The sequence below is a fragment of the Hylobates moloch genome, unplaced genomic scaffold (assembly GCF_009828535.3).
Source record: "Hylobates moloch isolate HMO894 unplaced genomic scaffold, HMol_V3 SCAFFOLD_9, whole genome shotgun sequence".
NCBI classification, from domain to species: Eukaryota; Metazoa; Chordata; class Mammalia; order Primates; family Hylobatidae; genus Hylobates; species Hylobates moloch.
In genome coordinates, this window is record NW_026652284.1 from 57,851,197 (window position 1) to 57,923,285 (window position 72,089).

Here is a 72,089-nt window from a genome sequence, read left to right on the forward strand (position 1 = left end):
TGCTCCAACATCCCAATCACCTCCCACTGGGCCCCACCTTCCAACACCACCACACCTGAAGGTGGGGATTAATTTCAAACAAGAGCTTAAGTGGGGATAGACAAATCATATCCAAGCCATAGATGCAGCCAAGACAGACAAGACATGCCATTGTTTAAATTTAAATAGGGCCAAAAGTATACACTTCAGTTCTGATCAAATAAATAATTAATTCACAATATTTTAATAAAAACAAAATATATTTATTGAGAGCTTACCATAATCCGGACATTTTCCTAATTGTGGAGATTTTGACAGTGATCAAGAAAAAAGACAGATCCTACCTCCTTTTGCGAGCTTTCATCCAAATAGGAGCAATAGACAAATATAAGCAAAAAAATGAATAAAATAATTATAAACAGTGATACCTACTATAAAGAAACAATGAGCATCGATTCATGTCTTTTCAATGAAGAGACACTTATTCCTTTTGTATCCTACTCAATAAGTCATGGATTCAAGTCTGAGGGAGGGGATAGCTCAGTAGAAGAAAATAGCTGCCTATTCCTTGGCAGCTCTTGCTTGAGCCTGCTCTTGCTTGGCTAAAAGTAATTTTCAGATAAAAGGGTGGCCGTGACTTGGTATTAGTGAACACAGAATCTTGGGAAGGATTCATTATGTGAAATGTGAAATAAAAACTTTCAGGCAAAGGGAAAAGTAAGTATATCCAAGGTTGGAAAAATTTTGCCGTTCATGAGGACTTAAAGATGACTCCATTGAACTATGGGGGAGGCAGGTGTGGAATAGAGGAGTTCAGGAAATGAGGTCAGAGTTAGGTGGGAGCAAAATCACTTCGAGATCATGCAGAGTATGGGGAACTGATAAGTTTAAGTCCCAAGGCTCAGAGATGCTACTGACAGGTTAAATGAAGACAAGTAACATGATTTGATACTAGTTTAAAAAAAAAATTACTCTGGCTTTCTTCTTCATCCCTTTACCTTTGTCCCTTTCTTTATCCAACTGCAATTCCAGTAACATTGTTCATATTATCCAGGTTACAAAAAATTTAAACACTTGCCATTTGTATAACTGTTTTCCCTCTTCTTTCAGATTTCTACTTTCTTTCTCTCAAGGGGTTGTGAAACCACTTTAGAGTATACATCTGGTCAGACTACAAGTGTCCAGTGCTCTTAGAGACATTTGTTACAAAGTAGTAGTTGGGTGGCATGGTTTCATTGTTTTAATGAAAGTGAAATGGAATTAATACATTTTTGTATTAAAATGGCTCTTTAGAGATCTGACTACTAGGGAAAACAACAATTTTTTGTTCGACTGTGCTAATAAGACTTCAAATTTAGTTCCCAATAAACCTCACTTCCTGGTATTCATGCTTTTGTGTATTCCACTCCTCACAAGTATAAACTAATCCTAGTGATCAATAAACTACAGTAAGTTGATGAGATGTCAATCATGTAATTAACTTACAAAAGTTTGTGACTTCCATGTTGCTAAATCATCCTCTCCATTGCTTTTTTGACTTGCACGGTTTGATGGAGATACTCAAATTAACAAAGAACTGTGGAATATTTCTATCCAAAAGCCATTGGGGGACTGATTCCTGCCAACAACCACTGAACTTGGAAGTAGATGCTTCAGCTACTGGACCCTCAGATGCGACCCATGTATGACACCTTGATTGTGATCCTGTGAGAGACCCTCGGGCAGAGCACCTAGTTAAGTCAAACTCAGATTGCTGACTCCCAGAAACTGTAAGGTAAGAAATATGTGTTATTTTAAGGCAATAAGTTTTGAGGTAATTTGTTATGCATGAATATATTACTAATGCATTCATGAAATACAGTTTTACTCTTAAAACATGGGCTGTGGGCTATCATTTTACCTCTTTCTCTATTGTAGAATTTGTAAACCCAACAGACAGGCAGCAGTATGACCTTAAAGGCCAGTAGTTGTGTGTGATTGAGAAGGCATAGATTCTTCAGCATCAGTCACCTTCAAATAAGGTGACTAACGAATGAATAATTAAAATCATTTAACTTACTTAAAAAATCTTTTTTCAAGTACTTTTAAAATTTTATTTGAAATACATTGTTACTAGCACCTCAATTATTTCATATTCCCTTTGAAATGCAATGATTATCTTTCTCAATTATTTTATTAGGTCAGGTTCTCTAGAAGCAGAGCCTGAAACTGAGAAATTTGTTCAAATATTTTATTGAGGGGAGTGCTTTCAGAAGAAAGGGAGTGAAAGAAACAAGATAAGGTAGTGAATGAACTCAACCAAGATATTTTCTCAATTGGAGACTAACTTCAGTCTCAACCCATGCAATTTCTGGGATATGGCTACACCACAGAGTTAGCTTTTCCCTTGAAGAGAGTGCTCCAGGCTTTTGTATCTGGCTGAAAGTCAGTTACTGAGGGAACACAGACTCCATATAGAGGAAGCTCCCAGTTAGGTGAGGGGAATTCACAGAGAAAGCAGAAGTTGGTATTAGCCAACAGTCAACAGCGTCTAGGGAACAGGTGAGCTGCAAGTAAAAGACAGGGGTACAAATTTCCACTACAATAGCTATGCATTCTGATTCTTATTTTTTATTTTTCAGATAGGCTGGGAAAATGGACACATGCAACTTTTTTAGTCATGATACTTCCTAAAAGATATCTATAAATGTTAACTTCAGTATGAAATGGGTGTTGAAGAGACACAAATATATTGGGTGATGGGAAACACAAAATTGATTATTTAATAAATATTAATTGAGGAACTTTTGTATACAAGCAATTACTAATTATTTTTAAAAATGCAAAGATGTTTTATGTTTTACAGAAATCTCTTCGACTCACATTAAAGAGAAAAAATTCTTTCAGGTATTCTCTCATTGTCACAAAATTTTAAAATAGCAGTCTTAAGTATGTACAAACTTAAATTAGGCCTATCTCTCTCTCTCTTTGAATATTTTTTATTAAAAATGAGAGGCAATAGTCTTAAAATATTAATGGACCAGAATATGCTTATATTAATTCTTTGCATATAGTATACCATACAAATTACATATTACCTAATGAAAATTTTTATAGCTGTCTTCAGTTACTGGATTCTTGTTTGTATAATCTTAGGTAATAGCATATGTCCATTAGGTTTACTTTGAATATGACAGTCCATTGAGTTAACATTTGCTTTCCTATTGAAGACTTTTGGCTGGCTTAATAAGCTAAATCCTAAATGTTTCTGGATTTTTACTCTTTAGGAAATTCATTCAATTTCTTCCTATTTTGACGCTAATATTAGGTCAACCCACCTCTGAAAACATTGTGCTGAAATGGCCGTCTTTATACATTCCTCATTGTTGTGCTTTGGTGAAATTGTCACTTTACAGTCAAATTAGGGATCATTCAACCAGAGCCACAGCAGCAGTGGTAATCAGCCTCAGGCTATTTCTTCCACTTGAGAATTTTCAAGGCAGCCACTCATAGTTCATTTTATACTTTTCCAAAGCATTAATGTCTATTGGTTGCATTGTGTAATGAGTCTAAGTTTATAATTATATAAATTTATGGTTTCTGGTTGGTAGTATTTGGTTTTTGCATTTGACTCCAGGTTTTCTTTGTTACAAAAATATTTTTTTCTTTTTAATATTTTCATATCAAATTTTATTGCATCAATTTATATTAACAAATTATAGCCTATTGTTTTAGTTCATGTTTTTTCCTTAATTTAGGAAAAGTTCCTAATAAAATTTACTATCATGTAGGCAAGGATTCTATGTATTAATTAAATAAATGCTATGCTTTTTTGTATATTCTGTAACGTAAAAGAGCGAAAAGACCCTGACAAATCATAAACACACTTCTTTGAAATACTGCAGTGTTAATAATGAAGGGGCAAACTTACTGAATTCAAAGAGTAATTTTTTTCAGATATTTCTCTTTTTCTGAATGTCAGAAAACTATATTTTAAAATTTGAAGAATTTAACTATGAAGAATCACCGAGCATATTCACAATTTTAATCTCATATATGACTTACCTTTTAAATTTGTACAAAACTGAGGTGTTTTAAGTCTTCAATGACACTTTGGATAATCATTCTATAAATAAGGGCAGAATTCACCCCCATAGAAATACATATTTTTAGTCATTTGAAATTCTGAATGTGAAGAGATAAATAGTATCATTTTAGTTCAACAGCTTGATCTTTGAAGTTTATATATATTGACTAATTTTATTCTGACAATAGCATTGAACATGGTAAATTGATCACAGTGTGGTGCCTCAAATTGATAATTCATAATCTATAGTTCATTAATCTGTAAATACTTAAGAAACCAAAATATCTGTCTTAGTGGATAAATAGTTAAAAACTAACTTGTGAATATCTGTACACTATTTTTTCTCTCTTTGCTCCTGGCCTCATGTCTCTCCATACTCAGCAGGGATTTCATGGCTGACCACATTGTTGCTTTCACAGCACTCTCCTGAATACTTGTCACCAAACCTCTAGGTCAGTCTCACGTTTACTCTTGAAGAAATGGAGTAGAAGATGAAATAGAAAATAATTAGGTAAGGCCACTATAGAGAGGATGATTATGTTTTTCTGCATATCATACAAGTATAAAAAAATACTTGTTTTTTTATAAAACAAGTTTAAATTGTAACTTTATTACTTTCAACTCTCCAAGCCTGGTACTGTCAAGGCAATGCCATCTCAGCTAACCCAAAGCACAATTTTAGGAAATCAGCTTTTGGTAAATACACATCCAGTGTTTTCCTCTTTTTTCTCCTCTACCAATAGTATAGGGTATTTTTAATAATTTCTCATCATTCTTAGAATAAATACCAATCCCCTTAGAAAGAAAGAAATCTACACCTTTTAAATTTACTCCTTCATTTCCCTGTACTATGTTTAATGACTTAGTAAGACAGAGCTGTTTGACCTTACTCATACACACTATTATCATTCACTTTTTTTTTATTATTATACTTTAGGGTTTTAGGGTACATGTGCACAATGTGCAGGTTTGTTACATATGTATCCATGTGCCATGTTGATTTCCTGCACCCATTAACTCGTCATTTAGCATTAGGTGTATCTCCTAATGCTGTCCCTCCCACCTCCCCCCACCCCACAACAGTCCCTGGAGTGTGATGTTCCCCTTCCTGTGTCCATGAGTTCTCATTGTTCAATTCCCACCTATAAGTGAGAACATGCGGTGTTTGGTTTTTTGTCCTTGCGATAGTTTACTGAGAATGATGTTTTCCAGTTTCATCCATGTCCCTACAAAGGACATGAACTCATCATTTTTTATGGCTGCATAGTATTCCATGGTGTATATGTGCCACATTTTCTTAATCCAGTCTATCGTTGTTGGACATTTGGGTTGGTTCCAACTCTTTGCTATTGCGAATAGTGCCGCAATAAACATACGTGTGCATGTGTCTTTATAGCAGCATGATTTATAGTCCTTTGGGTATATACCCAGTAATGGGATGGCTGGGTCAAATGGTATTTCTAGTTCGAGATCCCTGAGGAATCGCCACACTGACTTCCACAATGGTTGAACTAGTTTACAGTCCCACCAACAGTGTAAAAGTGTTCCTCTTTCTCCACATCCTCTCTAGCACCTGTTGTTTCCTGATTTTTTAATGATGGCCATTCTAACTGGTGTGAGATGGTATCTCACTGTGGTTTTGATTTGCATTTCTCTGATGGCCAGTGATGATGAGCATTTCTTCATGTGTTTTCTGGTTGCATAAATGTCTTCTTTTGAGAAGTGTCTGTTCATGTCCTCTGCCCACTTTTTGATGGGGTTGTTTGTTTTTTTCTTGTAAATTTGTTTGAGTTCATTGTAGATTCTGGATATTAGCCCTTTGTCAGATGAGTAGGTTGCAAAAATTTTCTCCCATTCTGTAGGTTGCCTGTTCACTCTGATGATAGTTTCTTTTGCTGTGCAGAAGCTCTTTAGTTTAATGAGATCCCATTTGTCGATTTTGGCTTTTGTTGCCATTGCTTTTGGTGTTCTAGACATGAAGTCCTTGCCCACGCCTATGTCCTGAATGGTATTGCCTAGGTTTTCTTGTAGGATTTTAATGGTTTTAGGTCTAACATATAAGTCTTTAATCCATCTTGAATTAATTTTTGTATAAGGTGTAAGGAAGGGATTCAGTTTCAGCTTTCTACATATGGCTAGCCAGTTTTCCCAGCACCATTTATTAAATAGGGAATCCTTTCCCCATTTCTTGTTTTTGTCAGGTTTGTCAAAGATCAGATAGTTGTAGATATGCGGCATCATTTCTGAGGGCTCTGTTCTGTTCCATTGATCTATGTCTCTGTTGTGGTACCAGTACCATGCTGTTTTGGTTACTGTAGCCTTGTAGTATAGTTTAAAGTCAGGTAGCGTGATGCCTCCAGCTTTGTTCTTTTGGCTTAGGATTGACTTGGCGATGTGGGCTCTTTTTTGGTTCCATATGAACTTTAAAGTAGTTTTTTCCAATTCTGTGAAGAAAGTCATTGGTAGCTTGATGGGGATGGCATTGAATCTATAAATGACCTTGGGCAGTATGGCCATTTTCACGATATTGATTCTTCCAACCCATGAGCATGGAATGTTCTTCCATTTGTTTGTATCCTCTTTTATTTCCTTGAGCAGTGGTTTGTAGTTCTCCTTGAAGAGGTCCTTCACATCCCTTGTAAGTTGGATTCCTAGGTATTTTATTCTCTTTGAAGCAATTGTGAATGGGAGTTCACTCATGATTCCTATTCGGCCATCTTGGCTCCACCTATCATTCACTTTTATGTATATTTCACCCATACATAGGATTCCTCTTTCAACATCTTTTTCTTAGCTTACTGCTTAGTGAGAGGCATATTTGTTTCCGGAAAAATTTCCCCTTAACCCCATAATGGGTCTATTTTCCCTACTCTACAGTTTATACTTCTTGTTTCTTTCTTAATACTCATCACATTATTTTAAATTATCAATTTGCCCTTCACCTAGAATTAGAGTCCTTGAGAGCAGAGATTTATATGGTAATCATTACTCTTTTATAGCTAGTTCTTTGCGCAGAGTTTGATACACCCACACAAAAATGCTGGTTGAATTAAACTTAACATATTATCTTTATTGTTATTTTCAAAATCCCATCAGCTTCCTTGGTGTTTATTTTATTTTGACTAATTTGTGACAAATTTGCTTGAATTGCATGAATGTAAAATAAATAAGTGATACAGGAATTATGCTGTATTATTAATAACACTATTGAGAGGGTAGCTCATATTTTTCTTTTGAAATGCTAATCCACACAACCCAACCAATAACTGTTCCATTAGCACATCAGTTCAGAGTTTAGATTTTTGCTTTAGTTCTGGGTTTTGTTTTAGCCTGCAAGCTTCACAAGCAGGAAGGAAAGTCTTTATCTCATATATTGCTGTATTGCCATTGTCTAGCACTAGGTCTTGCTGCTCAGTATATTGTTACATGTATAAAGTCCATATAATAGAGTTGAGGAATAGCTCTTATGCTATACATTTTATTTTGATTTGCAAATGTATGTGGCTTCTTCCCCTAGTGTGCAGAGGAAGTTCTAATCTGTATGTAGGAGAGGGCATGGGACAACAAGGGTATCCATAGCTATATTTCACCATGTTTTGTGTTGTATTTTCTCAATACATTTTGATTTTTTCCAAATTTTCCTCAAACTACATGAGTGCATGGTTAACTCACATAAAATTATATACTAGGAGTTAAATTTTAATTTATCTTTTTTATTTTTTTTCTTAAATGTGAGTTAACTCTTCACTATATCTATAGGAAGAATAGTTATAATCTATACTTTGTTATACATTTGTAGTATTTAACTATAGGAAGAATAGTTACAGTCCATAAAAACTTTCTAGAGTCTTTAGTTTTCAGTGCATGTGAAAACTTTCATATTGCTACCTGCCTTTTGAATGAAATTCAGAGGTAAAATTTTGTGAAACATAGTATTGTGTGTTTTATTAAAATAAAGCTATATATTCATACATATATATGCTATGAATATAAGCATAAATATATATATGCTACTGCATTTTGATTCGTCTTCTAACTGTATTACTCTATTAAAACCACAATATATTCTTCCTGCTATGAAGTATTCTTCATATGACTCTATTGCTTATTGTTATGATTCCATTATGCTGAGATGCCTACAGATATTATCTTTGTATATTTGTCCCATTATTGTACTGCTTAATATAATTGTCAACCTTTGGTATCTGCCTTGGGAAAGTTCTGAAGATTTTCTTTGAGTTTTTAAGCAGATAGATTACATCACAATTTTCTCTTAAATTTACTTATTTCTGTAATTTCTATTCTGTGTTGATATTTGAAAGATGGATAAAACAAAGTCAACATTTTTTGAGAATGATGAAATTTCATCTTTCATGTGACAATAATGAGAAAATATCCTGGATAATTAATACATTTAGTCACAGTCAAAGTGTATCATTCCTTAGGGTAATAGCATAACACATAATTTCTCACATTCTCATTTTTCTCATTCTAGCTATAAAAATCTGTTGTCTGGACTTTTGTCTCACACACTTAATTTTTAACTATATTTACTGCTCTGACTTTGCCAACATTACATCTTTCAAATGGATAAACACATTTCCAGAAATTAGGAAAATAAAAAAAAAAGGTAAGTCAAAGTTGAGCTTTTTTTAAAATTTTATTTTTCTATCCCCAGATTTGGGACCAATCTGGAGATAGAAAGTGCTATTCATTTCCATGGTTAACAGTACTTTTCAAAATCTATAGGATATCCCAAATGTGGCAATAGTTATATATTGCTAATTAGAAAATGTGTTTATTAGTTGAGTGAGTGAATCTAAATTGTTACTCTTTCATATGACATTGAAAATGTATGAATATTGAGTATGGCTGTGGTGTGGCTACTAATAATTAACTTTTGTATATTATAAGTGCTTTTTAAAGTTAAATTTTCCTTGGGAATAAATGTTATTAGACAAGAACCTTAGTCTTACATTCCACTGTCTCATTCAAGGTAGCATAGAGGACAACACAGAAACATCACTCCCTGTTTCAAACCCATAAGCAGAGCTAGATGCATGCAGGAGTTGCATGCCCTCTGACTTATAATTTCTATCTTTTTTTGTGGTGGCAAAGTCATCACGTATTAATCTATAACATATTCAGGGAGTTTTGTTTAGCTGATTTAAAAGTATTTTCTTCCAAACTCCCATAAAAATAGAGACTATAAATTGGTTAGCATAGATTGCCCATGGCAGCACATTTTTCAAATGAAAATTTTCATTTCAATGGATTTTATGCAGAGCCTTTAGAGATTGTTCAAATCGCCAGCAGTCAATTTAACCATGCTAATCTTTATACCTGAGGGCCTAATTCTTAGAAAAGCTTTTGGCATGTTTTCAGAGACTACTCATAATAATTATACAGATGAACTGTGAATTCTAGTTGTCTGTATTATAATCACCTCATTTTATGATTTGGAAAGTGGAAAGAAAAGTCACTTTCCCCCCAGTTACACACATGTACCCACACATAAATGGCTGTAATCTTTTGGATTAGGGTTCTGAGCATCCATCTGAAGTGAATAAATATTTCTTTGTAAAGATAATATTAAAAATTGAATGTATACATTTGAAATGAACTAGTCCAGCTATAAACATGTGCTCTATTTGACCACTTTAAACAATTGTTTACAGTTTTACAAGACATACATAGTTACCATAGCAACAACTCAACATAAGCATGGTATAAAACTTATTCTACTCCAGGAAAGAAAGCCACTTAAACAAAGTGTTGGGCACACATTATAGGTTGAAGCCAAGTTATCTTATTTTATTGAGAATTATCTTCTCCAAATCATAGCTGGCCTATTACAATTTATTATCTTGAAAAAAATATATAGTTCAATGTTCAAGTATTCTAACCAAAAAGACCATACCTAATACATTCTATAGAAATCCTTCTCAGATAGCTAGGACTTCTTATCAGGGAAGTTGTTATAATCTATATGCTTATGTTTTATTGTCTCAGTCCCTAATTCTTACAATGAAAAATTCATTTGATTCAGTCTGAATTTATAATTCTATATTTATTTATGTTTATTTTATAGGGTACATAAAAATAGATTCATTATTCTTTAAATCCATAAAATGCTCTCAAGCATTTATATTGACCTAAGTACTATTCAAAGCATGGAAATTCAGGGAAAAAGAAAACCACATACATGCCTTTAGTAAGGTTAGAATATGATATATCATTTTCATTTTTTATTTTTTAATATAAAAAACAAATAGTAATATCATCTTGGATTTGTTTCTTCTTTTATTTTTAAAACTTTTATTTTATTGTTAATTCTTCCTTGGAAGTTCATACACACACATTTCTAAATATTAATACTTATATATATGTATTTGAGTACACCCTTTATTTGATTAACCATTCCTGATAAATTGTATGTGAAGATTGTAGAACAAGTATATTTAATTTTATGGGATCCGAATTTATTTAGCTATGGAAAATACATTAGTTTACACTAACATAACAAAACTTTACTTCGTATATGAAGTACACTAGGCACAGCACCAACCAAAGATGTATAAACCATAATGTCTGACCATAAGAATCTACAAGAAAGCAAGAAAAATAAGACAATATAATATGCCCACAAATAAACAAGGTCTTAAATCACTATTTAAGAGGATCTTCAACAGTATATTGACAACTATATGAGTAGGATGGTGCATAAGTGCTAACGGTTGAAAGGAAAATGATTTTGTTTTTTTCTGAAGGTGTGTTATAGAAAGCAACAAACCTATAGGTGTCACTTGTCCTGTATCTCCAAGAGTGTTTAAGGCGGGTTTCTAGTGGTTCATAACTTTGACTGAACATTATAATTGGTGAACTTAAAAACAATTCCTGACCCATCCCTAAGAAATAATAAAATAAATCTGCAGTCTCAGAGATGGTTTTCAAGGTCCTTGGGTAACCCAAATATGCAGCTCACACTGAGAACCACAGAGGTAAACATTCTAGTATTTACCTCTGTGTGCAATGTGTTCTAATGTGTGCAAACACATTCTAGAAAGAAGAAATAACATTTGCAAAGAACAGAGAGGGGAAAATAAATGCAACACACACACACAGTAACAGAATACATACAGTCAAAACTTTAAGTATTCTAAGAAAAGAAGATTAGTTTTGAGGCTAAGGATGGGGAATTAAAATAAATTTATTTGAAAGACCATAGATTTTAAGAGAACGGGGCAAATGAAAAGGGGAAGAAGAAGAAGTGGGAGAAGAAGGAGAAGGAGAAAATAAATACAAGTCATACTTCATATCATATCTAACATTTTGATTATTATTTTATATAATAAATTGGATCCCAGTGAAATACTACTTTGATTAGCATTTTAGATTTAACATTACCATGACATTCAATAGAATAAGAATTCTTTCACAGGATATACTTATAAGTGTCTTAACTGGATTTTAAAGTTTTACAGTTTAACCTTGCAATGAACTGGACAGCTACATTAGGCATTCATAGTGTCGTTTTCTTTAGAGTTCTCCTTTACTGAAGAAACTGTAACACAGCTATGCAGCAGGGTCCTCTTAAGAAAGAAAGGGCATGATCTCTCCTGTTTGAGAGCCTCTTGGCAATGCTCGATTCTGATAGAGTCACTTAGTGATTAGTTAACATACAGTCTACTTCTGTTGATTAGTTTTTTAAACCTCTTGTGAGTGTAAAATATTCAATCTAATAGGTATCGTTCAGTTCTGATACTAAAAAGACACCCAATCCAAGTAGACGAAACATTCAAATGGGTCCTAATAATCTTCAGTGAATTTTAGTTAATTTTCAGGGATAACAAAGCACTTTAGATTGAAGTCAGTTCATGTATACTATTTATTCAGGAACTTTTAATTTTTCCTATCGCATACATGCTGTTGCTGTGTTTCTTATTTGTTAAAAGATATTTCATTCCCTACTGTGTTTACCCTTTGTTAGCAAAGTTGGTTTACAGTGACATAGCCTGATGAAAACCATAAAACAGCCATAAATTGTCTTGTATGGGATAAAACAATATTTGAACACTATATTTCTTAAAAATATACTCACTTATATTGGGTGGTTAGAAGTGATCTTCACATCGTGTGTGTGTGTGTGTGTGTGTGTGTGTAATACAGAATATGAAAGACTTTTAAAAGTAACTTTAAAAATACATATTTTTATATACATATTTTCTTACATATTTACATACATTTTCTGTTTTCAATTCAGCTAGGTTTACATTAGACTATGTCCTTAATTTGAGTGTTAAAACTATAAAAAGAGAATAAAGTTACATCAGAATTAATTGCCAAGGATATGACAGTTCGAGCACTACAGTAAAAAATGAGACACAGGTTTATAAAAAAATTTAAATTCTGAATTTTTGCTTTCTTGGGCTTCTCTGTCAGTAATAGATAATTGTTAGTATCAAACATTTTAAAAGGATATACAATTTGATCAGTTAATTGATTTTAAGGATCTTTAATTTCAAGTTTATCTTTACTCTTTCAAAGATTACCTTCACGTTGTATAAATTTCAGCAGCACATAAAAAGGCAATCTGTTGCTTACTTTAAAGACAATTATTTCAGTAGAGCAGTGTTAAAGCTTCGCCAATCCAGAATCTAACCCACATGGTATCACTTTGAATCCAATTTAGACAAGTTTGACTAATCTCACCTTGCCTAAAAGTACTATAAATATTAAGCTCTCACTAAAAGCTCTTTGTGATATCTCTGTCTCCTCTTCAACTACTGACTCCTTTTCAGTTAATTTGCAACAGCTTCTACATCTGGTAGGTGACTGGATCCATGATCCACCAAATAATTCCTAATTCTTCAAATTCGATTCAGTATTTTTTGTACATAATTTGTATTTACCTTTGTTTTTCCCAAATATCAAGCCCTTTAAAAATATGAATTATGTTCCAGGTCCACAAATTTAATTTTTATTATATAAATTTGACTCTCTTCATTATACAGATAATTAAATGCCAATATAGGAATTGAATGTCAGCTGCGGTGCTCAGAAGAATAAGGTAAGGGGAGTGACTTTTGCCCCTTAAGAAGAATGTTGAGTAATTTTGTCTCCGTTGGCAAAAATAAGTAACTGGATATCAAAGAAAGTGAGAATGGCCTCCAAGAATCAAAAAGCCATTTAGCTTATGATTTCTGGTAGAACGCATTCTTCTTTAGGCTATAAAATTGGTAAAAGACATTTTGTAAAAATTAAGTTACATTTTATAAAAAACTTAAAATTAAGTTTACATTTAAAAAAGATTATTACAGTGAAACTTTCCATCTCTGTGTTGAAAGTGGCATTAATTTATGGTGTTGGCACATTGGATGATTTTAAAATTTGCCATCAGCATCATTATAACAATAAATAAAGATGTTAAGTTATCACATTTTTCAAACTGTTTTCTACAAACTGTGTAGTACACAATTTTTCCAAAGTAAATTTATTATACATTTGTAGCATTTAGCTTTAAGATGTATACTTGAAAAATACCCTTATGTTTATTTGTCAGATCAATTATTTCTCCCTTTCAAAGTTGATGCAACCAAAATCCAAACAGATAAGTATTTTTACTTTTATTTCCCTAAAATTGTGATACATCAAGGGTCTCAAATGTCTCAGTAACTCCTAGCAATATAGATAAGTTAATTCGGAAATGCATTGCTGATTCTGGTAGGCATAGGCTTCATCATTTGACCTAAAGAATTGTGATCATTTACCCCCTTTTTCAGAAAAAAGAATGAGATATTGATTATAAGCATAGCACGTTAATATAGCTAGTTTCGTTGGTTTTTCTACCAAACGTTAAAAGAGGTACCGGATTTGCTTAGCGGTGAGAGTATAATTTAATAGTAAAACTTTAATCATCTTGGGTTTTCTTTGTGATATGACTCTAGAGTTTTGGAGAAGGTCTCCCTTGATCTATTTCTAGCAATGAAGGCATCTAGATCAGTAGTTCTTGAGGAACACCCACATTTTTCGGATCATCAAAAGCCATGCATCAGTGTGGTGAATGCATCCCCTACTGAAAACAGCCAGTGAAGAAGAAAGGGAGAGTTGTACAGAGAGCACCTGATTGTAGCGGATCAGAAGGACTGTGTTTGACCCTACTTGAAAAGAATAGAAAAAAAGCAAAGACAAAAGTTGAATAAATAAAAATACAATGACCAACCTGCAAACTGTTATCGATCAATGAATGCATTCACCGAGTGTTTATTTCTGTATGTGTGTGATGTTTGACGTATCCTGAAAGGAACAGAAACTATCCAAAGTTTACCTTTAAGCTACATGCTTTTGTGACTGCCACAAAGTTTCACTTGTGTTGCTAAATTACTGAAAGTGTTGAAGGAAAGAAAACTGGGGATAGCCACAGATGCTTGCAGTTTTCAATTTGCTGACTTGAATATTTGCAACTGGTTATTGAACACATATATGATTTTAGTCGATTATTTTTATATATACTTTCAATCAGTATTTCCCATAATTAAAAATATATTTGCATTTTTTCTATTATCTGTTTTGGGTTAAGTCAAGTACTTATACCCTATATTTGTATTGCTGATCTTTATATTAAAAATATTTTCTCCTGCAATTTTCCCTGCATTTTTATTTCTCCTATCTCGTTAGTCCCTGACTGTCAACCTTAGTTAATATCATTGCTTTGGGGGAATCATCCTAATTATCTAATACACAGAACATATTGAATAGGTTAACATTTCAGGAACAGTCATAACAGACAGTAGTATGTATGAAAACACCTTTAATTGCAATAAAAAGCTTAAAATCAGCCCTTACATATATTGATCTTTTAGTGCATCTCATTTGAGAGATTGTGAAAGATTAGGTGCAAATATTTTATTTTTTGACATAGGAGCATCCGCTAAGTACAAAACAAACCTATTAGAAGAAAAACATAAAACTTAAAAACAAAGGGAGAAAATGCCTAATACTGAATTTTTTAGTGAGAATATCACAGAACTATTCAATATTAATTAATTTACCAAAGTGATTAATTCTTAACATATACAGAAATTGATTTTAGGAATTCAGATTATTAACTGATAGATAGCAGTTTAGCCTTGCATATTAAAGTTGGTGATTTATTTCAGTAACTTTCTTATTTGAATTCACTGGAAACAATTGATTTGAATGAGGCGAGCCAACAGATATTTAATGACTCTTCTTATAATCAGAGAAGAGGATTTCCAAATGTCTAGTCAGGGATAAAATTAATTTCCTTAACATTTTTTTTAAGAATTATTTTATTACAGTATGAAAAAAACCTCACAAAATAGGTAACCTCCAATATATTTTTTTATTTTTAATTTTAAACTGTGACCTTATGAACCAAAAATAGTTTTAGCACTAAATTTGTGGCATCAGTAAAATAACTTGCAAGAACAATGAGGATGGAAACTTGAAACCTTGAGAACTGAGAAATACAACCAGGGAGTATGTGTCTGACAAAAATCCGTAGGAACTGGGGGTTTCATGTTTCACTCAGTTCCATTATATTCAATTCAACAAACCTTTGTGAAACATTATACTGTGGGAGATGCAAAGGTGGTTGTCAGAGTCAACGTTTTTGAAATGTAGCTCTTGAGGGTGATATTTAAAGGGGGAGGCACTAGGATTGTTCACTGCATTGTTCACTGAAATTAAGAAGCATAAAGGTTCTTCTACTGTATCTTTTGTATCACTACTATGTTAGAAAGTCAGTTTTGCACTTCTATAGTATGAAACAGGATAAGTATTTTGAGTTGTTGCAATAAGTAGCTGCCTACCTGGAATCCCCAAGTCAATGTCTTTGGGAGTAAGGAAAGTAACACGTACGTGTAAAGCAGCCTAGTGGAATATAATAGTGAGTATATGGAAAAATAAATATCTAGTTTCTGGACTAGTCTCCCAGTTTATCCCAACATTTGACTTTTGGGCAAATTATTTAAGCCCTTTAAATTTCAGCTTTCTCATGTATAACCTTTAAAATATAAAATATTGCTGGTATTCAATTGTATTTGACTCACAAAATATGCAGTTGCATTTAGTTCAACCTAGGAAAGTGAAAAGTTTTAAAGATATCTTCAAGATGATCTTCAGGTTCTTGTTGAGACTGCATTTGGAAGAGTCGAGAGAATATTAGGTTGAGAAATCATTGAACATGGTTGAAGAATGAAAATGAGACAGGAGCTTGGAGAATACAGCCAGTGAAAATGGAAACCTGGGATCTGGAAAAATTGAGTCCCAATTCTATAGTTTGGACTCATCGGGCTATCTCAGGCCTATATAAATGAGATTCATCTAAAGAAAACTGGGTTAATTTTACAACAAAAATTCAAATCACTTTCTACCAGTTCAAATGAGAAGAATATCTGAATGCTAGTAATGTGAATACATAACACATGATAACTTGGAGGTAAGGTTAACAGGATGGGACATGAAGAGAGAGAAAAAAATTTTGGAAGAAAGTATATATCAATTCTTACAACATGAATATTCCATTGGGGGCTTTAAAAATGCAAATTCTAGTAAACCAGAGTCACTTATACAACTTTATACAATAAAGTTAATGAATTCTTTAAAAAGGCACTTTTAAAGATTAAAATGTGTATATATACACACACACACACACACACATATATGTATACATATATATATAAATTAAAAGGAGGCACTTTTTTCTCAATTGGATGATTTTTATAAGAGCAAGCTATAATTAGGAAACAATTAGATGTCCCTTTCATATAGCTTAAATAGCAACAGAAGTTCTTCAGTGATAAATAACAGTTTTGTTTGCCTTGTTCTTTTTTTGTGTTTATAATTTCATCAATTTCTAACACCTTATTTCCTGACAATGAGAACAAGACTGTTGAAAATGGCAATGAAACTCCACTCTCATTATCAGTATAGAGCTGAATACTGCCTCTACCTAAAAAACTGAGCAAACACTGCATATAGACAGTTGCTTTAGACACATTACGCATTGAAGCATTTGTTTTTGGTGACCTTGCTTTCAGATACACATGCCTGAAATGTTTTTACAGTGAAGAAACTAAAAGAAAAGTCCTGAATAAAAGCAAACCCTACTATTCCTATTCTGGGGGCTCTTAACAGTCTGTCTCATCTGGAATTGCAGTTTGTTAAGACTTATATGACTGTTAAAACAAAAACATTTAGTAGATAATCAGATTTCCAGATTCTTGTACAGATTTTATGTAATTCATTAATTACATAAACAAAATCAGTTGCTCAGAAAGAACAAAACTTCTAATATATCAGATACACAGTATTTTTCGCAGTACCCCAGTGAAGAGATTGTTGTTTGTTTTATGCATGCACTGCATAAAATCACTAAGTATAACTTTTGTCTCAACTACATTTGATATTTTTATTGCCTTAGTGACAGTAAGTCACAACACATTATAAATAAAAGCATAAACACTGAGTAATAAATAATGTCCAGAATTGAAGCAGATACTTCTTGATATTTGTTTCAACAAAATACAAAATAGCACCATTAATCTGGAGTCAGTTCAGACCTAAATAAAATACTTGTTAAGGCTACAGAAGCTAGTACATTAACTTTGTTTAAAAATTTGTGATGGTTGTGCAGATTCTCAAAGTGTTCCTCACTCCATCTAATCATTTACATATCACATCTTACTGAATTCTTACTATTAGCCAGATAATTTTCTAGGTACTGAAGTTGCAGAGGTATACAAGAGCCTCAATTTTGTTTTTGTCTGTATGGTTCCCATACAGTCAGAGAGACAGAATACAAATAGAATATATATAGAGAGAGAATAGAATATATATATAGAGAGAGATACATATATATATCTACAGTGTAATGGACATTAAATTGTAGGACATCTGCTAACACTTGTTAGCAGAGCTATTCTTTGGTTTAGGTTGATATATATATATCAATTGACATACATATATATCTCAATTGAGATATATATATATACACACACACACACACACACACACCAATTAAGAATTTCAACCTAAACCAAAGAATAGCTCTGCTAACAAATACATACTGAAATAAAGTTAACTTGGCTATTTTAAAACAATATTTTCTAAAAAAGTGCTACCTTGACATTATATCACATTTAGTGTCCACTAAATATGTAGATTAATTGGAAACTATAGTCGGATACTCAGAACTCCTCTTTGGGATTGAGGAGCTCATTCCCTCAGCTGCCTGGCTGCTGATGGCTCACAGCTAACTCCTTTCTCAAGGAATTGCCTTCAAACAGCAGAACTTCCAAGCCCAAGGTTATGGCCCTTCTTCAGAGGCAGCTTGTAAACAGTGACTGGTAGAAAGGTATGTACAATGGCTTGGCTCCGGCACTAGTCTGTTCTCACACTGCTATAAAGACATACCTGAGACTGGGTAATTTATGGAGAAAAGAGGTTTAACTGACTCCCAGTTTCACAGGCTGTACAAAAGGCATGGCTAGGGAAGCCTCAGGAAACCTTCAATCATGGCAGAAGATGAAGGCGAAGCAGGCATACTCTTCACATAGCAGAACAGGAGAGTGTGTGTGTGTGCATGTGTGTGTGTATGTGTGTGTGTGTGTGAGAGAGAGAGAGAGAGAAAGGGTGAAATGCTATACACTTTAAAACAACCAGATCTGATGAGAACTGACTCACATTCAGGAGAACAGCAAGGAGGAAATCCACCCCGCAATCCAGTTACCTCCTATGAGGTTCCTCTCCCAACACTGGGGATTACAATTCAACATGAGACTTGGTTGGTGACACACAGCCAAACTGTATCACTCTGCCCCTGGCCTCTCCCAAATCTCATGTCCTTCTCATATTTCAAAACCAATCATGCCTTCCCAACAGTGCCCCAAAGTCTTAACCCATTCCAGCATTAACTAAATGTCCATTGTCTTGGCTATTAACATTTGGCTCTTCTTCATTTATTCAAATTTCTGCAGCCTTGAATTTCTCCCTAGAATATGATTTTTTTTCTATCACATGATTAGGCTGTGAATTTTCCAAACTTTTATGTTATGATTCCCTTTTAAATATAAGTTCTAGTTTCAGGTCATTTCTTTGTTTATGCAGATGAGCATAGGCTTTTAGAAGCAGCCAGGTCATATCTGGTATGCTTTTCTACTTAGAAATTTCTTCCATCAGATACCCTATATTATATCTCTCAGGTTCAACGTTCCACAGATCTCTAGAAAAGGGGCACAATGCCACCAGTATCTTTGCTAAACCATAGCAAGAGTGACCCTTACTCCAGTTCCCAAAAAGTTACTCATCTCCATCTGAGACCACCTCAGCCTGAACTTCACTGTCCATGTCACTATCAGCATTTTAGTCACAAACATTCAACAAGTCTTTGGGAAATTCCAAACTTTTCCTCATGTTTCCTTCTTCTTTTGAGCACTCCAAACTATTCCAACCACTGCCCATTACCAAAGTTCCAAAGTCATGTCCACATTTTCAGGTATCTTTACAGCAATGCCCCACTTCTCTGGTACCAATTTTCTGTATAAGTCCATTCTATCATTGCTATAAAGACCTACATGAGACTAGGTTATTTATGGAGAAAAGAGGTTTAACTGACTCACAGTTCCACAGGCTGTACGTGAGGCATGGCTGGGGAGGCCTCAGAAAAGTTACAGTCATGAAGGAAGTTGAAGTGGAAGCAGGCACAATCTTCACATAGCGTAGAAGGAGAGAGAGAGAATAAAGGGGGACATGCTGTGTGCTTTTAAACAACCATATCTCATGATAACTCACTCACTATCACAAGAACAGGAAGGGGGAAATCTGTTCCCATGATCTAGTCACCTTCTACCAGATCCCTCCACAGCACTGAAGATTACAATTCAACATGAGATTAGTGTGGGGACACGGAGCCAAACCATATCAGCTCCCTTGCTTTAACTGAGACAGCTCTGAGATTGCATCACAGTTTTAGAAGGTGACGACTCTTTGATCGACAAGGTGTTTGTTGCAACTACAATGCAGCTCACCTTTCCCTCTGCCCAGTCCTGCTTCCTTTATTCCCTTACACATGTCAATTCATAGAGAGCATCTAGTGAGTTTTTAAAATTGAAGAAAGCTCACTATCTCAGAATCTATTTCCCAGAGATCTTATCCTTATGTGATAGGAGTAGGGGTAGGTACTTTGGGAGGTGCCAGTATTTGCAGAATATATTTTTGTGTAAGTAAGTACGAAGTTGAAGCTGAGTACAGTGATTTGCCTCACTAATATGTAAAGGTACCCTGTACAATATTTGTTGATGAGAACTCTTGCCTCATATTTTCTTCAATATTGCTGAGTTTGATATAGACTGATAAAGTAAAATAACCAAAACATAGAACTTCTCAGATGGAAATTTTGAGCTCCAGTTCTAATCGTGGATGCATTTAGGGAGCTTCTTGGCACTGACTCAAGTGATGACCATTCAAAGAAAAATAAATACAGACCCATAATTTCAAGAAGAAGACACTCAATAGTTGTATGCAGAACAATACCTATGATTATTAGTTCCAAGTATGAAGGGGTGATAATATTAATGCCTACATTATGGAGTTATAAAAAAATCAAATGCTATAATTTAAAAGAATATTTGACATAGAAAATTTACAAAATAAGTTTTATTTTTAAAATTAATATGTTATAAATATCATACATAATATAAATATCATTGCTGCAAATACTGTTAGGTAGTTGACGTGAAGAACTCGCTGTTGTAGAGTTGGGTGGCTGGTGTTAGGAGCTTGTAATGTGTGGCTTGTTCAAGCAACAGTTTTCACCAGTGAGCAGCAATGTATAATTGTAGGGAGAAAAATTTTTATCTCTATAGATATTAGTGTTTTCTAAGAAGTTCATACTATTCCAAATAAAATGCCTTGTCAACAGATTGCTCAAAAAGTCATCTGAGAAAATAGAGACATAAAAAAGAAGTGCTAAAAGTTAATATGGATAAAACCTTTATATTAGCTAATCTGAAAGCTAGGAACATACTTAAAGCTCTCAAAAGAAAAACAGAAAACACTGATGAGCTCAAATACACAACTGCATAAAGTCTACATCTCCAAGAGGCAGTCACAGACAGATGGCCTATCTTTCATTATCCTTCCATAATCTCTCGAGTGCTTACTATGTGCCATGTACTGAAACAGACACTGGAAATGTGGTAAAGAAAATGGCATTATTTTGTTACCTTTCAAGCGATTACAATGACTGGTAAAGACTTAAGATAAAGTTAAGCTTGTGGAATACATAAGGAAACTCAACAGAACCTTGGAAGGGCTGGCTAAGCTGTAACATGAATTATGAATAAGGGCTAGCCAGTCAGATAAGACTGGGTTAGCCAGTGTATGTGTGTGGTGGAGGGTGGAAAGGATGGCCAAAAGAGGTTTTCCAGGTGAAAGCAACAAAGAGTTCAGGGCCTTAAAAATGTATCCCTTGTTTTGGTGATTGGGTAGGGCTAGGGATGTGACCTGTAAGATACTGTGGGGGTTGTATAGTTATAAAGTTTTAAAAGGCACTCCAAAGGCAAAAATGAGAAACGTTGGTGAAGAGAGGGCCATTAAAGATGTTAAGTGAAGCAGTGGCATAATTGTAACTGTTTTCCAGAAAGATCACTGCTGCCTTATGAAGATCACTGCTGTTATATGAACAATGATTTGTATTCAAAGAAGAATGGAGCGATTGAAACTAGAAGTTTTTTTCTCCATTATTCCAGTAACTATGGCTGAGTTTAGCCTAATGAAGTGAAACTCATTAGCCACACTATAAATAAATAGGACCCCTCTCTGGGTTGTGAAATGAATAAATGCCTTGCCCTCCTTGCTACAAGGTGATGGAAAAACTTTTTTTTCTGTCAAAAATATGATCCCTAGGACATTAGTTCTACTAGACATTAATAGCAGTTCTATGAGTAAATACACTGATAAAAGACTAAGTTAAACAAAGTTAACATATTTTATCATGGAAGCATTTATCAGGAACTTTTTACATTGTATGAATGGTGTAAATGTTTAAGATAATAGTATATGACGTCTTGTTTCACAAAACCATTTGACCAGGAAATCCTTCTCTACGCTCAACCTGAAACATCAATCAAATATTCAGTGAAAATTCATCATGAATTGAGGCTAGATCAGTGGGGAAACAATAAACAATGGCAATCGAATGAAAAGTCTTGAAATGTTGCATGAAGTTTACAGACTGTGGAGACAATAAACGAATAACTAATTTAACTGTGCTCTACACTAGATTGTGATAAATGTTTTAGAGGAAAATAGAAAGAAGGCTGTGGTTTGAAATGTCTCAACAAGGTTCCAATCATGCAAAACTTGAGGGAATGAGGTAAGATCGATTTCAAAAAATCATAAAAATATTGATGTGTCAAATTATAATCCAATAACAAATACTTATTCAGCAGAGTATTAGCTGTGATGATTCAGTGGCAGGGAATGCAGAAAGTCCTGGGCTTCATGGAGCTTGTGTTCTAGTGTTAAAGAAAGAAAAAATATAAGCAAATAGCCCAATCAAGAAAATAAATACAGAGTATACTATGTATTTGAAGGAGGCATACTGAGAGTTAATATTGAGAATAATATTGGAGAATTTATTTCAAGTGGGTCATCTGGAAAGATTTCTTCGAAGGAATTGCATTTAAAATCAGACCAAAGGAAGAGAGAAAGTCATCTGAAGAGCTGTAGAAAGGATGTAACTACAGGCAATAAATTCAGCATTTTTGAGGAATTAAGAAAAACTATGGCTGAAGTATATTGACTAGAGAGAAGAGGGTTGGGCAATTACACAGAATAAGGAGCACTTAATGCAGAACCTTGTAGGGTTCTGAATTTTATTCTCTCTGCAACAGAAAGCCGTGAAAGGAATTCATCATCCCATTTACGTTTAGAGAAAAAGATCCCCCTCTCTCAGTAGAAGATGGGAGAGTCTATAAATGGGAGTCTGAGGGAAACAGAAGGCAGTTTAGAAGGATGTTCATTGCAGATATGATAATGGCCTGAAGGCAATCCTGATGAAACATAACACTTATAATCCACATAGAATAGCCAGAGCAGTTCGGAGAAGAAATATAAAACGTGACAAGTATTCAACGACGTAGGTGAAAAACCAGTAGAAAATGGGATGGTGGACACAAGCTAAAGGAAGATGCTATAGGAAGACAGTGCTTAACAAAAGGCCTCCTTTTCTATTTGATTATTAAAATGCTTTATTGTATTATTAAAATTTATCCTATAGCTGAGAGGCACTGTACTTGAATCTTTCAATCATATTTATTTATGACAATATAATCACAGGATTTCAGAGCATAATCATACAGAAACATGAAGCTTAATAGCTTTAGCAGTAGTTTAAGCACAAGATTGACTCAAACACTTCCCCATTTCTTAATGTCTTACGATAATTAGTTATATTTTTTTAAATCGCAATTTTTTCAGAAGCACTACATTTTAAAATATGGGGGATTGATAATAGCTCAGATCAGCTATGGAAGCCGGTGAATCTAGTCCTAAAGTCATACTTCTTCTCTCTTAGGAATGGAGATGCAGCCCTCCATCTGCAGTCTCTCTACCTAACTGCCATCTCTCAGAGAAGAATTTCAGTCTCTATGGAGACTGCCTCCATTTCAGTCAGTCAATTAGAGGTGAAAGGTATTCCATTTGCAGTCACCTAAACCATAGAGTCCATCTATTTTTCTCTTCATTCTTTCAGCCAAATGATATCTTCTTATCTAAGAGAGGAAAAAAAATCTGAGTATCGTGGTCATTTAATTTGAGCTTGTTCTGTCCTAGTTACTCTGTTTCCTTTGTTTCAAATGGCAGCATTCTCCGTAAATCAGATAAAGAACTGTATCATTATGCTATCATCTTTGAAAGCTCCATAATTGTACCTTTTCTACCCAAGTCACTGAAATAAAACATCCATTTCTACACTAAATATTAATTTATTTCCTGTTGTACTTATTACATTATTTACTCAGGTGATAGTACTTCCAACCTTTTTCAGGTGTAACCTCGTACTGTAGAGAACTATTTTCTAAATAACACACATTTTCATGAAAGAAAATGAAAACTGTACAGATTAGAAGTTATTCTTATTAACACACCCATCTTTTCCCTAAGAAGCTAAAAGATTTATGTTATTTCTTTTGCTTTAAATTTAGTCATATTGGCTGAAAAACATTACACTGAATGTGGTTAGAACAAATTAATTAAATTTCCTGATCAGAGCAGTTAAGATTTGTGTAAAATGAAGAGAGATAAGAATAATAAATAACAGGAAAATATTTACCAGGAAGAGTCTGCTGATGAGCTTCTGTTATCATATTTTCTTCCTATCCTTTTTCCTCAAGAAAGGAAAAATGTGTTGGTTGTTATTTAAAATTAGAAACTTTTGTGGTTGCAAACAACAGAAGCCCAATTTAAATAGTATGAACTGAATAAAGGCATTTAAGTAAAATTTAACTGGAAAGTCCAGTTATGGACTCTAGTTTCAGGCATGGCAGCATCAAGGGCCTCTTATATCATAGGTCTTAAGTTTCCTTTTTCCATTTATTCTATGCTTTTCCCTGAATCTGGCTCCATTCTAAGGCAGTTAATCCCCTTGAGATATCATTTTACTTAAAAGCACTTTCAGGCTTACATTTTAAACTTTGAATGACCACAAATATTTTTTAAAGTCCTAGAACTGTACTTGTTTGTATTATATGTTTAGCCAGTCCTGAACTAACTATTATGGCCATGTTCGTGTTGCTTTGACTGCCGACGTGGGTTTCATAACCACTCATGGGGTTGCAGTATTCAATGGCAGATTACACCTGAATCACATGGACTTAGAATATTGGAGGAATATTTCCTTAAGAAAAATTGGGTTATTTTTGCTAAAAGAAGAGTGAATGGGTGATAGGCTGCCAAAAACTACAGAAGTACATGCCAAACTCCCAATTCCTTGATGTTGCCATTCTTATAACTTTCTTTTCCACTTGATGTCATGACCACTTTTTGACATGACCACAACTGTTTATTCCTTAGAAGAACTCTCTATATATTTTGGACTTCAAATATGCAATCTCTAAACACAAGCTACTGTCTTTCCACATTTCCAAACTTCTCATCCTTAATATATCTACTTCCATTTCCCCATCTCCCCACTGTCCTTTTCACCAGCTCCCTCTGACCGCATGTACACTTTCCTGGACTTCAATTTCTGTTCTTTCAGTTATTATCTTACTGACATTTTTGGTCCCGTTGCCCTCTGTTCTTACACAATTCTTCCCTGCCAATCTCAAATCAGGATTCTGAAAACATTAGCTTTTTCTGTTTCTCTTCCTAGATGCTAATCATTACTCAGTTGGAGAAGTCTTAAAACAGCACTCATTTTCCTAGACATGCACGTCAGTCAACGCCAGCCCTCTTTTCAATGTAGCTGTTCTTTTTCAAGGCTTTTGTTTAGATGCTACTCTAAACAATGTTTTTATCTTCAAGCCCTTTCTCATGAGCATGCATCTTAAACTAAATTACTTTATATTCATACAATTCTTTCAATTCAAGCTCCCTCAATCTTTTCCTGCTCACTTATTAAGCCATTTTCTAGCAAAAGAAGTATTTTTTCATCTTCCAGAGATTTACTCCACAAAATATTTTTCTTTTCATTTTTACTCTCCTGGTGTCACAACTTCCCATATATTCTAAAATCAATTACCTTCCTTGAGTCTTCAAATCCATCCTCTGATGTCTCTTCTTTCCTTTATCCAGTGGTCCTGTGGTGAATAGTTTCTATTCAATATCTTAATTTCTTATCAAATCCTTAATAATTTACACCTGTTTTCTGTACTTCTTCCGAAACTATTTCCTGAAACTACTATTTTTATGCTCCCCAATAATTTTTAATGACACCAGCATTTTCCAATATGAAAAATTTGAAACACCAATGATATCATGACTTCTCCAGATAAATTATGCATAGTATCAAATAATATAAAATGTCTTGTTATTCATACATTTTAAATATATTTTCCATCTATCTTATCCTGTCAAAAAAGTGACATGTCTTTTTTTTTATATTTGGATTTTTACATCAAAGGAAGTCATAGCTCTTGCACAGTGAGAAATGGGGCAGCCAGAGGACTTCTTCAGGATGTAGGAATGTTCTCCGTCAGGGGGATGTCAAGTGATTCTGGGTTATTTCATGGGGAAATTTGACTTAATAAGATTACTATGAGGGAACATTAGAAGGGAGACCAATCATAGGAAACCTTAGTAGTCTAAGCAAGAGTTAATAAAGGTTAATAATGAATTAAGTTAATAAGGATATAATCAGACCACTTTTATGTTCAACTTTTCTCAGCTTGTTTTGCATTTCCTGCAGGTTCAGTTCTAAGCCCTTTAATTGTCAAACAAGGCACATCTTGATACGCCTTGTACCTATCCTGGTACTCTTTTTCAGAGTGTTAAAACATTTTCTCTTTACATACTAAATAATTGTGCATCCATGATTACATCAAGCTCACAATTCTAGTACTCACATATTTTATGAGAAAATAACTTGTGTATTCATTTTTTTCTGACTAAAATGCCTAAACAACTCTGATTTTTCCTTCACATACCCTGCATTTGTGAGCTGTATCGCCACCTTTCCAGGTTGATTGCAGGTAGTATGTGTTCGGTACTTGCCCTGAATATTAGTCTCCTGTCTGTTTCACCTATATGTGGGACTTTCTAGTAAAAGACAAATCTCTCTTTCAAAGGATGGAAATGGAGTGAGCGCAAGAAATAGAACCACCTGGTTACTTTCTTAGAAATCTAGAGGAAGTGGCTATGGAAGGAGATGGTTTAGGGAGCACTTTGTGTTTAATACAGAAAATCCTACTGACTGCCTCATTCTAGTATTTTGTCATGACTTTGGGAAAATGACTTCATGTATATAGGAAATAAATGGATTTGGAGGCAAACATAGTTGCATCTTCTTTTTCCTTAAGGCTAGACCTGATCATCCATTATAAAGAATGAAGATGTCAGAAACTCATTTTTAATCATTATAATTAGGGCATAGACAAGTGATCCACCTCTGGCCAATATAATAATATAGTTTGTTTTGTTCTTTATATTCATATTCTTTAAGCATTTTGTTATTTTAATGTTCTTTTTACTTTTCAAACTTTCTGTTGAAAACTAAGACACAAACACACACATTAGCCTAGGCCTACACAGGGTCGGAATTATCAATAACACTGTCTTCATTGATATAGTGATCAATATCACTGATAACCATAAAATTATGCCACTGGAAGGTCTTTGGGAGCTGTTACATGCATGCAGCCATCATCTTCTATGATCAGAATGCCTTCTTCTGGAAAACCTGCTGAAAAACAGTCGGCCTGAGACTATCTTACACATAACTTTTTTTTTTTTTGAGACAGAATTTCACTCTTGTTGCCCAGGCTGGAGTACAGTGGCACGATCTCGGTTCACTGCAACCTCTGCCTCATGGGTTCAAGAGATTCTCCTGCTTCAGTTTCCCAAGTAGCTGGGATTACAGGCACCCATCACCACTCTTTAAAATAACAATAAAAAATATAGTATAGTAAATACATGAACCAGAAACATAGCCATTATCATTATCAAGTATAATATGCTGTACAAAATTGTATGTGCTTTACTTTTATACAGCTGGCAGTCCAGTATATTTGTTTACACCAGCATCACCACCAACACAGGAGTAATCTGTTGAGCTATGTCGGTACTGCAGTTATGACATCAATAGGTGATAGGAATTTTTCAGCTCCATTATAATCCTATGGGACCACCATCATATATAAAATCTGTTATAGACAGAAATGTGTTATGCAGAGCATGACTGTACATTTTTTTTTTGCCCTAAGACAAGCTTTGGAACTGATAAGAGTTCTGAGTCATAAGTGGGAAACATAGAACTATGGATTATGGACTGACAATGTTGATGACACTGATGGAAAGAGTTGCTCTTCCCTCTACACATCCTCATTGTGAGGTCTAAACAATTAAGGCAGAACCAGTGCCAGTACATTGTCTTGAAAATGAGAGGGATTTCTATGTCGGGTACAGCAGATATCTTTCAAGTCTCTATGGCTCAGTTGCAGTGCATTCCTCTATCATTGGAAAATCATTAAGCAATAAGAAAATGCCATGCCAGAGCAGCCAAAACGCTTATTCTCAGCAGCCAGAATGTGAGGTGATACCAACAACAGTCAAAGGGAAACAGGATTCTTCATTAATCTGAACATTCTTTTAATTTTACCTATCTTGAAGAAATAATAATCAGGTCTCATTTTTAAATCACAGGTGTGGTAGCTTGGACCTCATGACAAAATGAACAATTTTGTTACAATTAATTCATTAAAATTTCTTATTGAGAACCAATAATGTGATAAGCTTTGCACTAGATATTACGGATACACAAGTGAAGAAGACAAGCAAATCCCATTTCTGGTACCCTTGGAAGAAATATTCTGGGTGACAGGTAGACAATGACCATGGGCAAAACTCAATTTTAACTTGAGATGATTATGAAGAAATCAAAACTCGCTGAAGGAGTGGAGAAAATTAAGTCAGAGTTAAGAACTATGAATTTACAAATCACACACACACACACACACACACACACACACACACACACACACACCCCAAACAGGAAAAAAAAATTCCAGGCAAGGAAATGAGTAAATGCCAAGACCCCATGGCAAGGTTTACTCCGAGTGTTAAAGGACTAGAAAGCTGGTGAAGGTGGTCAAAATGTACTAAATAAAACAAAAATTGTGTAGCATTCGAAAAATAAACATGAGCCATCAATTTTAAGTTTCCTAAAGCTAAGTCATAATGAGAGGTTTAAATTATACTCTAATTGCGTGAGACATCACTGTACAGTTTTAAGCAGAAGTGAAAATATTCTGATTTAGGCTTGAAAAGATCCCTTGGGCTGCTCTATGGAAAATAAACATGAAGGTAATTTTGAGAGTGGGTGACACAAAATGGAAGCACTTAGGAAACGTGGCTGTGGTCCAGTGGAGAAATGATGTTGATTTGAACTTAGGTAATTAATAGGGTAACTATTAAGAAGTCATTGGATAATTGGGAGTAAAACTAAAAAACTGTGGAACAGGAGATTCTAATTTTACTTCTGGATTTTTAACTGAGCTACATGTGATGTTATTTGAAATAAGTGGAATAGAGAAATCAAGAATTCTGTTTAGTTATATTAAATTAGATATATATTTGGGAATGACTAATTACAAATTGTCTATTAAAATCTGGTCTTCTAGTGAGAGTTTAGGGTTGGAGTATCCAAGATGCAAAGTTGGAAGTATTCGGCTCAAGAATGAATAAACTTTACTAGTAAATATCTTTAGAAAAATTATAACTTTTACAATTTATTTCTAACCTTTTTTTTCACTTTAGAATATATTATCTGGCCTTAGTCACACCAGTGAAAATAATTATTTATTAAACTCCTGAATTTTTATTTTCAAGTAATGGTTATGTACTAAAACAGAATTATTACTAAAAATGCTAGGATTTGAAGTATGATGAGTATAGAAACATGTTTAAAAAGTAATTTTGAAGAGAGCTTTTACTTAATTTGTGACTGCAAATATAACAATGAAAAGGCAAATTACTTTAGATACGGACCTTATATTTCAGGAACTGAACAGAATTAGCCTTCACTTTGTTTTATATTATCTGAGAGTCTGTATTTCTTCAGTTCTATAAATGTAAGCAATGTAATATTTCCCATGTTGCTAATGGAGCTTGAAATTAGGGTAGCTGCTTGAGTTTTGGCATCATGATGATGTCAGCATTTCCCATGAAAAATGAAAGTTACTCAATATAACTTCTACATGCACAAAAATATTCAGCTTTCCATATTTGAAATTGGCTGACTGCATACAATAATAGATGGTTTAGGAAAAGGAAACACTCTTTTTTCTCTAGGTTTTGCCAAACTGGTAACTACTTTGTTGATAAAAAATTCTGTAAAGCTATATAGTTAGTAAAACATTTACATTTAACTCCAAGGTCTGTATTGCAAAATACAAATTTGGGTCCTATATTCTTATAGGAAGTGGAGTTTGATAAATACTGGTATTTGATAAATCTCATTTGTAAAATCATCAATTATTTTTTAACCAAAATTACTTGGTATATTATGAATTATTCAATTGTTCTATATTTAATTCCTAAAAATACATGTGAGAACTCAATCTCATCCAAATATATACTATTTGGAAAAAAACAAAACAATACTAATATAGAATGTCCAAAATCTAAGAATTAACTAAGTATTTCAAAGCCGAAAAGATTCCTGTTCAATATAAATTGAGCATATAAACTTACATTAATTTTTTCCTAATTTTTAAAGAAAACTTTAATGAATGTAAGAACATTTATTTTTATTTTTGGTAGTAAAGTAAATCTGTAAATGAAAACTAACCATAATTGATTTAGAGGCTCATCATTAATGATCATAGTTAGAGGCTGATCATCAAACTCTAACATATGTGAAATGTGACTGTGCAGCTATGTAGTTGATAATTTATTATTATAAGAGAGAAAGAAGGACCTGGAAAACAAAAAAATTATTTCCCAAATTTTCCAAACTGGTCTCTAGTGAGCTTGAGCAAGTAATATACATTGCAGCAGATATTTATCCATTGAATGTGAACTTATATTTTGGAAAATGTGCAAAGAATTTAGTCAGGATTGTGCATACAATGATAGAACTATAGATATATTCATCAGATATGAAGTGTGACTTTGAGTTATTTAAATCGAGTTTGAGTTTTGAAGATAATTTATAAACCTCAAAACTTTGTAGGAATATTAAGACTTCTTTTCTGACGCTGCATTTCAAAAACATTGAAGTCGCTGTGTTAATTTTAAATCTCTCTCTCTCACTCTCTCTCTCTGCCTCCTCTTCCCTGTCAGATCACCAAGATAAAATATGTGAAAAATTAGATTACTTGGCATTGCAGGATATTATTTCTTATGCACAGAACAATTCTCTAGTTCCCTACACAATTTGGTGTCCCAGAAAGCTACAACACTTTAAATGGTCTGTACATCTAATGATTCTACTTGTAAATCAATCCAATAGTAAATTCACATACTCCATTTATATCAAATGCATAAATGCAAAGCTATTTTACTTAAATTTAGACTTCAGAATATTTATTTTTAAAAGCTGTGACAGATACTATATGACAGAAATTTCAAACGAAGCAAAAATATATAGTAAATATTGCTCAAAGAAGTGTTTCAAACTCTGAAACATTTCAAACTCTGAAACAATTGATGAAACAAACATTTTCAAAATGCTAGAGGGAAAATAACTGTTTTATGGAGAGATTTAGTACTAACGTATTTGTAAGGAGAATGAGATTGAGAGGTTTCTAAGCCTCCTAGTGAAATAAAGTAACCCATGAGCATTTCACTGAACAATAATTTGACAGCTGTCTTTTTCTTTATTCGGGGGATGTTTCTTTACTATTCTTGGCTTCTGTTGTTTTACTTAGACTGGGTTCTGCATACTTCTTGCACTTTAGTCACTATATACATTTAATTATTGTAGACTGTAATAGAATTTAGTCTTTTCCTTTGGCCTGATTTGGCTGCTCACCAATAATGTTTAGCAGTACTTTCTATTTGCTTAATGAAAATGATTTTCCCTTGGCTCTTTTTCGTGGCCCTTTTTTCTTTCCTCTTCTACTGCTTCTAAATACCTTGACAATGCAAAATGTGTTTTAAAAATTTCTTTCTTTAATTTTTTTCTTTCCATTTCTCCAGGTTAGCTATTTAGCAGATGTTTAATAGATTCTTTTGATTTGAGTTGAGTTAGTCTCATATGAAAGTGTCAGAAATATAATGCATATGCTACACAGCAGAGCTAGTGTGAGCAATTCTTAATGATCAATCTGCCCAGTCTCTCCAGATGCAGGTTATTCAAACTGATTAACTGATGACTCAGGTGGAATCACATTATAGCCAAAGTTATAAAGTAAAATAATTATATTACAGCATATCATTTTAAGTGATATGATATGCTGTAATATAATTATTTTACTTTATGAAAACTTGGCTAAAGGTTTTGTGAAACTGTTGACCTTTGTCGTTACATTTTTCATCAATGTTTTTCAAGTTTGGTTAAAGCAATATTTCAATACACATTTTATAAAGTATTTACAACAAAATTTGTTCATAAGTGGGGAAGTGTTCAATTTTCTAAAATGCTACTTTGTTAACCTATCTTTTCCATTCTGTGCCATTTTTTAAAGTAGTTGTCACTCAAAACACTTAATTATATATATATATACATATATATGTATATATATATACACACACACACTTATATGTACATTTATGTTTTAGTGGTAGAAGAAAACAAAATTGAAATTGAACCCTTTAAAATGAAATTATAGCAATTACTCCTCGATTGTCTATACTATCTTAAATCCTAAAATATTGTCACCTAAACCAAATCTTAAAGCTCAAAACCATTATTTTCCTTTCCTTGAATGGTAAAATAATAAAATCTAAGAGCAAGAAGAATGAGAGAGAGGGAGTTGATTAGACATCTTCTTATGTCCCTTAATCAGGGCAAAAGTACTTTGTCAACTTGCTAATTTATATTATAGAAATTAATTTTCAATGCCTTTTAATATCCTATTGTTTTACATTGATAATGAAACTTCTAGCCCTGTAACTATTCAAGGAAAATTTGATTATAGATTTTTTTTTTGTTCCATGTATAATTTTTATGTATTTTACTGTTTTTTTCTTCTTCATTGACATACAGCTTAGCTTTTCCCTCTGTAATAATCATTTAATTTTTGTATTCTAATGTTTTTTAAATGGTCTTAATTCCTTCTTACCCAAAGTATATGATACATTTTTTTCATGGATATTTTTTCAAATTGTCATATTCATTACACTTTGTATTGCTGCCTTATTTTATTCGGTGTTTCTCCTTAGTGCCCTTTTCTTCCACAAAGTTTGCCTAGATTTATTCTCCACCTTTTTTAAGAAAAAGTCATCTTGCCTACTACTGTGATTATATCTCCCTGAAGGTATATAATTTTGAAAACAATGTGAAATGAAGAGGTGGAGTTCTCTCCAATGTTTGGATTATTGCAGTGGTTGGCAGGGCTTAGTCCTTATTGCAAATACCTTACCCAGAAAGAATTTTAAAATGCAAGGTGGACTGCTCTATCGGAGAACCTTGCACCACATAGAAGGTTAAGTGACAGTGTTAAAAATGCAGAGTGAGCACATTATGTAGAAAATAGAATTACTTAACTTAATTTGAATTATCCATTCACTTTTGTTTTCACAACTGTCCTATTAGCTAATAGCAGGTTTTGATATACTGTGTGTGAGTGATTCCCATCACTCACTTCATTCAGCAGCAATAGATCTATCATGCAACTTCACAGATTTATACTGTCTAAATTTTAAGGCAGACACTTGGTTATTCAGTATTCTGTAGAGAGAGTTTTATCAGTCTACCATATCCAAGGCCATTCATGATTAATGGCATAATAAGAAACAGAATTTGAATGTTTTGAAACCTTCTGCCAACTCATGTGCATTTTCTAGAATACACTGCAGATCACTTTTTCATTTCCTTTCATTTTCCTGCCACTCCTGGTTTCTGTTCTTTAAGGACATCCTGACAACATATGCACTCATCAAGCCTTAATGGTCTAACTGAAAATGAGATAATGATTCTCTTTTACCCTCTCTCACATGGATGATCAATATCTACACTTTACACACACACACACACACATGCACACACACAATACCTGCCACAAGAATGTTACTTGTTTCTTATGTCAGAAGTCATTGTTTTTATGTACAACATTGGTTTTCTGTATGCTATAATTATGCATCTACACAACACATACCTCATTTTCACTTTATTTACAATCTCAAAAAGAGATGGGAAGAAGTCAATGACACATGAATAAGGCTGTGGAAAACTGGTTATTATAATCAGTGGACAGACAGGCTTAGAGAGTTAACCTGTAAAATCTGATAGATAAAGATCATGAAAAGGACAACCAGGTTAGAGAAGGGCCACCTTCTTTAATTGAAGCTAACAGCTCATTACTGATATGATTAAGGTGCCTCCCAGAAGTCATTAATACATGTAAATGAAGAAGGAGAATTTTAAATTTTAATATGAAAAGGGAGTATGTTGAAATGAGAAAGAATGATATAATAACAGGTACAAACTCAATGATCATCAAAGAGCCTGGGGCACAAGGGGAAAACAGGAGTTGAGGAAAGAAGAACATATTATTTCACTAGCATCCTTAGGATGAGTATACTCTATTTCCAAATAATCAGAAGTACCCCACAAATGTTAGTATAATTCATTAGACTATCATGGTTGATAGATTCAACTTCATGAAATTTCTCAATTTTCATAAAATGATTCTGTATTAATCAAGTAACTCTCTGTTTTGGGGGAAAATCTTGAAATGGCCTATCCAAAAAGAAATGGTCATGACTCTTTCTGATTTTTTAAAAAATATTTTTAACTTTATATATATTAGTGATTAATAGCACTAATTAATCACTTTGCTTCAGCTTTATAAATCTGACTCTTGAATAAATGAATATGTGCTTGTTTGTAACAAATTGATCGGGACCCACCCAAAGAGATGAAATAAGTCGTAAGTAGAGACTGAGTGTGGAAAAGTCAAATTTTTCTCTCTGCTTTATCAACATTAACTCCTTACTTGTGATCATTAGGCTCTCTAATGCCTTGATTACCTTACGTTTTTATTATTAAATACTTCCTTACCTCAAATAATGTTATGAATAGCAACATGAAAGATAATATTTTTAAGTATAAGAAAAACTATATAAAAACAAGGAATTGTAATTGGTCACCAAATTAACATCGAAAATAGAATAAAACCAAATCTCTAACTCTGCAAATGTATGCAATGATACAAACATTTGAATATGCAACCTTCTTAAATCTTCCTAGGAATAGCAAAGCTTGGCACTTTGGAAGCTTGATAACATTACAGCATGGAAGAAAAGTGGAAGAAAGGTAAGGAATTCTTCAGAAGAAAAAAAAAAAAAAAAGAAAGACGACTGCCAATTCTTGTATAAGAGAAACCGAAGAGGCAAGAGCTAGGGAAATTAGGATTCTCACTAACAAAATGCTTACCAAGGATTGCGAAACCTTTCCTTTGCTTCCTGTGCTCTCTGGATTCATCAAAAGCCATAACTCTTCCCTTCGACTTTTTCTGACAGATTTTAGGGACCATCTAGAAGGTAGGGTTCACAATATAATTAATTGTTTACTCATTGTTATATCTGCAGAATCTATTAAATTTTTAAAAATAGCACAATGTTTGATAAATATTTTTGAATTAATGGCTGAATAAATGTAGTCACAGTGCTGAAACCAATGTCTTCCATCCTAATCCTTTGCAATTACCATGGAAAGTTGAAAAAAAAATGTAAACATGGGTTTGCACAGCAATTGAGAAAGAACGTGTTGATATTTTAGAAAATAAATGTTCATTAATTTCCATTATTTTCATTCCTTTTAAATCTTTATTACTGCAAAAGAAATAAGCTAAACAAGATATTTTGGTAATACCATTTACAGATATATCTGCAATACTACATTATGCATTTGTAGTAAATGAGTAAGAATAAAATTGTGGCACAGAATAACATATCTTATATGATACCAATTTCTTTGAAAAAAGAGAGCAAGAAAGACAACGATATAGCTATACGATTTTATAGCCATCCCTGTTACTCTATTCTCTAGCTGCTTGGCATTGTGCATGTTATTAATTTCTGTATTGCCATGGTATCATTATCTATAAATTCAGGGTGTTAATATTACCTATTTTCTTTGATAAGTATACAATAATGAGGTGAATACACAAAAGATGGCACAGATTAAGAGCTTAATAAATATTTACTACTAGAATTATTGTTTCCATTTATTTTCTAGAATAAGTTCAGGTGGGTGAAGGGATTACCTGTAATCCTTCTAAGTACCTTCTAAGTACTTTGATGAGCTATTCTGCATTGTATAACTGCACATAGGTACTCAGAAATAAAAGCTATTTTAATTTTGAGACAAACGGCTGTTGAGATATGCTTTGGAACACTGCATAATTATAAGATTTCATTCGAATCCAGACTTAATTTTCTCCAGCCATCACCAATTCGATACTTAGGCCTTTTCTATATAAAACTTGTTTATGTCATCTGGTTTGTCTCATTCGAGTTTTCACTTTAAATTTGTTTTCAAAACATCTAAGTCCATCAAATTTCTGCTGAAAACTTTTTCTGTAGATAAGTAAATTCTGCAGGATCATTCCTCTCTTCTGTTCTTTATTATTGTTAAACATAATTATGATATTCATACATACCTGATAGAAGAGGATTCATTTATGTACAGTATCATAAACTATTAGAGAACAACGGGCCTAATTACTAAGTTATTTCAAATTCTTCAAGTTACATAGTGAAAATGATTGCAGGCCTTTTGGGGGCCAAGGCTCTTCATTATTCATCTTTATATTCTCAGCCTCTAGCATTGTGCATGATAAATTAAGTATTTAAATAGAATTAGCCAAGAAAGTTCTAATTTCTATGGTTCCTTACAGCAAAATAAGATTTGATGATTAGGAGAAAAAGGCATGTCAAAAGTGAAGCAATTCATTCATTTCAAAAACATGTCTTAAACATCTTCATTGTGCCAAAGTTAAAGATGGAATATAAGTTTAAAAATCAAAAATAAAATGCTGTATGGCTAAGTTTTATTATTATTATTGAAATGTCTATCGTATAAACTAATAAATAAAAATTTCATTTGAAAATTTTAAAATTAATTTCTATGTAATAAATGCTTCCATTTCTCTGTAAAAAAAAAAGACAGGTTAACCCACACATGTAGATGATTTCAGAAATTGATGGAATAACTAGATTTGTACAAAAACCTGCGACGTTATTTCTATGTGTCTCTATTTTATCAGGATGGGCCTTATAAGTTATTAAGAATTCACAACATAGATTTAAGGGCTTATACATCTGGGGAATATAAAGAAGGGGGAAAAAAGAAACCTTGTCTCTATTATGACGGCTACTGTTATGCCAACAACATCAAACAACAAGGCATTTCCCAACTCATAAATGTGGAGAAAGCTCCCTAACTAGCCGTATTGTTTCTTCATGATAAATTCACTCTATCTTTCCTACATGAGCTTGGAAACATTACCAAACTCAAAAGGAACATGGGTGGAAGGATCACTCCTGAGAGCTTTCACCTGTTTCCTGTTGCTAAGGAAACCATTTCCTTTGTACATGTTCAGAATAGCAGGCTCCTTTGAATTCTGCCTTTCAAATTCTATTTTTTAAAGCAAACATATAGATATAAACCCATATTTTGAGATGTACATCCTTTTATTGTTTCTAGTATCTGATCAAAAAGTTTCATCCAATTAGAGGTAATATATACTTTTCGCAGATAAAAATATTGCAGACAGAAAATTCCTTTTTGTTGTTTTATATTTTCTAAAATCTACAGTGCTTTCCAACTCACAAAAGAGTCAGTAAATCTAAGATATCTCTATGACCTCTGAATATGTATCTCTGAACATTGGCTGAAATATTTTACAACTTATGGTGTTTGATATGATTGGAAACAGTCATGTTTAGTTGTTGTGTAGTGACAGAGTTATCACACACTAACTTAATTGCTTAGCAATCGCTTGTTGAGACTGTAGGAGAAGAATAAAACATTTTTATTCAACATAGTTCTTAGTTGGAAGGAAACCAGTAACTAGAGGTAAATTAACAAGAGAAAAACAAACAGAAGTTTACTAGCATGTATATTTCATATATACATGAATATACCCAAGAAATAAGTCATTCCTTCTCTAAGAGGTAGCTTTGAATTCCAGATTATGTAGCATGTTCAACAAAGAGAAGTAAATTTTTAGAGAAATGACAAAACAAAAAGAAAGAACTTTGAGTTTCTAGGGGTGCAATTTGGGGGAAGCAAATAAATGCCAGATTACGAATAGTAAAGCTTGTTAATACAGATTCCTGTGGCATAATCTTCCAGGTCCATAAAGGTCCAAAGCAGTGATGGGGGTAGGGGTTGGGGGTAAGAGGATGTCCTGGTGTGGCAGGAGGGCTGGAGGGGGTGGGGCATATCATTTGCTTTTGTAAATATATGTCCTGCTTTTCGACAAATACAGGGATGACAGACAGTTATTCTGCATCTGCTTTCTCTTGTCTTCAGATCAACAATTCATAATTTGGGGTGGCATATCCTGGTCTCCCACAAAAAAATCCCATTTTCTTTTCATTTAAAAATATTGTTAATATTTGTTTATTTAAACATTTTGTGGAAGCATTAGCTCAAATGTAAAATTTCAAAGAGAAAAGATGAAAAGTGGAGTTTCATTATAGTGCAGTGATTGCTGTGTATATTCACCAGCCACTAACAACAGCATGTGTGGACATTGGCCATAAATACTAGCTGATTTCATAACTTGGATTGTAAATGCTATAATTATATGTTGTAATTCACATTATACAACTGAGAATTGTAGCTCAGTCTACAGCTTTATTGCAACATTCTCATTAATGTCCTGTTTATTTAGGATCTTCCAAATAATTCCTTTGAGCACCCATCATGATATTTGTAATTATACTCTTTGTATCTCTTCAAAATGTTTTGGACCCATCTTACATGTTTTGATGTGCTTGGTGCTCTCAAATGACAGACTACAAACCTAAATTACATAACCACAAAGTTAAAGTGCTTTTGATCATTATAAAATAATTTCCTTCATTTGTTTATGTCTATTCAGTGATTATGACTTCTGGTGAAAAATTTGTTTTTAATTTTAGGGAAAAGTATATGCCTATATATTAAATTGACATTTAATTGACTTCTACAAATTCTTATTATTATGCATATTTATTTGACTTGCCTATTGTTTTCAGCCTAACAATCACTGATATAATACCACATTTCCTTCAGAGACAATGTTGTTTTATGCACAAAGAAAAACATTTTAGTACATAAACATGCTTCCATTTCAAGGAGACTATTTCACTGATATGAATAAGAATGTACTATGAATAAGAATGTACAATAATTTAGTTAACTCACTGCTTTTCTCACATTAGCTGTTCAATGAAGATATTTGTTCAGTAATGTTAAGCATTAATTTTAATAGAATAAAATTGTGTGTGTATGTTACATGTGTATACACAAACGTATACATACACTACACAATTTGGGGCATATTAAAGGATTCACAATTCTGCTTCTTAGATATCGATTAAATAACTGCTCTAAAATTAAAATTTTCATAATATTCCATTCCTTAAAGTCTCATATTTATTCTTAACTTACTAGTTAATATCATATTGGCACTTTGATTTTAAAAACAAAACAATTGCTTTGGTTCATCAGCCTCTGGGTGTATAATGTTTGATGGCTTTTGTTGGCTTATTGCACTTTAATTAGTGTGATGCTGTGCAACTTTGGTATGTAGCACACGGTTATGCTACCCTTAATTGAAATCTTTCTCTTGTGTCTGTAATCATTATATCATCTTGATGCTTGGAAGTGCTACTCTTATGGAGTATGTGGTAATACTGCATTAGCCCCTTGAAGCTAGGGAGCTTGATTAACAGAATCAGATAAGCTACTAGAAGTTCTCTGTTTCTTAGCTCTAGTATCTCCAAATGCATTTTATAAATTGCCTGCCTACCTTAATATTACAAATATGCAGATACATACCACTTACTGTAGAAAATGAAAATTTACAGTGGAAAATTATCTTCTTGCACACACTTAGACTAAAGGTTACTGATTCAAAATGTTTAATAAAGATATTACTTCCCATTTTGCACTCAGTGGGAAATAGTTTTAAAAGCAAGACAAGGTATATAAAAATCATCTTTCCCTTTTATTTTGCTTTCCTTTGACTCCGGATTATTTACACAATGCTTTCTAAGGTATTTTTTTCCATTGCAGATTTTCCTTACTATTTTTCTAACACGCTAGTTTACACTGTTTTTAAGGGTCCTCAGAATTCTTCTGTAGGGTGATTGGTTTAAACAACTCTTACAGTTATATCAAAAGGAAAGTCATCAAAGGTGGAAAATAAACATTTTAAAGAACATACAGAATTCCTTTGTCAAAGTAAGAATTTTACCCAAAAAAGCATATTCAAATAGTGAAAAGGAGAAACAAACAAACATAATGTACTTTAAAGATGGCATATGCAACAGTAGTCATGAAAGAGAACTGAGGGTTTAACCACAGCTCAGAACCATGAGGCTTGAAGTATTACAAAGTAGGGATAGTTTGGAGACTGATGGAAGAGGATTTTCGAAGATGAGTAGAAAAACTATTGGCAGCAAGAAAGAACATGAAGATGCTAAAAATGAAATTGTCACCTATTCTTCAATAAAACTTAAAATGGTCAACATAACCTATTGCATCCTTTAAAACCTAAGTTGGTGAGAAAATAGCTGTGTAATTTCCCAAGACCTGCAGGACTGCCAATAGGTTCGAAAGGTAGAGCCAAGGAGGATTCTGGATGAGACGTGCAGTTGGAATTCAAAAGCATCAGTGGCAGAAGAAACGGTGCAGTAAATAAGATAGAAATAAATTTACTTAATGTTAACTATGTTTTTCTTTGATGGTTGTCACTATAGGTGGTTTTCTTCTTCTTTGCGATAATCTGTATATCAGTTTTCTACAATAGACAGGCACCCTTTAGTTATAATCTTATTTATTTATGTTATTTGAAAAGTTACCCATAAAAAAGTGACCCCTAGAAGGAATAGCCCCTACAGTTCACTGATACCTTCTTTATAAGCAGGGCTTGCTTATAAAGCTAGCAACACTAGCTACAGTTTTAGTTTGATGTTGTATATACATCATGTTAGTTAATATATGTTTGATTTAAATTAAACCTTGTATTTCAATTGAGTGTTTTACAAATACGTCGTGCAGCAAAAAAACATTGCTTACATGTTTAGCTATTCTACATACAAATATAATGAGCTAAAGTCATGTACACAGGTCATGATGGACTGTATATATGACAATAGTCCCATAGCGTTATAATGGAGTTGAAAAATTCCTATCACCTAGGGACATCATAGCTGTAAAAGTATACCACACACAATTATGTACACTACATAATACTTGATAATGAAAACAAATGACTGTTACCATTTATATATTTATTATACTATAGTTTTTATCATTATTTAGGGTGTCCTAATTGTACTTATTTTTAAAAGTTAGCTGTACGCAAGGAAAGGCTTTCATGAGGTATTCCTGAAGAAGAAACTGTCATAGGAGGTGACAGCTCTATGCATGATAATGCCTTAATGACATTCCAGTGGACAAGATTTAGAGATGAATAACAGTTATAATAATTATCCTGACCCTGCATAGGCCTAAGCTAAGGTGCGTGTTTGTGTGTTAATTTATAACAAAAAAGTTTATAAAGTAAAAAAATCAAAAATAGAAAAATTTTTAGAATAAGGATGTAAGAAAGAAAATATTTTGTACAGCTATACAATGTGTTTATGTTTTAAGTAAAGCATTATCGCAAAAGAGTAAAAAAGTTTAAAAATTAAAAAGTTTATAATGAAAAAAGTACATAAGCTAAGGTTAATTTATTACTGAAGAAAATTTTTTAACAAATTTACTGTAGCTTAAGTGTACAGTGCTTATAAAATCTACAGTAGTGTGCAGTAATGTCCCGGGCCTTCACATTCACTCACTATTCGTGCACTGACTCACCCAGAGCACCTTCCAGTCCTGCAAGCTCCATTCACAGCAAGTGTCCTTTATTTTAGGAGTACTAATTTTTAATATGTTTTATGCCATACGTTTACTATACTTTTTTCTTTATTTATATATGTTAAGATAAACAAATACTATCTTTGTGTTACACTTGCCTAAGGTAATCAGTTCACATTTGTAGCCTTGAAGAAGTAGGCTATTTCATATAACCTAGGTGTATAGTAGGCTGTATCATTTTAGTTTGTGTAAGTACACTCTATGATATTCACACCACAAAATCACTTAAAGACACATTTCTCAGAATACATACCCATTGCTCAGTGACATATGACAAACTCTATTTTTGGAAATTTAACCCTTTGCTGTTCATTCTTCATAGTAATGATAGCAAAGATAAAATAATAAATGAATAATAAGCAAAGTAAAATAATAAGGCAAAGAAAACTTGGCCATTTTATCTTGGTGAAATATTCTGTATCTCTGAACACTACATACATTTTTCTCTTATGCTTATAAAATTAAAGACTCATAGGATATTGAATTGTGTGTATCTAACCTTCCAAAATAAGTATATTTAGATGATTAATTTTTAAAATACATATTAGTTTACACCACATGAAATTGTCGTTTTTAGAGGCAAAAAGCAGTTGCATACGAGTCTACCTACATGTAGGGCAGGTTTTTGCTTTTATGAAAGAAAATGTAATTTTGATAGGCTTATTAGTTTGATAAATAAATTATAATATATCAAAAACAAATGTTTTAAGTTTTATACAATAGATCTAATAATTTACAGAGGATTGTTTCTTAGAAATAAGCATTCTGACCAATTTGAATATACTAAAATTAAATTATTGGCTAGTCATAGAAAATTATTAAAGGCAGATAAATTATTAATGTTCCTGCAAGTAGAACATTTTCAAATGAGCAAGAAATAATTTAAGTATAGTTCTGTACTTGTTTTCTTTTTCTTTCCAATTGGGGTTAACTAATGTTAATTTAACATTTTTAAGGTGCTGTTTAAGATCTTACTTCACCCATAAGTTATGAATATTCTAAAGCCTAAATTCTAAATTTATAATGAATAGGAGAGCATGCCATACTATTCAAAACATCTGAAATGTTAGAATGAACAATACAAAATTACCTACATTTAATCATTTTTAGATACATAGTACAGTACAACAATTTGTTCACTTAAAGGATGGAAATGTTGAGAAGAGTTTCTGAGTAGAGTTAAGAGGCAGGGGGCCTGAGTAAATAAGAAAAAGCAGAACATGACACACAATTCAAAAACCTTCATATGGTGCATATTAGTTGAACGATGTGAAAATGCCAACACTTGAATATTTTTGGTCCACTAGTGTTGCAATTTCATATAATTTAGCTCAAAATAAATAGTGGGATGTATTTCTGATTAGGAATAGGAATCAGGTGTGTTTTCAGGTTCAAACATGTATCTTTATATTATGAGGAAACCCCGGTATACATCTGTAGTACATGAAGGGGTGGCTTTTTAAAAATAGAGACATGGTAGTGAAGTGTAATAAACAAAATTGCTGAGTCTTGTGGCAAGAAACTGAGTTCTAGTTCATGTTCTGAAACACAGTAATTGTGTAATTTTACATAAATAAGTTCAAAATCTCTGACTTTTAAACTGTTTTTAATCCATAAAATGTTAATGACAATTTGACATAATAATTTATTAATACATTTATCTCTCTCTTATTCTATACAAAACCCTTGAAAGAAAGAACACACTTTTCTGTACGTCCCAGGATTTCTACTTTTTATCTCCTAGGAAAGCTTATTCTTTACATTTCTAGTTCAGACCATCCTTGCCACAGAAGTTTGTTAATGTCTTTTATATTTGATAGAAAAAACATATAAGTTATCGGGTTCCTGGAGGTCAATCTTCATAGAAGCCTTTCTTGAGAATATAGGCCCATCGAGGGCTATTAAAGTATGTCCTGCTGAGAAGCTGATTCACAACAAAGCTAATAAAGCTTAAGCTTCAGACCCCTAACATGCAAATTTTTCTTCATTATACATTTTGTCCTGTCAAAGGAACTTAGATGGCCATAGGAATAGCGATTTTGAAATCTAGGTAATTTTATTTTGGGGCATATTTTATTCTGGTTTAGTGGGATATATGTATATGGTTTGTATTCACTTCTACTAGTTAATTACTAACAATTGTCCCAGTATAGAAATACTTTTCTACTCACTTGTGTCATGGACCAAATATGCAATGAAAGAAGCCATATGTCAACATGAATATGTCATATGGGATCTGCTACCAAAAGTGTGTTGGCAGTGGTGAAGAAACAATATTTGAAATGTACATAGTCAAAAGTTAGTCTATAGAAATTTATTCTACATAACAGACATATTAAATCTTAAGTACAAGATTTAGTTCTCATACAAGTTCAGTTTATATGGAGGCAATTTTCTATCAGCAATATACGTAATTAATATACACATATATATACACAAAACATTTTATTCTTTGAGAGAATCACATCAAAAAAATTTTTCAAATTTTATATTTCAAGGTTTTAAACCTGTAGCAAGACTACAAATTATTAATATATTTTCATGTGATATTGCAAGTTTTATACATCCAACTACCAATTATATAACAAATCTCGATCACTGTACATTTTTCTCAACTTTTATGTTAGACTCAAGGAGCACATGTGCAGATTTGTTACCTTCATATTTTGTGTAGAATTGAGGTTTGAGGTACAAATGGTCTCATCCCCCAAGTTCTTAGCATAGTACCCTATAGTTAGTTTTCCAGTACTTGTCCCTCTCTTCTCCTCCCCTCTCTAATAGTCCTCAGTTTCTATTGCTGCCATTTTTATATTTGCAAGTACTCAAGGTTCAGCTCCCACTTATAAACGAGAACATGCAGTATTTGGTTTTCTGTGCCTGTATTAATTCACTTAACATAATGGCCTCCAGCTGCTATCATGTTGCTGCAAATAACATGATCTCTTTCTTTTTTATGGCTGTGTCAAATTATGTGGTATATACATACCACATTTTCTTTATCCAATACAGCATTGATGGGCACCTAGATTGATTCCACATCTTTGCTATTGTGAATAGTGCTGCAATAAACAAGCAAGTGCATGAGTCTTTTTGATAGAACAGTTTGTTTCCTTTCAGCTATATACCCAGTAATGGGATTGTTGGGCCCAATGATAGGTTTTAAGTTCTTTGAGAAATCTTTAAACTGATTTCTACAGTGGCTGAACTAATTTATATTCCCACCAATGGTGTATAAGCATTCCCTTTTCTCCACAGGTTTGCCAGCATCTATTGTTTTTTTCAGTTTTTTATTAGTAGCCATCAAGACTTGTACAAGATAGTATTTAATTGTGGTTTTGATTTGCATTTCTGTGATGATTGGTGATGCTGAGCATTTTGTCCTATGTTTGTTGGCTACTTGTATGTCTTCTTTTGAGAAATACCTGTTCATGTCTTTTTCCCACTTTTTAAAATGAGATTATTTGGGTTTTTATTTGTTAAGGTGTTTAAGATCTTTATAGACTCTGAGTGTTAGATCTTTGCTGGATGTATAGTTTGTGAATATTTTCTCCCATTCTGTAGGTTATCTGTTTACTGTGTTGATAGCTTCTTTTGCTGCACAGAGGGTTCTTAATTAGGTTCCACTTGTCAATTTTTTTAAATTGCATTTGCTTTTGAGAAGTTAGTCAAATTATTTTCCAAGGCTGATGTCCAGAATGGTATTTCCTAGGTTATCTTCCAGGGATTTTATAGTGGTAAGTTTTACATTTCAGTCTTTAATCCATCTTCAGTTAATTTCGGTATATTGTGAAAATCAAGGGTTCAGTTTCATTCTCCTGAACAGTTAGCTATTCTAGAACCATTTATTTAAGAGGGAGTCCTCTCCTTGCTTATTTTTATCAAATCTGTCAAAAACAAGATGACTGTAGGTGTGCAACTTTATTTCTGTTCTTTGTTCCATTCCACTTATCTATGTGTCTGTTTTTGTAGCAGTATCATGCTGTTTTGGTTACTGTAGCCTTATAATATAGTTTGAAGTCAAGTATTGCGATGCCTCTGAGTTTGCACTTCTTGCTTTAGCTAGAAGCACTCTGTTTTGATTCTATACAAGTTTTCAAATAGTTTTTCTTTTTTCAAGTTTTGTAAAGAATAGCCTTGGTAGTTGGATATAAATAGAGTTAAATCTGCAGACTGCTTTTATCAGTATGACCATGAAAAATGATATTGATTCTTCCAATCTATGAGCATGAAATATTTTTCCATTTATTTGTGTCATCTATGATTTATTTTAGCACTGTTTCATATTTCTCATTGTAGACATTTTTCACCTCCTGGGTTACATTTAGTCCTGGGTATTTTATCTTTTTGTAGCTGTTGTAAATGGGATTGCATTTTTGATTTGGTTCTGAGCTTGAATGTTATTGTTGTATAGAAATGCTACTGATTATTGTACATTGATTTTGTAACCTGAAACTTTACTGAAGTCATTCATCGCTCCAAGAACCTTTTGGTGGAATCTTCAGGGTTTTCTAGGTATCAAATCATATTGTTTGTAGAAGATAGATAGTTTGACTTCTTCTTTTCCTATTCATATGTTGTTTATTTTGTTTTCTTTCCTGATTGCTTTGGCTAGGTATTTCAGTACTACGTTGAATAGGAGTGGTGAGAGTCAGCATCCTTGTCTTGTTTCAGTTCTCAAGAAGATTGCTCCCAGTTTTTGCCCTTTCAGTATAATGTTGGCTGTTAGTTTGTCATAGTTGTCTCTTATTATTTTGAGATGTGTTTCTTTGATGCTTCATTTCTTGAGGGCTTTTATCATGAAGCTATATTGTATTTTATAAAAAGCTATTTCTTTGTCTATTAAGATGATCATATGGTTTCTAATTGTTTATGTACTAATTACATTTGTTTAGTTGCATATGTTGAACCAAACTTGCATTCCAAGAAAAATGTCTACTTGATCATGGTGAATTACCTTTTTGATGTGCTGTTGAATTAGGTTTGCTAGTATTTTTTTTGAGGATTTTTGTGACCATGTGCATTAGGAATATTATCCTGTAATTTCCTTTTTTTTGGTTGTATCCTGCCAAGTTTTGGTATCAGGTTGGTGCTGGCTTTGTAGAATGAGTTAGGAGGAGTCCTCCTCTACAATTTTTTTGAATAGTTTGAGTAGGATGGTTACCATCTCTTCTTTGTACATCTGGCAGAATATTGTGGTGAATTCCTCTTGTCCAGGGTTTTTATTTGTTAGTAGGGTTTTTATTATTAATTCAATTTTGGAACTTAATATTTGTCTATTTAGGGCTTCTATTTCTTTCTGATTCAATTGTTGGAGTTCGTGTGTTTCCAAGAATTTATCAATTTCCTCTAGATTTTCTATTTTGTGTGCATACAGGCATTCATAGAGGTCTCTGAGGATCTTTTGTATTCTGTGGGTTCAGTGGTAATGTCAACTTTGCCATTTCTGATTATGCTTATTTAAATATTCTGTCATTTTTTTCTTGTTAATTAGTTAATGGTTTATTAATCTTGTATATTCTTTCAAAGAGACAACTTTTGGTTTTATTGATTCGTTGTGTGGATTTTTGAACTCAACTTCATTGAGTTATGCTCTCATTTTCTTTTTTTTATTATTATTATACTTTAGGTTTTACGGTACATGTGCACAATGTGCAGGTTTGTTACATATGTATCCATGTGCCATGTTGTTTTGCTGCACCCATTAACTCATCATTTAGCATTAGGTATATCTCCTAATGCTGTCCCCCCCCTTCCCCCACCCCACAACAGTCCCCGGAGTGTGATGTTCCCCTTCCTGTGTCCATGAGTTCTCATTGTTCAATTCCCACCTATGAGTGAGAACATGCGGTGTTTGGTTTTTTGTCCTTGCGATAGTTTACTGAGAATGATGTTTTCCAGTTTCATCCATGTCCCTACAAGGACATGAACTCATCATTTTTTATGACTTCATAGAATTCCATGGTGTATATGTGCCACATTTTCTTAATCCAGTCTATCGTTGTTGGACATTTGGGTTGGTTCCAAGTCTTTGCTATTGTGAATAGTGCTGCAATAAACATACATGTGCATGTGTCTTTATAGCAGCATGATTTATAGTCCTTTGGGTATATACCCAGTAATGGGATGGCTGGGTCAAATGGTATTTCTAGTTCTAGATCCCTGAGGAATCGCCACACTGACTTCCACAATGGTTGAACTAGTTTACAGTCCCACCAACAGTGTAAAAGTGTTCCTATTTCTCCACATCCTCTCCAGCACCTGTTGTTTCCATATAAACAGAACCAAAGACAAAAACCACATGATTATCTCAATAGATGCAGAAAAGGCTTTGACAAAATTCAACAACGCTTAATGCTAAAAACTCTCAATAAATTAGGTATTGATGGGATGTATCTCAAAATCATAAGAGCTATCTATGACAAACCCACAGCCAATATCATACTGAATGGGCAAAAACTGGAAGCATTCCCTCTGAAAACTGGCACAAGACAGGGATGCCCTCTCTCACCACTCCCATTCAACATAGTGCTGGAAGTTCTGGCCAGGGCAATCAGGCAGGAGAAGGAAATAAAGGGTATTCAATTAGGAAAAGAGGAAGTCAAATTGTCCCTGTTTGCAGATGACATGATTGTATATCTAGAAAACCCCATCGTCTCAGCCCAAAATCTCCTTAAGCTGATTAGCAACTTCAGCAAAGTCTCAGGATACAAAATCAATGTACAAAAATCACAAGCATTCTTGTACACCAATAACAGACAAACAGAGAGCCAAATCATGAGTGAACTCCCGTTCACAATTGCCTCAAAGAGAATAAAATACCCAGGAATCCAACGTACAAGGGATGTGAAGGACCTCTTCAAGGAGAACTACAAACCACTGCTCAATGAAATAAAAGAGGATACAAACAAATGGAAGAACATTCCATGCTCATGGGTTGGAAGAATCAATATCGTGAAAATGGCCATACTGCCCAAGGTAATTTATAGATTCAATGCCATCCCCATCAAGCTATCAATGACTTTCTTCACAGAATTGGAAAAAACTACGTTAAAGTTCATATGGAACCAAAAAAGAGCCCGCATCGCCAAGTCAATCCTAAGCCAAAAGAACAAAGCTGGAGGCATCACGCTACCTGACTTCAAACTATACTACAAGGCTACAGTAACCAAAACAGCGTGGTACTGGTACCACAACAGAGACATAGATCAATGGAACAGAACAGAGTCCTCAGAAATGATGCCGCATATCTACAACTATCTGATCTTTGACAAACCTGACAAAAACAAGAAATGGGGAAAGGATTCCCTATTTAATAAATAGTGCTGGGAAAACTGGCTAGCCATATGTAGTAAGCTGAAACTGGATCCCTTCCTTACACCTTATACAAAAATTAATTCAAGATGGATTAAAGACTTAAATGTTAGACCTAAAACCATTAAAATCCTACAAGAAAACCTAGGCAATACCATTCAAGATATAGGCATGGGCAAGGACTTCATTTCTAAAACACCAGAAGCAATGGCAACAAAAGCCAAAATTGACAAATGGGATCTAATTAAACTAAAGAGCTTCTGCATATCAAAAGAAACTACCATCAGAGTGAAGAGGCAACCTACAGAATGGGAGAAAATTTTTGCAACCTACTCATCTGACAAAGGGCTAATAGCCAGAATCTACAATGAACTCAAACAAATTTACAAGAAAAAAACAAACAACCCCATCGAAAAGTGGGCAAAGGACAAGAACAGACACTTCTCAAAAGAAGACATTTATGCAGCCAAAAAACACATGAAGAAATGCTCATCATCACTGGCCATCAGAGAAATGCAAATCAAAACCACAGTGAGATACCATCTCACACCAGTTAGAATGGCCATCATTAAAAGAGTTATGCTCTCATTTTCTTTATTTTTTTCTGCTAGCTTTGGGGATACTCTGTTCTTCTTCCTCTACTTCCTCTGGGTGTAATCTAGATCATTAATTTGAGATCTTTTTAACTTGTTTAGGTAGGCATTTAGTGCTATAAACTCCTTTAACACTGCTTTTGCTGTACCCTGAGATTTTGGTGTGTTGTGTCTCTGTTCCCATTTATTTCAAAGAATTTTCTAATTTCTACCTTAATTTTTGTTTTTACTCGAAATTCATTTAGGAGCCAGTTGTTTAATTTTCATGTAATCATGCAGTTTTGTGAGATCTTCTTGGAACTGATTTTTATTTTTATTCCACTGTGGTGTGAGATTATAGTTGGTATGATTTCTAATTGTATTTTAATTAATTGAGATTTGCTTTATGGCTGAGTATATGGTTGATCTTGGAGTATTTTCTTTATGCAGATGAAAAGAATATATTTTCTGTGGTTGATGGGTATTCTGTAGATATCTACCAGTTCCAGTTGATAAGTATTGCATTTAAGTCCAGAATTCTTTTGTTAGTTTTCTGCCTCTGTGATCTGTCTAACACCACCAGTGGGGTGTTGAACCCTGCCATTATAATGTGGCAGTCTGAGTCTTTTACTAGGTCTACAAGTATTTGTTTTATGCACCTGGGCACTCCAATGTAGAGCATTATATATTTAGGATATTTAAGTCTTCTTGTTTTAGTTGAACCCTTTATCATTATGTAATGCCCTTCTTTGTCCATTTTTTGCTGTAGTTGGTTTAAAGTCTATTTTATCTGATATAAGAATAAGTACTCTTGCTCTTTTTTGCTTTTTGTTTCTGTGGTAGATCTTTACACCGCCATTTACTTGAGTCTATATGTGTCATTACTCATGAATTGGGTTTCTTGAAGACAGAAGACAAATGGGTATTGTTTTTAATCCAACTTGCCACTCTGTGTCTTTTAATTGGGACATTTAGACCATTTACATTCAAGGTTAATATTGATATGTGAGGTTTTGATCCTATTGTGAAGTTGTTAGTGGTTACTTTGTAGTTTCTATTGTGTGGTTCCTTTATAGAGTCTGTGAGCTATAGACTTAAGTGTGGGCTGTTTTGGTAGCAGATATTATTTTAGTTTTTCTGCTCACAACTCCTTTAAAGATCTCTTGTAAAGCTAGTCTAGTGGTAACAAATTCCCTTAGTGTTTACTTGTCTGGAAAAGATTTTATTTCTCCTTCAGTTACGAACCTTATCTTGTCAGGAAAAAACTAAACTTGGTTTAGATTTTTGTTTGGAATTTCTTTGTTAAAATTTCTTTTCTTTAAGAATGCTGAAAATAGCCCCCCAATCTCCTGTGGCTTATAAAATTTCTGCTGACAAGTCCACTGTTAGCCTGATGAGGGTTCCCTTTGTATGTGATCTGGCCTGTTTTCCTACCTTCCTTTAAGATTTCTACTTTAGCATTGACCTTGAACAGACATACCCAGGATGGGTAATTTATAAAGGATAGAGGTTTAATTGATTTACAATTCCGCATGGCTGGGAAGCCTCACAATCATGGTGGAAGGTGAATGAGAAGCAAAGTCACATCTTCTGTGGTGGCCAGCAAGAGACCTTGTTCAGGGGAACTCCCATTTACAAAACCTTTAGGTGTTGTAAGATATATTCACTACCATGAGAACAGTATGGGGGAACCCACCTCCCTGATTCAATTATCGTCGCTTGGCCTCACCCTTCACATGTGGGGAGTAGTACAATTCAAGATGCGATTTGGGTAGGGACACAGCCAGACCATATCATGTGGCAATATGGATGACCCTAGAGTACGTTAAGTTAAGTGAAATAAGCCAAGCACAGAAAGACAAACACTCCACATAATCTCACTCATATGTGGATATTTAAAAACTTAATTTTATAGAAGTGGAGGGTATGATCATTGGTTACCAGAGGCTGTAGAGGACAGGGGGAAAAGAGACCAGGACCAGTTAGTTGGTCAATAGGTACAAAGTTACACAGGAAAAATAAAATTCGGTGTTCTATTACACAGTAGGATGACTATAACCAATAACAATGTAGTGTGTGTATATTTCAAATTAGCTAGAAAAGATTTTAAATGTCACTACTAAGAAATAAGAAATAATTAAAGTGATGAATATAGCAATTACCCCAGTTTGATCATTATGTTATGTATGCATGTATTTAAACAGTACATTGTATTCCATAAATATGTATAATTATTATGGTCAATTATAAATAAAAATATACTAAAATGATAAAAAAATAAACTTAAAAAATGAATGGACCCCAGTTTCTAATCCAACATGCAAGGAATTTAGAAGTTGCCACTCCATCTTACCAATAAAGAAAAAGCTGAACGACATAAAAAATCAACAACTCTTCTTCGATCCATGAAAGAAGTGAGGCCACAGGACAAACTGCTGCCACCTAAACTGCAGAGACAGGCAGATGCAGAGAATCACAACATACCAGATCAGAAACCATGAGTAGAAACATTCATTGGTATCAGTGCTAGGGTAGAAAAATCTCAGCTATAGCTGGAAAGTTGCTAAAGACTCAGTGTAGACAAATATGAGATTAAAAATTCCAAAAGGATTCTGTCATTTGGGAGGGCCCCACAATTTTATGAATTTGACCTCCAGGTGCTCTAACAGGTTCTTACAGTGAATGTCAAAGAAAATACTGCTTCCAGTAGCAGAAAGGGGAAAAGCAAGCATTTAGAAATACTCCAGAACATTTTGTTCTACTTAACAAAAATTTCCCTGAGGAGCAACTATCTTATAAGAATCTAACCTATGGGGGACTTACCAGAGCCTAACAGACCTGGAGGAAGTGAAACATCCAAATGTAACTCCCTCTGGTTTTCTAAATGGGCGGGAGGGAAATATCAAACTCTAGGCATCCTCTTCCACCTGAGGTGGAGGAAGCGTGAGAAGCACTGGTGAAGTTCACATTTCAGGGGCACGGGCTTGCCAAAAAAAGTAAGACTTAATCACAGGACTATGGAACAGTTTCTTTCCCCCTACACCTTGCCACTACATTATTAAAGACATAACTACTGCAATTCTTTTTATGCAGTATATCATGTTCACTTTTAAATAGAATTGCAAGGCATACAAACACAACATTTTAACAATAAGTTTGAAGTGACTGAACAAGAGTCAGAACCAGAGTCAGAAACAGCAGGAACTGTTGGAATTATCAAAACAGGAATTAAAAACAAACAACAGAAAACCAACAACAACTATAAAAATGTACTAAGAACTTTAAATTTAAAAAAAACAGAAAATACATAAGAACTAGTGGATGATGTAAACAGAGAAATAAAAAATCTAAGAAAACAAGATGGAAATGTCAGAGATAAACAACGCTATAATAGATATGAATAATGTTTCTAATGGGCTCATTAGTAGATTGGGTATGGCTCAGGAAAGAATTCCAGAGCGTGAGAATACGTCAAAATGTCAACGTGTCAACATGTCAAAATGTCAATAAAAACTTCTGAAACTTAAAAGCAAAGTTTGAAAAAAAAAACAAAAACTGAAAGAAACAGAAGAGAATATCCAGTATCTGAGGGATGTATCCAATGTGGAATTACAAAAGATGCAACATGTGTAATAGTTTAGCAAAAGGAAAAGAAAGACAGAATAGAACAGAAACTATATTTGAAGCAATAAAGTCTGAAAAATTTCCCCAAATTAATGTTAGACATCAAACTACAGATCCAAGAAATTCAGAGATCACAAGCAGAATAACTCCCAAGCAAACAAACAAAAACCAAAATACACATAAGTATATGTCATATTCAGATTTCAGAAAACCAAAGATTAAGAAAAAGAAAGAATCCAGAGAGAAAAAAGGAAAACTAATTAAAACAAGTTATAATTTCTTTATTTTATTTACTGAAAGGTGTAAACAAAGATGAAGAACTCAAAATGAGAAATTTAAATGTATAAAGAGCTGGCAGTATATACTAAAAACAATTAGTTAAATAGAAAAAAATTAATATGTTTTTAATAGCATTCTAAATTGGATTTGAAAGGAATGACTTCATGAATAAAAGCATTAGAAAAAGAGACATATTTGGAGGTCAATTTATAGATGTAATCCACAAAAATTAGAAAAGAAAGAAATTAGTGTAATAACCTATTTTCCTTATCTTGTATAAGGAGGATTTTAAATGATTGTGTCATTCTTAAAATTAGAGAAGATCCATTTAGAAAATATATTAATTACTTTATCCTGAACACATAAAACTATGTTCAAGATAGAAACTTTTAAAATAGAGGAAAACTAGGGAGCCCTCTTTGTGTAGCCCTCTTTGTGTAGTCACAGTTTGTCAGTCTCATAAAATAGAAGAAAATTCATAAAATAGAAGAAAACTAGAAAAAGACAAAACTCATCGGGAGGAAACAACAAAATGTGCCTGGAGAAGGGCAGCTACAATATGCTAGTGTGATCTTTTCATTCCTCTCCAATTCAGGTTTACACATGCTCACTCACTCTTAAAAGAAGTCACCATAGTGGATACTATAATATTCTTTTGTTACTATTCTCTATAAGTATATTGTAAACCCTAACTCTAATATAATTGATATATACTGAGTTACATTTTTATATTGTCTATTGCAGTTATCAATAATCTTTAAGCAAACATTTAAATGTTCTAAAATATTTTATATTTTAAAGAATACCATTTATGATTTAAAAACTCATTTATTAAATATATTCATAGAATGCATCCACATAGTTCACACATGAAAAATAACATTTAAAAAGCATATTCATTCATTGCTACTAGAAACGCAAAATGTTACAGCCACTTTGGAAACAAATTTTTTGGTTTCTTACAAAACTAAGTGTACTGTGACATTATGATCCTCCATCACCCTTACTGGTATTTACCCAAAGAATTTGAAAACATGCCAACACAAAAACCTGCACACATATGTTTGTAGCAGATTTATTCATAATCGCAAGAACTTGTAATCAACTAAGATGGCCTTTGGTAAGTGAATAAACAAATAATCTTTAGTACAACCATTCAATGAAATATTTGCTGCTAAAAACAAATGAGCTATTAAGTCATGAAGAGGCACAGATGAAACAAATGCACATGACTACATGAAAAAAGCCAATATCATCATCTCTAAACAGACATAGTTTGACTTCCTCTCTTTCCATTTGGTTGCCTTTTACTTCATTTTCCTGCCTGATTTCTCCAGCTAGGTCTTCCAGATCCTCCTACCTCAGCCTCCCCAGTAGCCGGAACTATAGGCACATGCCACCACTCCTAGCTGTTTGTTTGTTTATTTGTTTTTTGTTTTGGTAGAGATGAGGGGGGTTCTCCCTATGTTGCATAGGCTGATTTTGAACTAACTCCTGGGCTCAAGTAATCTGCTCACCTCTGCCTCTCGAAGGGCTTGGATTACAGGTGTAAGCCACCATGCCTGGTGTACCCTCATTTCTTTACTTCATTTTGTGGAGCTTTTCACTCATCTTTACCAATTTTGACTGATTTGGACTGTCCTTATAGAATATGTCTCTGTCTTCTTTGAGCAGTGGTTTGTAGTTCTTGTAGAGATCTTTCACTTATCTAGTTAGCTGTATTTCTAGGTTTTTTTTTTTTTTTTTTTTTTTTTTTTTTAGTGTGTGTGTGTGGATGTGTGTTGGCAATTATGAATGAGAGTGCTTTCCTGATTTGGCTCTTGGCTTGACTGTTGTCAGTGTACAAAAGTTAGTGATTTTTGCACATTGATTTTGTATCTTGGGACATTGCTGAAGTTGTTTATCAGCTTAAGAAGAAATTTGGGCTGAGACTATGGGGTTTTCTAGATACAGGATCATGTCATCTACAAAGAGGGATAATTTAACTTCCTCTCTTTCTATTTGCATGCCCTTTATCTCTTTCTCTTGCCTGATTGCCCTGGCCAGAACTTTCCAACACTATGTTGAATAGGAGTGGTGAGAGAGGGTATCCTTTTCTTGTGCCAGTTTTCAGAGGGAATGCTTCCAGCTTTTGCCGATTCAGTATGATGTTGGCTGTGGGTTTCTCATATACGACCCTTATTACTTTGAGATATGTTTCTTCAATACCTAGTTTATTGAGGGTTTTGGCAAAAAGAGATGTTGAATTTATCAGAAGACTTTTCTGCATCTATTGATATAATAATATGTTTTTTGTCTTTAATTCTGTTTATGTGATGAATCACATTTATTGATTTGCATACGTTGAACCAATCTCGCATCCCAGGGATGAAGCTCACTTGATTGTGGTGGATAAGTTTTTGATATGCTGCTAGATTTGGTTTATCATTGAAAAACATTCCATGCTCATGGATAGGAAGAATTGATATTAAAATGGCCAGACTACCCAAAGCAACTTATAGATTTGATGCTATTCCTATTAAACTACCATTGCCACTCTTCAAAGAACTAGAGAAAACTATTTTAAAATTAATATGGAACCAAAAGTAGCCTGAATAGCCAAGGCAATCTTAAGCAAAAAAGAACAAATCTGGAGGCATCATGCTACCTGACTTCAAACTATACTACAGGCTACAGTAACAAAACAGCATGGTACTGGTACAAAAACAGACACATGGACCAATGGAACAGAATAGAAAACCCAGAAATAAGACCACACACCTACAACTATGTGAGCTTCAACAAGGCTTACAAAAACAAGCAATGGGAAAGGATTCCCTATGCAATAAATGGTGCTGGGATAAGGCTAGCTATATGCAGAAGATTAAAACTCTACCCTTTCTCTACACCATATACAAAAATTCACTCAAAATGGATTAAAGACTTAAATGTAAAACCGAAAATTATAAAAAAAACCCTGGAAGAAAACCTAGGCAATACCATTCACGACACAGGCACATGCAAAGATTTCATGGCAAAGATGCCAAAAGCAATTGCAACAAACACATTGACATATAGGATCTAATTAAACTAAAGAGTTTCTGCACAGCAAAAGAAACAATCAACAGAGTAAACAGACAACCTACAGAATGGGATAAAATTTTTGCAAACTATGCATTCGACAAAGGTCTAATATTCACCAACTATAAGGAACATAAAGAAATTTACAAGAAAAAAATTTAACTCCATAAAAAAGTGGGCAATGGACATGAACAGACACTTTTCAAAAGAAGATATACATATGGCGAACAAGCATAAAAAATGCTCAGCATCATTGATCATTAAAGAAATGCAAATCTAAGCCACAATTAGATACCATCTAACAGCAGACAGAATAGTTATTAAAAAGTCAAAAAGTAACAGATGCTGACAAGGTTATGGAGAAAAGGGAATCCTTTACACTGTTGGTGGGAGTGTAAATTACTTCAGCCATCTTGGAAGACAGTGTGCCAATTTCTCAAAAACCTAAAGATAGAAATATCATTTGTCCCAGCAAATGCTTTACTAAGTATATACCCAAATAAATATAAATTATTCTATTTTAAAGATACATTCACACATATGTTTATTGTAGCACTATTCACAACAGCAAATACAATGGAATCAACATAAATGCCCATCAATGATAGACTGGATAAAGAAAATGTGGTACATACCCACCATAGAATACTATGCAGCCATAAAAAAATGAGATTATGTCCTTTGCAGGGACATGATTGAAGCTGGAGGCCATTATCCTCAGCAAACTAACAAAGGAACAGAAAACCAAATACTGCATGTTCTCATTTATAAATGGGACCTAAATGATGAGAACATATGAACACAGAGCGGGGAATAAAACACACTGAGGCCTTCCAGAAGGTGGAGGGAGGGAGAAGGTCAGAAAAAATAACTAAAAATAACTAATGGGTACTTTATACCTGGGTGAGGAAATAATCTGAGCAACAAACTCCTGCGACGCAAGTTAACTTACGTAATGAACCTGCAGTTTATTCTTGATCTTAAAATAAAAGTTAAAAAAGGAATATATATCTGTCTTAAATTAATGCTAATTGAAGTTATCAGGGATTCTCTCCATTATTCTTTGTTTTTACCTTTGGATGACATCCAGAAGAGAATAGGAATGATGCTGACTTACGCACTTCATATCGGTAGTGGAACCAGCAATAAATGTTTGTTAACAATGATTTTAAGTGAGAAGAATCACTTTTAATATTTTGTTGGTGCTTACTTTCACATATCAACCACACAGCATGAAACTACCTGGTGGTTCAGGCTTGAAAGAGTGCTGCATTCAAATAAACACAGTTTCAATCACCACCAACTTATTGAAACATGTAAAAATATAGCCTGATGTCTCTCAGTTGAAAATATATAGCAATGGTTTGGTAATTTTATCCTTTCTTTCCTTGTCTGTCTGCTACCCAGTAACTGTCTCTGCAAATACCTCTCATCTCACTCCTCAGCTCCGTCTGCATTGAGTTTTGTAGTTTTCTCTTTCTCATTATATTTATAAATACTATTATTTGCTCTTTATAATCTTTCTCCTTTCAAATAATAACTTTAGCCTCCCTGGCATCCCCTACTCTTTCTTACTTCACATTCCCTTGATTTTTCACCAGAAAAATCAGAAAAAGAAAAGGCAATGATAGAATTATCCCTAATGGTGGAATGTGAGGGAGAAAAGACTTAAGAATACTTGTTTGTGATTTTTTTTTACCCTTTGAACATATTAAGTTTGTATATAATATTTTAGTAGGTTTGAGATTTTCCTCTATATGACAATGACATTTTCTTTTTGGCATCTTCTAGGTATATATTTCAACCTACTGTCCCTTTATTTTTCTCTATGACTCTAGGAGTTTTCTTCTTTCTCTCTTTTCTATATTTGCTCCCTTTGCCTCCAACTTTTACCTTCATTTCCAGTTTCATAAGTAATTCCTCACACATCTTTTGGTTTCTCACCCTTTCACCTCAAAGTGCAAGATTACTCTTACCTCCCCTCCCAGAAAATTACTTTCTCTTTCATCTCGTACCTTTGGCATTCATTTCCTGTGGGGTTTCATCACAAACAGCAGCAGGTGATGTTAACTGTTTAAAAGCCGTGGTGGGAAAAAAAACCACAGACATCAGTTGCCATGGTCAAAATATATACAGTCACTTCAAGGGCAGTAAATTGTCACAAACAGGTTTGCATTCATTTTCTAACAGTAGTTGTATTATATTAGTATATTAAAAGGTAACCTAAAAAACAGACCAATTGTTTTCCTTAGTATTATTATCATAAACACTGGCAAGAATCAGTGTAGTCAGGGTGTAACTTTGACACAGACAATTTTTGAATCAAGCAACATATTTTTAAGTACAATTCAAAAATTCCACTTGACAGACATCCCTTTTTAAAAACCCTTGCAGTCCTCAGAATCCTTTTAAATGCTAAAACAATGTCCTAACACTGCTGTTTGAGTTTTTTATGGGCCATTAAGTTGAGTGCAAAGTCATAAATTATCTGTAAAAGTTACCCAAATTATGGCTATCTGTGGTTTTTCGATAAAGGCCAAGAATGTGTTTTTTTAAAACACACCCCATTGCATGGAAAACGGCCAATCATGGAAAATATGTCTACTATTCTACTTGTTTAGAATTTTTTGAGTAACTTAAGTGTTTCTACCAAGCTGCTCTTCAATTAAAAAAATATCTTCATTGAAGCAAACTTACAATAAATATTGTCAATATTATTATTACTGCCATTCAAAAGAGCATGCCATATGGGATAGAAAAGACTCTGCCTTATTGAATTTATTTATTTATTTGGTTTTAAGATGATCTACAAAAGGCATTATAACAAAAACACAGTTATTATTTTAAACTCACAAGATCATAAAACTTCAATCTACCTGAGCTAAGCTAATACAGCTGAGTCTCATTAATATGTTTACCAAGGACATTCAAACATCAAAGATGAAAACATCTGTATTCTAAATCAGACTGTATTTTATTTAATAAATAAAAATTATGCAGTTCTTTTCATATTTTAAGTCCAACAAATTTCCTGGATCCTGAGGCTTTATGAGTTATGACCAAAGCACTGTCGAGCTTGCAGACAGTAGGTAAAACTGATAGCAACATTTCTTTTCTAATTAGAATGAATTAAAGTGGGATTATTTGCTGTTTCCCTATACATGTATTAAAAGGTTTCTAGAGTAGTGTGACATACCCTAACTAGACTTAAGTAAGAGAAAATAAAAAACCTTAAAGAAACTTTTAAAATAATGTTATATATTATTGACTTGTTTTTAATAGTTTATGAAACTGCTCAGAAAACAAAATTGGTTGTTTTTGCCCTGAATAATGATATAAAACTATGATTGCTACAAATCTGAAATGTGTAACAGTTGTTTTGAAACTTTAATATTTTTTTAGCAGAGGAATGCTTTCGTTTTTTTACAGATAGAATGTTGCAAAAATCACCGATCCACGCTTTGGTGAGTGCTACTGCACTATTTGTCAGTAAATTTGAGTGACTTTATACACATATTTACTAACAAATAAATCAACAATAAAAATGATGACAAGGTTTCGTGAATACTAACTTGAAATCAGGTGTTAAAGAAAGATGATTGTAATTTTTTTTAAGCTCAGCCTTCAACTTCTGTGTTTTTGTGTGTGTGCATTGTTTGCCCATTAGTAAGATAATTGTGATCCACCCAAACAGGCTGTTGCAAAAGTTAACATTATTGTTATTTTGAGACAACAGTTTACATTGCACTTTCTGCTTACTATTCGATTAATCTGATCCATATGCTAAAAAAGAGTAATGAGATGTATTTATTTATTTATTTATTGTTACTTTTTTTTTGAGACAGAGTCTTGCTCTGTCGCCTAGGCTGTAGTGCAGTGGAGTGATCTCGGCTCACTACAGACTCTACCTCTGGGGTTTAGGCAATTCTCCTGCCTCAGCCTCCTGAGTAGCTGGGTCTACAGGGGCATGCCCCCACGCCTGGGTAATTTTTTTTTTTTTTTTTTTTTGAGACAGAGTCTCACTCTTGTCACCCAGGCTGGAGTGCAATGGCATGATCTTGGCTCACTGTAACCTCCACCTCCCAGGTTCCAGCGATTCTCCCGTCTCAGCCTCCCAAGTAGCTGGGATTACAGGCACTCACCACTATGCCCAGCTAATTTTTGTATTTTTAGTAGAGATGGGTTTCACCATGTTGGACAGGTTGGTCTTGAACTCTTGACCTCGTGATCCTCCTGCCTAGATCTCCCAAAGTGCTGGGATTATAGGCGTGGGCTACTGTGCCCAGCCTTTTCAAATATTAATACAAAAATATCCACAGATTCCTCATATTTGTTCTTAGTGTTTAATATGGGAAGAGGATATAATTTTCTCACCATTTATATATTAATTTTAATAGTAAAAATATTTTTAAATGTATCCTGTAATATTATGAGCTAATTGATGATGCTTCATATTTTCTCCCAGGAAACCGAGAGGTTATTACTGTTGGATAATAACATCTTATACACAAAGAGTAGAATATGTTTTGTTTTAAGGGTGGAATTCAAATTTGATATTCATGTTACATGTGTAAGCATGTAACATTTATAGTCACTAAACATAGCTAGAGTTGCACTTGTTATAAACAATAATAATATATCTCTGGTGTTTATCCATGTTCTTGAGTAAAAAATTCAGATAAAATTTCGTTATCACTATATAAATGTAAATATCAAAATAATTATATCTCTATCTATATCTCTGTAGCTGATAGCATTTGAAATATTCAAAGCAGCTCTTGCTTTTGAGATAGTCTGATATTTTAACATAAACATATATATTTGTACTTGCTATCCAAATAATTTCAAATAAAAAGCTGGGAATTTTATATGTATCTTCATAATATTGACTATAATGGTAATTTTTCAACTTGTTTTATAGGAAGACTATTTCCCTTAATAGTTAATTTTAGATTTATTACTGTATTAGTTTGTTTTCACACTGCTATAAAGAACTGCCTGAGACTGGGTAATTTAAAAACAAAAGCGGTATAATTGACTCACAGTTCTGCCTGGCTAGGAAGGCCTCAGGAACCTAAAATCATGGCAGAAGGCAAATGGGAAGCAAGACATGTGTTATGTAGTGGTAGAGGTGGCAGCGGGGGGAATTGCCAAACTTTTAAACCATCAGCTCTCATGAGAACTCACTCATTATCACAAGAACAGCATGGGGGAAGCTGCCCCCATTATCCAATCACCTGCCACCAGGTCCCTCCCTGGACACGTGGGGATTACATTCAAGGTGAGATTTGAGTGGGGACACAGAGCCAAGCCACATCATTCCACCCCTGGCACCTCCAAAATCTTGTGTTCTTTTCAGAATTCAAAACCAATCACGCTTTCTCAATGGTCTCCCAAAGTCTTAACTCATTCTGGCATTAACTCAAAAGTCCAAGTCCAAAGTGTAATTTGAGACAGGGCAAGTCCCTTCTGCCTATGAGCCTGTGAAATCAAAAACAATTTAATGAATTCCAAGATACAATGGAGGTACAGGCATTGGGTAAGTATTTCTGTTCAAAATGAGAGAAATTGGCCAAAATAAAGGGGACACAGGCCCCATGCCAGTCTGAAACCCAGCAAGGCACTAATTAAATCTTAAAGCCCCAAAATAATCTCCTTTGACTCCATGTCTCACATCCATGGCATGCTAATGTAAGAGGTGGGCTCCCTTAGCCTTGGGCAGTTCCACCCCTGTGGATCTTCCAGGTTACAGCTCTTGAACCTGCTTTCACAGGGTGGAATTGAGTGCCTGTGGCTTTTCCTGTCTCACAGTGAAAGTTGTAAATGGATCTACCATTCTGGAGTCTGTAGGATAGTGGCCCTCTTCTCACAGCTCCACTAGACAGTGCCCCAGTGGAGATTCTCTGTGTGAGGGTTCCAACCCCACATTTCCCCTCTGTATTGCCCTAGTAGAGATTCTCCATGAGGGCTCTGTCCACATACCAGACTTTTGCCCAGAAATCCAGGCATTTCCAAACATTCTCTGAAATCTAGGTTTCCAAACCTCAACTCTTGTCTACTTTGCAGCTGCAGTCCCAACAGCACATGGGAGCTACCAATGATTGAGGCTTACATCCTCTGTAGCAAGAGCCTGAGTTATAGAGCTATACCTTGACCCCTTTCAGCCATGGCTGGAGCTGGAGCACCTGTGACACAGGATGCCATGTCCCAAGACTACACAGAGAAACTGGGCCCTGGGCTAAGCCAACAAAATCATTTTTTTCCTCTTAGGCCTCCAGGCCTTTGATGGGAAGGGCTCCCACAAAGATCTCTGAAATGCCCTGAAGGCATGTTTCCCATTGTCTTGGCTATTAACATTTACCTCCTCCATACTTATGCAAATTTCTGCAGCTGGCTTGGCCTTGAATTTCTTTCCTGAAAATAGGTTTTTGTTTTCTACCACATGGTCAGGCTGCAAATTTTCCAAACTTTTACGTTATGCTTCTTTTTTAAACATAAGTTCCAATTTCAGAACATCTCTTTGTGAATGCATACGGCTGTATACTTTCAGAAAAAGCCAGGTGAACCTTGAATGTTTTGCTGCATAGAAATTTTTTCCACAGATACCCTAAGTAATCTCTTTCAAGTTCAAACTTCCATAGATCTCTAGGACAAGGGCAAAATGCTGCTAGTTTGTTTGCTAAAGCATAGCAAGAGTGATCTTTGCTCAAGTTCCCAATACATTTTTCTTCTACCTCTGAGACTGCCTCAGCCTGGACTTCGTTGTCTATATCACTATCAGCATTTTGGTCACAACCATTTAACAAGTCTCTAGGAAGTCCCAAATCTTTCCTCATCTTGCTGTCTTCTTCTGATCTCTCCAAAAGGTTTCAATCTCTGCCCATTACCCAATTCCAACGTTGCTTCCATATTTTCAGGTATCTTTATAGCAGTGCCCCAAACTCCTGGTACCAACTTTCTGTATTAGTCTGTTTTCACACTGCTATAAAGAACTACCTAAAACTGGGTAACTTATAAAGAAAAGAGGTTTAATTAACTCACAGTTCCACATGGTTGAGGTGTCCTCAGGAAACTTACTATCATGGCAGAGGGACTTACATGGCATCAGGAGAGAGAGAGGAAAAGTACCATACTTTGAAACCATCAGATCTCATGAAAACACACTCACTATCACAAGTACAGTATGAGCAATACTACCCCCATGATCCAATCACCTCCCACAAGGTTACTCCCATGACACGTGGGGATTACAATTTGAGATGAGATTTGGGTTGGAACGCAGAGCCAAACCATATCAGTTACAGGTAGTAACTATGTGGAAACATTTTCAAAATAGCTTTTTAAAAACATCATAAAAAACAGAGGCTTTTGAAAATTTTTATCATTGCCTTTATATTTTCTTCAGAGCTTACATTTTTTCCGGTTAATTAACTTATCCACATAACAATGAAATATAGTTAGCCCATAGTGGACATTTACTAAATGCTTCCTTAGAAATATTGAAAAACAAAGGAATTAATTATATACAAAATAATTTAAGTATATTTTTTCTTTTGTATACATCAAGCATTTTTACAAAATTAATATCCTCTAATATTTGCTTACATTAATTAACATCAGCAACATATACCTAAAAACCTAGAAAAACTTAAAGGATTAATATAAGCTAAATCTTTTCAAAAAATTGTATAAATGTTATCTGATTATATCAAAAAACCCAAGTATATTTATCAAATACAATGATGTAAATGCCAACAGTACATGTTTAACATGATTTTTCAACAAATTTATGTTGTTTTTCCCTCAAATACAGAAAAACATATTTTGAACACTTAAATTATTTTCATTTTCAAATTCTAATATAGTTTGTTAATTATAATTAATAAAATCAACCTTATTATAGTAAATATTTTAAGAGACATTTTTTCTCTGTATTTTATGTTTTTTTCAGAATAACATTAGAATTTCACATGTGCTATATAGAACTCTTTAGAATTTCACTTAGAACATACATTACAAAATATAAATTCTAAAAGTTGATCATTATAATTATTCTTTTGTTTAAGTCTTGTATCCATTTTGAATGGATTTTGTATATGATATTATCTCACACATGCTGGAATCACTATTATCAAAAAAATACGAATACAAGTTTTGGTGAGGATGTAGAGAAAAGGAAACTCTTATACACCATTGGTGGGTATATAAATTAGTAAAGCCATTATGCGAAATAAGGAAGTTTCTCAAAAAACTAAAAATAGAATTATCATATGAACCAGAAATTCAACTACTGGGTATGTCAAAGGAATTGTATTAGTCTATTTTCATACTCATATAAAGAAATACCCGAGACTGGGTAATTTATAAAGAAAAATAAGTTTAATGGACATGGCTGGAGAGGCCTCACAAACATCATGAAAAGTAAAGAAGGAACAAAGGGAAGTCTTACATGACGGCAGGAAAAAGAGCATGTGCAGAACTGCTCTTTATAAAACCATGAGAACTCGTGAGACTTTGAGACTTACTCATTATCATGAGAACAGGATGGTATAAACCTGCTCCCATGATTCAATTATTTCCCACCAGTTCCCTCTCACAACATGTGGGGATTATGGGAGCTACAATTCAAGATGAGATTTGGGTGGAGAAACAGCCAAACCATATCAGGAATTGAAATTAGTATGTTGATGAGATAGCTATATTCTTACGTTCATTGTAGCATTTTTCAAAATATTCAAGATACTGAGTCAAACTAATTGTCTATTAACAGATTAATGGATAAAGAAAATGTGGGGCTGGGCATAGTAACTCACACCTGTAATTCCAGCATTTTGAGAGGCTGGAGAGGATAAATTAAGGCCAGAAGTTCAAGATCAGCCTGGTCAATATAGTGAGACTCAGTCTCTACAAAAAATAAGAAAAACTTAGCCAGGCATGGTGGCACATGCCTGTAGTCCCAGCTACTCAGGAGGCTGAGGTAGAAGGATCACTTGAGCCTCAGAATTTGGGACTGCAGTTAGCTATGATCAGTCTACTGCACTCCAACCTACGTAACAGAGCAAGATCCTCTCTCTCTAAAATAAATAAATAAATAAAATAAACTGTCTATATATACAATGGACAACTACTCAGCCTTAAAAAGGAGGAAATTATATCATTTGCAAAAATATGGATTAACCTAGAAGACATTATGCTAACTGAAATAAGGTAGGTACAGATAGACAAATACTGCATGATCTCGCTTATATGCAGAATCTGAAAAAGTCAAATTCCTAGAAGTAGAGAGTAGAATGGTAGTTACCAGAGGCTAAGGGTCATGGGTATGTGGAAAGAGTAGATGTTATTCAGAGGGTACAAATTTTCAGTTAGACAGAAGGAATAAGTTTTAGTGATCTATTGCACAGCATGGTGATGATAGTTTTTAATAATGTACATTTTAAAATACTAAATGAGTAAATTTTAAATGCTCTCATCGTACAAATATTAACAAATGTATGAGGTGATGAATTTAAATTATTGTTTTAGCCATTACACAATGTATACATATATCAAAAGCTTCCACTGATTTGCTTCCCTACAGGAACATCAAATTGAACAACTATCCACACAAGAAGTACCTTCATAAGAACCAAAAATCAGGTGAGTAATCACAGTACCTGGTTTTAAGTTCTTACCATTGAAAGAGGCACTGAAAAGGGTAGTAAAGACAGTTCTGAATTGCTGATGCTACCCTTCCTCCATCCCCTGGCAGCAGCCATGTAGCATGGAGAATCTGTGGTCTGAGGGGAAGGAGAGCAAAGTGATTGTGGGAGTTTGCATTGGAATTCACTATTGCTCTGTCAAAGCAGAATACAACACAGAGCAGAACTCAGACAGCACCCACAAAGGAAATAATTAGAATAGCCCTAGCCAGAGGGAAATCACCCATCCCAGAAGACAGAACCTGAGTTTTGGCAAGCCTCACTACTGTGGGCCAAAGTGCTCTGGAATTCTAAATAAACTTGAAAGGCAGTCTAGGCCACAAAAACTGAAATTCCTGGAAAAGTTCCAGTGCTGTGCTGGACTTAGAGTCAGTGGATTTGAGTGGCACATGACACAGTGAGACACCAGACAGGGAGGCCAAGAGAGTCCTTGAGTCACTCTTACCCCAACCCCAAACACAGTTGCTGGCTTTATGTGTGATCCAGCACATTCCAAGTTGTGGTGGAAAGACTCATTTTGCTTGAGAAATCAAAAGACTAAAAGGGATTTTGTCTTTTAGTTTACTTACCAGGTTGGCCACATGGGGGTAGAGCACCAAGCAGGCTCTTAGAGGGCCTGATTGTAGGCCTTAGCTTTTGGATGGCATTTCTAGACCTTCCCTGAGCCAGGGCGGGAGAACTCACTGCCCTAAAGTGAGAGTCCAAGGCCTGGCAACATTCACCACAAGCTGACTAAAGAACCCTTAGGCCTTGAAAGAACGTTGGTGGTAGCCAAGCAATACTTACTGTGGGCCTGGGGTGGAGGTGCTCATAGGGAGCGACTCCTCTGCTTGTGAAAATTGGAAGGAAGAGTGGAAAGGACTTTGTTTTCTGGCTTGGATGACAGCCCAGCCCAGCTGACTAGAGAATCAGGTAGATACCTAATGTTTCCAACTCCAGGCCCTGGCTCCCAGATAGCATATCTGGACCCATGAAGTACTGGCGGAAATTTACCACCCTGGAAGGAAGGAAACAAGCCTGGCTGGCTTTACAAAATGCTTATTGTAGAGCCCTAGGACCTTAAGTGAACATAGGCAGTAGCCAGGCAGTGGTTGCCATGGGCCTCGTGTGAGACCGAATGTTGTTCTGGCTTCAGGCCTGACCTGGCACAGTCCCAGTGGTGGTGGCCACAGGGGTCATTATGTCACCTCTCCCATAGCTCCAGACAGCTCAGTACAGAGAGAAAGACTCAGTTTGTTTGGGAGAATGTGGGGAAGAGAACAAGAGTCCGTGCCTGGTAATCAAGAAAATTCTTCCTTGTCTATCCAAGACCACCAAGTCGGCACTTCTACAAATCCACAAGAGCCACAGCATTGCTCAGCTTGGGGTGCCCGTAATGCAAATGTGGCTGTACTGACAAAAAATTTAGATTACAACACCTAAGTCCTTTTTAATATACCTGGAAAGCCTTCCCAAGAAGAATGTGTAGAAATAATGTATCAGAGTCTCTTACCAACAAAACGGATCAAGCAGAAGAAAGAATTAGTGAGCTTGAAGGCTAGCTATTTAAACATACAAAGAGGAAACGAAAAGCAAAAGAAGAAAAAAGAATAAAGCACATCTACAAGACATAGAAAATAGCCTCAAAAGGGCAAATGTAAGAGTTACTCTCCTTAAATTGGAGGTAGAGAGAGAGATGGGGTAGAAAGATTAATTAAAGTGATAATAACAAAGAACTTCCCAAACCTAGAGAAAGAGATCAATATACAAGTAAAAGAAAGTTATAAAACAACAAGCAAATTTAACCCAAATGGGAATATCTCAAGGCATTTAATAATTAAACTTCCAAAGGTCAAAGATAAAGAAAGGATAATAAATACAGCAAGAGAAAAGAAACAAATAGGATACAATGGAGTTCCAGTACATTTGGCAGCAGACTTCTCACTGGTTTCCTTAAAGAACAGAAGAGAGTGGCATGATATATTTAAAGTACTGAAGGAAAAAAATCTTTTATCTTAGAATGATACATGCTGTGAAAATATCCTGCAGACATGAAAGAGAAAGACTTTCTCAGATAAGCAATAGCTAAGGGATTTAATTTGTCCTTCCTATAAGAAATGCTAACGGGAGCTCTTCAATATGAAATAAAAGGACATTAATGACCAATAAGAAATCATCTGAGGGTACAAAATTTGCTGATAATAATAAGTACACAGAAAAACACAGAATATTAGAACACTGTAATTGTGGTGGGTAAACTACTTATTCTTGAGTAGAAAGATAATAATGTATATTTTAAAGAACTGTAACAACCTTTAAAGACATAGTTAGGATAATAATAAATAAATAGAAACAAAAAAAGTTTAACAGTGGAGGTGGGTGTAGAGGTAAAGGGCAGAGGTTGTATTAGTTTTTTCTTTGCTTGTTGGTTAGTTTATTCAATCAGTGTTAAGGTCTCATAAGTTTAAGATAATGGGATATGAGATATTATTTGAAAGTCTCATGGTAACTTCAAATCAAAAAAGTTCAACATATACACAAAAAATAAAATGCAAGAAATTAAAACATACACAAGTGAAAATCACGTTTACTAAAAGGAAGGCAGGAAGGAAGAAAAGAAGGAAGAGCAAACCACAAAACAATAAAAAAAAAAATAAAATTTCAGGAGTAAGTCCTTATTCATCAGTAATAACATTAAATGTGAATAGACTAAACTCTCCAGTTGAAAGACAGAGTGGCTGAATGGATTAAAAAAGAAAGATCTAATAATCTGTTGCCTACAGTCTATAAAGACACAAATAGACTAAAAATAAAGGAATAAAAAGCAAATGAGATCAATAAACAGCAGGAGTAGCTAGCTATACTTAGACAATATAAATTTCAAGACAAAAATTATAAAAAGAGACAAACAGGCTTGTTATGTATTGACAAAGAGGTCCATTCAGCAAGAGAACATAACAATTGTACATGCATATGCACCCAACACTGAAGCACCCAGAAATATAAAACAAATATTATTAGCACTAAAAAGGGAGACAGACCCCAATACCATAATAGCTGAAGACTTCAACGCCTCACTTTCAGCATTAGAGAGATAATCTAAGTAGTAAACCGACAAAGAAATACTGGAATTAATATGCACTATAGACCAAATTGACATAATAGATATCTATAGAACATTTAATTCAACAGCTGCAAGATACACATACTTCTTCCCAGCACCTGAATCATTCTCAAGGATATGCCATATGTGAGGTAACAAAACAAGTCACAAAACTTTCAAATAAGTTGAAATAATATCAATTGTCTTCTCTGACCATAATGTAATAAAACTAGAATTTTGGAAACTATACAAACACATGGAAATTACACAATATGTTTCTGAATGACCAGTGGGTCAATGATAAATTAAGAAGAAAATTAGAAACCTCTTGAAACAAATGAAAATAAAAACACAATATATCAAAACCTATGTAATATAGCAAAAGCAGTACTAAGAGGAAAGTTTATAGCTATAAGTAACTACATCAAAAATTAGAAAAATTCAAATAAACAACCTAACAAAGCACCTTAAGGAACTAGAAAAGCAAGAACAAGCCAAACCCCAAATTAGCATACAAAAAAAAATCAGAGCAGAAATAAATAAAATTTAAATGAAGAAAACAATGCACAAAATCAATGAAATAAAAATTGGTTTTGAAAAGACAAAATTTTAAAAAAGATCTTTAGTCAGACTAAGAAAAAAAAAGAGAAGACCCAAGTAAATGAAAACAGAAATGAAAAAGAAGACACTGTAGCTGATACTGCAGGGATTTAACAGATCATTAGAGGTTATTATGAGCAACTATATGCCAATCAATTGGAAAACCTAGAGGAAATGGATAAATTTCTAGACAGATATGACCTACAAAGATTGAACCATGAAGAAATCCAAAACCTTGAACAGACCAATAACAAGTAAAAATTGAAGCCAACAAGTATTGAATAGACCAGTAACATATAATAAGATTAAAGCCATAGTAAGAGTCTCTCAGCAAAGAAAAGCCCAGGACCTGATGGCTTCACTCCTGAGTTTTAACAAACATTTAGTGAAGAAATAATACCAGTTTAAATCAAGCTATTCCAAAAAATAAAGAAGAAGGTTATAATTACAAAGTCATTCTACAAAGCCAGTATTACCTTGATACTAAATCCAAAGACACGGAAAACAAACAAACAAAAAACTGTAAGCCAATATCCCTGATTAACATTGATGCAAAAATCCTTAAAAACACCATATGATCATTTCAATAGATGCTGGAAAAACTGTCAGTACAATTTAATATTCCTTCATGATAACCCTCCACCCCCCCCAAAAAAAATAGGATAGAAAGAACATATCTTAACATAATAAAAGCCATAAAACACAGACCCACAGCTAGTATCATACTGAATGGTGAAAAACTAAAATCCTTACCTCTGAGATACGGAACACAACAAGGATTCCAATTTCCACCAGTGTTATTCAACATAGTACTGGAACTCCTAGATAGAGCAATCAGACAAGTGGAAAAACTAAAGGGCATCCAAACTGGAAAGAAAAAAGTCAAATTATCCTTATTTGCAGATGATACGATTGTATATTTGGAAACGCTAAAGACTCCATAAAAAAACTATTAGAACTGATAAACAAATTCAAGAAAGTTTCAGGATACAAAATCGACATACAAGAATCCGTAGCATGTCTATATACCAAGAGTGAACAATCTAAATCCAAAATCACGAAAGTAATCCCATTTATAATAGCAACAAATAAAATTAAATACTTAGAAATTAGGCAAAAAAGTGAAAGATTTCTACAATGAGAATGATAAAACATTGATGAAAGAAACTGCAGAGAACACACAAAAAATGGAAAGATATTTCATGTTCATGGATTGGAAGAATCAGTGTTGTTAAGATGTTTATACTCCCCAAAGCAATCTACAGATCAATGCAATCCCTATCAAAATGCCAATTAAATTTTTTACAGAAATGAAAAAAAATCCTAAAATTTATGTGAAACCCAAAAAGACCCAGAATAGTCAAAGTTACCCTGAGCATAGAGAACAAAACTGGAGAAATCAGATTACCTGATTTTAAATTATACTACAGAGCTATAATAACCCAAACAGCATAGTACTGGCATAAAAACAGACATATAAACAAATAGAACTGAATAGAGTACCCAGAAACAAATCTATATGTCTATATTGAACTCATTTTCAACAAAGTTGCCAAAAACATACACTGGGGGAAAGGACAGTCTCTTCAAAAATAGATGCTGGGAAAACTGGATAGCCATATGCAGAAAAATTAAACTAGACCCCTATCATACACAAAATCAAATCAATATGGACTAAAGACTTAAATCAAAGACCTGAAACTATGAAACTCCTAAAAGAAAACATTGGGTGAATTCTCTAGGACATTGGGTTGGGCAAATATTTCTTGAATAACACCCCGTTCTTTGCCTTAGGGAAAACTAGATTAAAAGCAAAAGATGCTTA

At 33.9% G+C, this 72,089-nt stretch overlaps 1 long non-coding RNA gene across 1 annotated transcript; it reads right to left on the minus strand.

The window, feature by feature from the left end:
- Positions 1–24,414: 24,414 nt before the first annotated feature.
- LOC131384287 (uncharacterized) lies at positions 24,415–35,430 on the minus strand. The gene is made up of 3 exons (XR_009214978.1): positions 35,331–35,430; positions 25,815–25,872; positions 24,415–24,459 (listed from the first exon to the last, which is right to left on the minus strand). It is a non-coding gene; the product is annotated as an uncharacterized LOC131384287 (long non-coding RNA).
- Positions 35,431–72,089: the final 36,659 nt, after the last annotated feature.